Below are 72,089 nucleotides of genomic sequence, written 5' to 3' on the forward strand. Positions count from 1 at the left end.
GAAAAGATGGTACAGTGGGTATGGAACTTGCCTTGCATGTGGCTGATCCAGGTTCGATACCTGGAATCCCATATGGTCCATTGTGCACTTCTAGGAGTGATTTCCGAATGCAGAGTCAGGAGTAACCCCTGAGCATTGTAAGATGTGGCCCAAAAATTAAAAAATAAAATTAAAAACCCAAAACAATTATGTAGTGTTAGGTATCAATTATATCTCAATAGAATTAAGGGGGAAAATAAGCACATGCTTTGCATGCTAAAATCTTGGGTTTGATCCTCATGGTGTCCTGAGTATTGCCTGGAGCAAGCTCCTGAGCACTGCCAAGTGTATCTCCAAACCCAAAAATATTCATTAAAATTTAAAACGTTCCTAGTGATAGCATTTATTTGGGTATAAGTTTTTTTTTATGTCATTACAGATCAGTGACATTTTATGTTTATAACTCAATCTTTTTAGAGTTATCTGTAAGAAGTCTTTGTTATTGATAATTTATATTTCGGAAAAGCAAAGAGAACTTGTACAAATACTGGTAATAAGGGATGCCAGACAGATGGTACTGCAGGTTGACCAGAATTCAATCCCCAGAACCATAACTGGTCCCTGAGACATGCCAAAAGTGGCTCCTAAGCAAGAAGCCAAGAGTAAGTCCTGAGCATCATCAGGTATTGCCCCAAAAGCAAACGAAAAAAATTATTGGAAATAAGAAAAGAAAATTAAGTGTCTGACACATTGGATGGCCACTGGCTCAAATGATGACCAAGAGCAGGCAGGACTGCGCTGGATGAGGGCTTTTAATAACCATCTCATCCAGTACTCTGAGGAAACGATTTCTCAGACAGGCATAAAGTGAGTGCTGGTCTGTTGTGCTTGAGACACCTCTTGAACCAGAGCATAACCTCTTACGCACAAGTGTAGAAAGTCTAAAAAACCTAGCTAATGATTTCTGAGACCTTTCTTTCAGCATTTTTTGGTAATTTTTAAAGCTTATTTCTGTAATTTCAAAGCTTTGCAACTTGAATGGTGGTGAGATTGGTGTTTGAATATTCACTTGATCACTTGACATCCCGTTACTCATCGATTTGCTCGAGTGGGTGCCAGTAACATCTCCATTCGTCCCTGTTGTGTGCTAGTGTAGCCCAATGACCTCTGCTTGTTCTAGGAATACGAACAGCCTCAAATCGATCATTCAGGGTCTTGACCAAGAAGTCTGACCATCTCATAGGTGGGCAGCCACGCGGTCTTTTGACGTCCCATGGAATCCAGTTGGTAATGGCTATAGTCCAGTGGTTGTCTCCAAATCTCATTATGTGTCCAGCCCATCTGATTTTATTAGTTTGAATATTAATGTAGCAAATTATTGTGAACAACTTTATAAAAATAAAATTTAGGGGGAAAAAAAGCTTTGCAACTTGAATATTGACCTATCACTATAATTGTCCAGGTTCCAATAAAAGCAAACATTGTTTTTTCACTTAAAAAATTCATGCCTCCATCCTATCTCCATCTCTTACCCAACTTCCCAAACAGGGACAATTACTTCCTCCCCTGTTTGGTCCCCTAAACATCTACTAGCTCATTGCTGAGGGTTAACTTTCTTTGCTTACACAGTCAATGCAATTCAGTCCATCAGGGGTTAAAGCTGCTTCTTGTCCAGCTGGGGATCTCTGCAGGATGGGGCTCCTTCTAGAAGGGCTGCACAAGTCACCACGCTTTGCTGATTACAATCTCCCACACCAAGGAAGCTTTGACAAGGTTTGACATAATCAGCTCACAGCCTCTGCCTGCACTCTTTCACAAACAGGCTGTTTTCACATCTATTTCATGGAATCCGACAAGCGGAAAAATAATTAATGTTACCTCAGCCCAACAAAGACCCTGGCTCTGATTTAAAAAAGAAGCTTGCTGCATAAACTGCCCTTTAATTGAGGTTGGGGGGCAGACCTCACATATTCCTGGATGAGTTCTGTCTCCCTGGCCAGGACCAATAAAGACTTTCCTGAGACTGAGGGCTCATGGTCACTGAGTGCTACTCAGCATCAGGTTCAAAGAGCTTCTGTGAAAGAATTCAGTTCACAGCACTTAGCACGCAGAGACCTGTTGTTCCTGTTGGAGAATTCCAGTACTCTCGGGTGTTCCCATTTTATTGATGAAGACAAAGTGACTTCCTCTTTCTAGAAGACATAGAGTTAGAACCCATACTGAAATGTTTTTCAATGTTTCTTTTTCTCTCTCTTGAAAACAAAAATATATTATAGATGTCTACAAAGAATACACAGTCCTGGGGAATGGGAAAATGGTACAACCACTTTGAAAAATAATCTGATAATTTCTCAGATGGTTAGGTATGTCTTTTGACCACGTAAATTCACTCATAGGAACTCTCCCTAAGAGAAATGAATTCATATGTTCAGAACATATGTTCTTCACAGAAGCTTTATTCACAAAAGCCAGAAAGTGAAAATGACCCAAATGTCCCCCTACTGGTGAATGGATAAAAAAAAAAAAATGTGGCACGGCAAAGCCTGGCAAGCTACCCGTGATGTATTCAATATGCTAAACACAGTAACAACAAGTCTTACGATGGAGCCATTACTGGACCTGCTGGAGCAAATCAATGAACAACGGGAGGGCAGTGACAATGACAGGTATCCATAATGAAATGAATAAAGTACATGTCTTAACACAGAAATATATTCCCCAACCCTATCAGGGACTGAACCCAAAGCCGCAGTCTTGCAAACCAATTGCTCTACCAATGAGACACAGTCCCAGCCTTCAACAGGTGACTCTTAAAAACATTATGCTAGGTGGACCAGAGAGATAGTATAGGAGTTAAGACACTACTACCTTTAGGTCGCTGGATCCCAGCACCACATGGAATCCTCTAAGGCATCACTAGTAGTGATCCCTGAGCACAGAGACAGAAATAAGCTCGAGGCACAATCAAGTGTGTCCCCTGAACAAAAGAAAAAAGAAAACAACCAAAAATAAAAATATGTTATTCTGAGAAGAGGCACACACACACACACACACACACACACACACACACTCATATGATTTTATTTCTATGAAATATCCAGAAAGGACAACAATGGAGGGAAAAGTAATGCAGCGATTACTAAGGGTTGGAAGGATGGTAAGAGTCTAGATGGATAGCTAAAGGGTGTATATTTTCTTTTCGATACATACTTTTTTCTCTCTCTCTCTCTCTTTCTTTTGTGGGAAGGAGACGGCTGAGCTACACTATGTGATGCTCAAGGCTTACTCCTTGTTCTATGCTCAGGCAGGGATCACTCCTGACAGGAGGGCTCAGGAAACTACATGCAGTACAGAAAATCTAATCAGCATCTGCCATGTTCAAGACAAGTGTTTTCCCTATATTATTTCTCTGGTCTCTTCTTTTTCATTTGATAAAAGGTATCTAAAAATGTGTGTGATTTTAGTTGTACATTCGATAAATATATAGATTTTTAAAGTATTGCCTTGTATGCTTTAGGGGGATGTGTGTAGTGGATTAATCACAACTTAAAATGATTAAAATTAAAATTGTGAGCTCAGAAAACTTCTCAAGATTCAAAGTCAGCACGCAAAAAACAAAAAACAAACAAACAAAAAAACATGTTAATAACCAATACTGCTGATGAATAATTGGAAACAGAAGTTTAAAAAAACATTATTAGGGGCTGGAGAGCTAGTACAGCAGTAAGGCACTTGCCTTCCATGCAGCTGACCTGGTTTGATCTCCAGCATCCCATGTGATCCCCTGAGCACTAGCAGGAGTGATTTCTAAGTTCAGGGCAAGGATAATCCCAGAGCATGGCCACATCTGGCCCCCCAAATCAAAAATAAATAAGTAATGAAAATAAATTAAAAACACAGTGCTATTCATAATTACTTAAAGATACAAAAGAAAATAGTGGGTGCAAATATTTTAAAATACACACAAGGGACCAGGGAGTTAGTACAGAGGGTAAGGTATTTGCCTTGCATGTGGCCAACTTGTGTTCAATCTCCAGCAAAATACCTGGTCGCCCAACCCCAGCTGGAGTGATCCCTGAGCACAGAGAATAATCTTTGAACACCTGCAGGTGTTACCCCAACAAAAAAGAAACAAAAACAAATAAAGCTTTGGTAATCCACATGCCATGGATTACCTTGCATGAGGCTGACCCTGGTTCTATCCTCAGCACATGTCTCCTCAAAACCCACAAGAAGTGATCCCTGAGCATGAGGCTGACCAGAGGCCTTGCGTGAGTGCTGAGCTTTACTGTAATCAACTGACCTGGGTTCAATCCCTGGCACCCCGCATGGTCCTCCGAATCCCATCAGAAGTGATCCCTGAGTGCACAGCCAGGAGTAGGCCCTTAGTACCACCTGATGTGGTCCCCAAAAAGACAACCAAAAAAAGAATATTTTAATCATTAACAATCAACAACAGGATGGTCATGATCGTGATCGTGAATGAGAGTCCAAGAGATGGATGGTATAGGAGGTAAGGCAGTCACATGTAGCCACAGTGACCTCAACCCTGGTTCAAATCCCTGGCACCACATATGTTCCCCTGAGCATTGCTAGAGGTGACTCCTGAGCACAGAGCCAGAAATAGCCCCGGAGCACCACTAGATGTGTGATCCAAAAACCAAAAGATAAAAAGAATTGGTGTAAGGAATTTTGCCCCATGGCTTGGGGGCCAGCCACACGTGCTAGGGGAAAATGAAGCTCAGATAGAGAAGAGAGCACCCAAATAAAGGGTGTTGAGAGGATCCTCCCAGGGTGGGAGAAGCATGCTGAAAGTAGACTATAGACCAAACATGATTGCCACTCAATGCCTCTCTTGAAAAACACAGGACCCAAAAGGAGAGAGAGAGAGAGAGAGAGAGAGAGAGAGAGAGAGAGAGAACAAAAGGGAATGCCCTGCCACAGAGGCAGGGTGGCAGGGTGGGATGGGGGGGATGGGGGGTGGGAGGGATGCTGGGACCCGTGGTGGTGGAGGATGGGCGCTGGTGGAGGGATGGGTACTTGATTATTGTATAACTGAAACCCAAGCACAAAAATTTGTAAGTCTATAACTGTACCTCATGGTGTTTCACTAATAAAATAAAATTTTAAAAAAATTGGTGTATAAAGTCTAAAATGTGCCTGTCAAAATGGCAGGCTGGGGTGGGGTTGGGGTGTTGTGTTAAGGGACTCAGAAACACTGGTGGAGGGAAGCTGACACTGGTGGTGGGATAGGTCCTAGAACATTCTATGTCTAAAACTCAGCTATCAATGACTTTGTGGTGTTTTATTTGTTTGGTTTTTGGACACACCCGGCTGTGCTCAGGGCTTATTCCTGGTTCTGAACTCGGGGATCACTCCTGGCAGTGCTCAGGAACCACATAGAGTTCTGGGGATCAAACCCAAATATGCTAAATGCAAAGCATGAGCCCTTCCCTCTGTATTATCTCAACTATCTCAACTATCAATGATGCTGTGAATTACGGCTTTTTAAAATAATTTTTGAAAAAGTAAAAAGAGGGGCTAAGTGATAGTACCTTAGGTTGGGGGCTTGCCTTGCATGGAACTAGCCCAGGTTGGAACTCCAACTTCCCAATTGTATCACAAGCACCCCCAGGAGTAATTCCTTTGTTCAGAGCCAGGAGCAACTCTTGAGCATTCCCAGGTGTGGGATCCCAGGCAAAAAAAAAAAAAGAAAGAAAAGAAGTTTTTAATAGAACAATCTAAAGCAGTTCTAAAGCCTAATAAGAGTCCAAGAAAGGAATAAGGTACACATATACACAGTTCTGCATATACAGGAAAAATCAGAGCATACAGACCAAAGATGACATCAAAATCTTTAATGAGAGAACTGGGATTGTACACAGACTGACAAAGGAAGGGGAAAGGTAGAGAGGAGAATGTATTGGGATTTTTTCACTAAGTTCTATATTGCATCTAAATTTTTCCTAAAATGGTGTGTCCCCAAAACACCAAATAAATTAAGAAAAAAAATTTAAATAAATAAAATTTTCCTGGAGCTGGCGTGTTAGTTCAGCCTTTAGAGTACTAACCTTGCTTGAGGCTGACCCAGCCAGACTCAACCCCAGCTCGCCTAAGCCTCACCAAGAGGGATCCCTTGAGTGCAGAGCCAGGAGTAAGCCCTCTGCCCACCAGGTGTAGCCCTCCCAAAACAAAAGAAAACAAAAATCCTGCCATTGATGGTCCTCCAAGGAATACTCAGAAGTACTGGGGAAGCGGGGGAGGGGAGAGGAAGGGGGAAGAGGAGAGCCCAGGGTGCAGGTTTTCCACCCTGAGGCTTGATTTGACTGGAGTTCCACAAAAGACTCTAAAGATCTTTTCTTTGAATAAGAATTGTTGAGTCAGTCAAAAATTCACAAACTACTTTAGTTTCTCAACTTTATGAGTGTGGACAATTTAACCTAAGTTAAGTGTTTTGTATATAATTTTTAAGCTTTGATTTTAGAGTAACTTACTCTCACAGAAATTTGCAAAAATATAGCCTGGAGAAATCATACAGCAGGTAAGGCATTTTCCTTGCATTCCATATAATCCCTGAGCACTATCAGGAGTGAGACCTAAGGGCAGAGCCAGGAGTAAACCCTGAGCATTGTCAGGTGTGCTCCCCTCCCCCAAAAAGAAAGTTGCAAAAATAAAATAGGGGGCCAGAGAGACAGTGCAGGAGGTAAGGCACTTGCCTTGTATGTGGCCAGTTCCAGTTCGATCCCTAGTACTGTATATGGTCCCTGGAGCACCAACAGGAAGGTCCCTATGCAGAGCCAGGAGTAAGCCCTGTGTACCACCTGTGTGGTCCAAAAGCCAATAATAATAGTAATAATTATGTGTAGATGTCAGCAGACCCTTGACCCGGCTTCTCCCATTTTAATATCCTACATGTCTACATTTACATAACTTTTGAAGAATGAAACTATCCAGATGAAGAAACTGAAGCTGATGGGACAAGCAACTAAAGGCATGCGAAGTAAGGGGGATGGAACCAGAGAGACAATTCAGCAGGTAGAGTGCTTGCCTTGTATGCTGCCAACTTGGATTTGATCGCCAGCATCCCATAAGGTCCCCCAAGTACCACAAGGAATGAGTTGTGAGTGCAGAGCCAAGAGTAACCTCTGGGCATCACCCCCACCCCTCCACAAAACCCAAATAAAGGGGGTAAATGCCTTTTATTTGGTGAAGAGGGAGGGTGGAGCTGGGAAGAACCTTTTATCACAGAGAATGCACACTGGACTTGCAAAATGCTTCTCCATCTCAGAGATGGCTATTTTAGTCCATTTACTTTCTGAAAATAACCCTATGAGCTAGTAGGACAGATTATTATTCCAATTTCATGAATAAAGAAAGTGATTTTTTAAAAATTTCTCTAAAGTCACAGGAAGGGTCAATGGCTCAGAGAACTGGAGCATATGTTTTATATGCACGTGGCCCCAATTCAATCCCTGGCATAACAGGATACCCTGAGCACTGCAGGGGGTGGCTTTCAAAAGGAACGCAGAAAAAATAAATAAATAAATAAATAAATAAATAAATAGACTATGGGAAAAACCTGACAAAATTGCTTTAAAAAATAAAGTCTCAAAGAGGGCCAGAGAGATAATACAGGGATTAAGATGTTTGCTTTGCATCTCAAAGACCAAGTTCAAATCCCCAGAGGCCCTAAGATCTCCAAGCACTGCCAGTGGTCACTCCTAAATTCAAGCCAAGAATAGTCTCTGAGCACCACCAGGTGTAGTCCAAATAAAGCTAGCAAACAAGGCACCAGAGAGAAAAGAGCGGGTAGACAGGCCAGCCGGGGTTCAATCCTGGGACCCTATATGGTCCCCTGAGTACTGTCCAGGAGTGATTCTTGAGTGCAGAGCCAGCAGTAACTCCTGAGCATTGCCAGATGTAGCCCAAACAATCAAGCAATCAAATAAACATCCTTTACCCCACCCCCACCCCAGCCCCAAATGTCCCAAGACAACCAGGCAGGAATATAGCTCAGTAATAAAACACTTTCAATTCTAGGTAACCCTCCAAAGAGTGCTCCCCACCCCCCCCACCAACTCCAATGCTTATTTATTTATTTATTTATTTATTGCTCTTTTTAGGTCACACCTGGCAATGCACAGGGGTTGCTCCTGGCTCTGCACTCAGGAATTACCCCTGGCGGTGCTCAGGGGACCATATGGGAAGCTGGGAATCGAACCCAGGTTGGCTGAGTGCAAGGCAAACACCCTACCCACTGTGCTATTGCTCCAGCCCCCTCCAATGCTTATTTAAACCAGTACCAGTCTTACATTTTATTCTGTAACTTCCTTCAATGCCTTCAGAAAATAAACTGTTTTTTCACGTGTAAACTGGCAGTTGATTTGGGGAGAGCAAAATCATTGATGCCTGACTATGCGGAAACTCTTAAGCCATTTCTTTCTCTTCTGAAATGATAGCAAGCTTGTGATGAACACAGGTACACCAGCTTTTAGCCTGGACAACACAGCATGGGGACCACAGGAAAGAGACTTTGCTCCGGCCTTTTGGTTGCCCGAACATCATCCAAGTGGGCTTTATGTTGGAAAGGGTAAAAGCGAATTTGGCTCGCTCTTTACAACTGTCGGACCAAATTGGATTTATTGTTTGAGTGCAGGAAACTTTACCAAGATTATGGAAACAGAAAAGAATTCGAGATTAACACATATTGTACATTTCAGTACAGGTGGCAGGACAATTAGAAATCTAGTTAAGCTATAGAAAATCTCCATAAATCTGGGAAGGATTTAGGTCTTGGTGTGCTTTGGTGTAACCCATCATCAGATGCGTGTTGTACTTGGTCTCAGTGTATCCAGACTCCCCAGGTGCGGGGGAGATGATGTAAAGGGAAAGAATAAAGAAGCGATTTTTCTCTGATCCACCTTTTGTGTGAAGCAAACAATTAGGTGGCACCGGTGCCTCCACAGGGAGCTGAGTGGGCTGTACGCTGCCTCGCCGCAGTGCTCCACAAGCTTCACGTTTCCTTTCTTTCTTTTTTTTTAAATTTTTTTCCCAGATTTTATTTTATCTTATTATTTTTATTTTTTAGATCACACCTGGCATTGCACAGGGGATACTCCTGGCTCTGCACTCAGGAATTACTCCTGGTGGTGCTCGGGGGACCATATGAGATGCTGGGAATCGAACCAGGGTCAGCCACGTGCAAGGCAAATGCCCTACCCGCTGTGCTATCGCTCCAGTCCCAGCTTCACATTTCCTTTAGAAGTAACTCAGACCAACCCCACAGAACATTATCGCTGCCTTTGTTACTGATATATCATTTGTTTACAAAGTTAGGAAATTTTAGGGGTGTTTCCCAAAATTTTCCTAGACCCCCCCCCCCCATTTTTTTTTTTGGAAAGGGACATCCCCGGAAGTGCTCAGGGATTACTCCTGGTTCTGCATCCAGGGATCACTACTGGTGGTGCTATGGGGACTACATGAGGTGCCAGATATAAAACCTGGGGCCACACTCATCAGTGCTCAGGGTTTACTCCGGGCTCTTCACTAGAATCACCCTGGTGGTGCTCAGGGGGCATACAGGATGCCAGGGATAGAACCGTGATCAGCTGCAGGAAGGCAAGTGCCCTAGCCACTGTGCTATCTCTCTGGCCCCCCAGTAATAATAATGTTTAAATTGCCCAAGAATTGAACAAAGGTCATCTGCTTGTAAAATCTTTCTAAGGTTTGCTTTGGGATGCTAGATAAAAGTCTTTGTTTTCTAATCTAATCCCAATCATTCACATAGTTTTCCTATAAAGTGACAGAGAAGAAACATTTTGAACTTGGAGGCTCACATAGCCTCTGTCTACTACTCAGCTCTGCCATAAAGCCCAAAGCAGTCTTGGACAATATGCAAATGAATAAGGAGTTTGTATTCTATAGAACTATATTTGTACTGAAATCATGTCCTGAAAGAATATTATTCTAATTCCCCCACCACCAATAGTTAAAAAGTATAAAAAACCCTTCTTATATCTCAGGCCTACACAAAAACAGACCTCTGTTAAGATTTGGTCAGTCAGCTGTAGTTTGCTGAGAACAAACCGAAACCTACTGTGTCTTATATCTGGTATGCAGATTCCTTTCAGGTTGAGAAATTTGGTGATATCAAATATGTGTGAGGTCTGCATGGGGTTCAGATTCTCATGCAGCTGCTCTTCCTAGCATCTTTTGATAGAATCCTCCTCGCTCTCAGTGATCAGTGTTTCAAAGATACATATTACCTGAGAACACACACTGCAGGGTGTCTTATGGGAAGCGAGGAGTGGGGCTGGGGTAGAATCACTTCCCACATGGCTCATCTCTCACCTGCTCAGATGCAGCTTCGAACTGGGCATTACCAACCACACTTAATGCATGTCACGGCAAAACCTGGCAAGCTACCCGTGACGTATTCAATATGCCAAAACCCAGTAACAACAAACCTCACGATGGAGACGTTACTGGGCCCACTCAAGCAAATCGATGAACAACGGGAGGACAGTGACAGTGATTTAATGCATGTAATTCTGTTTGTCCAGAACATGGGCTCAGATTGGGTGGGCCAGATTAAAAGAAGTCTTTTCTCTGGACTGAGAGAATTAAGGAAAGAAAGCCCCTGCTTTCTTTATTGGGGATTTTGTGGGGGTGGATTGAAAGAGGGCTTTGGGAATAGATTTTTATCCATATTGGTAATACTCCAAAGGAGAAACCAGAGAACACACCTTAAAAAACATTAGAGCCTGAGTTTCCTGCAGCTTTGCAAATTTTTTGAAATTCCAACCAAGCCCTAGAGATTCAGCCCAGTGCCTTAGAGCAGAAATATTTTCAACCCTAAGGATTTAAATGCCTTGCTTCCAAGGCCAAACTTAGCAAAGGCAAAGAGGGTTTTGCCCTATCAGAGGATAGGATGACCCAGGAGAGGGGGGCCCTGGGTTGGACTAGGGAAAGCAGCTTCCAAGTAACCTGTGCCTAATCAGGGCCTGAGATACAGCAAATGAAATAGCACCTCCCGAGCACCAACAATCCATTCTGCCCACCAGTGAGGTCAGAATCTTCCTGGGAGTTACTTCCAGAATAACACGCGACACTTCCTATGCACAACCATGTTGCCTCTCTGGCTGCAACTAGAGCATTTGTGCCACTGGTGTAGACAGACAGAGTGGGAGCAGGGATGGGAGGTCAAGGTGGGACCCATACAATCAGTGAACTGAAGTGTAGGCCCTACAGTGAGCCTGACAGCCAGGCAGCTCAGTCCACCTGGTCTTACTTGCTCTTTACCTGAAACCTTCTTGCTCCTTTTTTGTCAATAGTTCAAAATATTTCATTGGATGTTTACTTGTTCCAAGAGTAGAAAATATTTAACAAGCCAAGCTGTGCAGTCGTTTTTTGCTTGCAAAGGCCTGGCAGGCAATCAGGGCTAAGAGTTCATTGTTCTGACAGCAACCAATTACCCACAGTTAATAGTACACAGGAAGAGGCCCAGCAGGCAAAGGGTCCTCTCAGCCTTGAAGATTGCAGCAACAGGAGCTTAGGAAGGAATCAACTTCATAAATGTTCCTGAAGAGTGGTTGGTAAGCAAAGACCAGGCCCTATGAGTTGATCAATAAATACGATGTTTTTCATTTTGCGGAAGATAAAACTGAGGCTTGGAGCTCAAGTAGCAAAATAAAGTTAGGATCTTTACCACATGGTCCTCGGAGCACTGTCAGGTATGATCCCTGTCAATGCAGCCAGTAAAACCCCTAAACAGCACAGGATATGCTCCCCACCACCCCTGCCATAAAACAAACAAACAAACAAACAAACAAAAAACAAAAACTATCATAACAATTTTCTAGAAGTAAAATTTCTGAATTTTACTTTAATAATTGCATTTTAAAGTTTTATATACAAACTGCCATTAGAGGGGGCTGAAGAGATAGGACAGCGGGGAGGGTACTTGCTTTGCATGCCGTTTACCAACAGGGTTTGATCCCGATATAGTCCCCTGAGACTACCAGGATTGATCTCTAAGAGTAGAGCCAGGAGTAAGCTCTGAGAACAGCTGGGTATGGCCCAAAAAGAAAAATGAAAAGCCTCCCCCCTGCCTTTGTGTTTGTTTTTGACCGGCCACACCTGTCAGTGACCAGAGTTTACTCCTAGCTCTGTGCTCAGGGATCATTCTAGGCAGTGCTTGGGTGACCATACACAGTGCAGAGGATCAAACTGGGGTCAGTTACATGCAAGGCAAAAGTCTTTTTTTTTTATTAGTGAAACACCATGAGGTACAGTAGTAGACTTACAAATTTTTGTGCTTGGGTTTCAATTATACAATTATCAAGTACCCATCCCTCCACCAGTGCACATTTTCCACCACCACGGATCCCAATATCCTTCCCACCCGCCATTCTCCCGTCTCACCCTGCCTCTGTGGCAGGGCATTCCCTTTTGTTCTCTCTCTCCTTTTGGGTGCTATGGTTTGCAAAAGAGGCATTGAGTGGCAATCATGTTCAGTCTATAGTCTACTTTCAGCATGCATCTCCCATCCTGGGAGGATCCTCCCAACACGCTTTATTTGGTGCTCCCTTCTCTATCTGAGCTGCCTTTTCCCCTAGCATGTGTGGCTGGCCTCCAAGCCATGGAGTGAACCTCCTGGTACTTATCTCAGCTATTCTTGGGTATTAGTCTCCTATTTTGTTCTTTATGTTCCCTAGATGAATGCAATCTTTCTATGTCTGTCCCTCTCTTTCTGACTCATTTCACTTAGCATGATGCTTTCCATGTAATACCACTTGTATGTAAATTTCATGACTTCATCTTTTCTAACAGCTACATAGTACTCCATTGTGTAAATGTACCAAAGTTTCTTTAACCAGTCGTCTATTCTCGGGCACTCAGGTTTTTTCCAGATTTTGGCTATTGTGAACAGTGCAGCACCAAACATAGAAGTGCAGATGTCATTTCTACTGTACTTTTTTGCCTCTCTGAGATATATTCTCAAGAGTGGTATTGCTGGGTCAAATGGGAGCTCAATTTCTAATTTTTTGAGAATCGTCCATACTGTTTTCCAAAAGGGCTGAACCAGCAGTGAAGGAGGGTCCCTTTCTCGCCACATCTGTGCCAGCACTGGTTGCCTTTGTTCTTTTGGATGTGGGCCAATCTCTGTGGTGTGAGATGATATCTCATTGTTGTTTTGATCTGCATCTCCCTGATGATTAATGATGTAGAGCATTTTCTCATGTGCCTTTTTGCCATTCGGATTTTTTCTTTGAGAAACTTTTTGTTCATTTCGTCACCCCAGTTTTTGATGGGGTTGGATGTTTTCTTCTTGTGGTGTTCAACCAGTACTTTGTATATCTTTGATATCAACCCCTTGTTGGATGTGTCTTGGGCGAATATCCTTTCCCACTCTGTAGACTGTCTTTGTATTTTGGTCACTGTTTCTTTGGAGGTGCAGAAACGTCTTAGTTTAAGATAGTCCCATTTATCTATCTCTGTTTTCACTTGCTTGGCGTGACATCTTTGAAGATACCATTAGCTTCAATGTCATGGAGGATTTAAGGCAAAAGTCTTAACCCTTCCACTATCCATTCCACAACCCTTTTTATTTTGTGATGCTTATGCATACTTGGCTCTGATGCAGCCAAAAACTGGTTTTATGCCAGGGATCGAAGACAGGAGAGCTACCAGACAAGCAATAGAGCTGCCAGAATGGCACTGGGCACATGTGACACACTACAAATTTGAGCTCAATCATCTTTGCATATCGGACACTCTAAGCCATTGAACTCTAACTCCAATTGGACTGATTTGTAGTTTTCTTTTGTAAAGTTTTCCTGTTGGAAAGGATTCAGGATTTTGCAACCTTCATGGAACAAATTGATAAAGTTTTATACTTGTTCATGTTCAAAAGTCCTATTGGAATAATATAGTGTTCTTTGCACTGCTGGTTGAATTTACTCATAGTATTTACTTAATTGTCTATTCTAGGTTTAGGATAGTTTTTGGTTTTGCTTTGGAGTACACTCAGCAGTGCTCAGGGTTTTCTCCTGCCTCTGTGCTCAAGGATCACTCCTGACAACACACAGAGGACCCTATGTGGTGCTGGGGATTGAACTAGGGTGGTTGCATGCAAGACAGGTGCTTTAGCCCCTGTGCTATCTCTCCAGTCCCTGAGTTGACATTCTTACTGAGTTATATGGATCCTCCAAATATTGAAACTCACAATGCATTGTGAATATTTCCTCCTACTTCTGTGGTTTGCCTTTTTATTCATCTGCAAATAATAGAAGCATTAATAAAGTAAAATTTACTTCTTTCTACTTGAATGGATAATTTTTTGTGTGATCTATCCAATATTTTTTGTTTTGTTTTGTTTTTGCCCCCTCAGCAGCGCTCAGGCTCTGTGCTCTGGGATCACACAAAGCAGTGCTCAGGGAACCATATGTGGTACCAGGGATTCAACTCAGGTTGGCCACATGCAAGGTAAGTGCCCTACCTGCTGTACTATTGTACAGCCCCTCCCTCCAATAAATCTTTTCTAATCATGTACTGAAACCCTAATTACTAGTTATTATACTTTTTAGGAAATGGTGGGTTGGGCTTGATCACACCCAGCTGTGCTCAGAGCTTATTCCTGGCTCTATTCTCAGGGATCACTTTTGACAGGGTTTGGGGGACCATATGCAGTGTGAGGGATCAAACTGGGATCAGCCTTGTACAAGGCTAATAATGCCTTAACCTCTGAAATATCTCTTTGGCCCCAGGTTTTCTTACTACTATTCAAATCTCTCCTCTGGTTATTGATTAGCTCAAAACTTGTACCTTTTATACCTCACTTTTTATTAATTGATGCATTCTAGAAATTTTCACATTTAATCTCAAGTTAATGTTTACTGTTATATAACTTTTAATATGCATAAACTCATTAATTTTGTTATTTTTAATGGAGAACATTGTAAGGATTCTTTTTGCTGAGCAGAACATAATTTTATTTATTTATCTTTTTTTAATGTTAGGGGTACTGCTATTTATTGAGCAATGATTAAGTTGATTAAAGTGGGAACGAACTCCACATTACTTTCTATTTTTTAAAGTTTTTAAATTCAATATCCATGATAGACCATTACAAAGCTGTTCATAATTGAGTTTAAGTCACACAATGATCCAGGGCCCATCCCTCCACCAGTGTACATTTCCCACAACCAATGTACACCGTTTCCCTTCTACCATCCCCCAATACCCCAACACCTCCCACTCCCTGCATCCTTCTACAGGAATCACTTTCCTTCTTGCTCTGTCTCTCTCCTTTTCCTTTTGTGTATTATGGTTTGCAATACAGGTGCTAAAAGGTCATCGTGTTTGTTCAGGGCATTCAGTATTTTTATTGGGATGGTAAGGACAGAGTAGTTTTTAGCTGGGTGGAGGTTTTGGGGTGTGGATGTGACTGTCAAGACTTCCAGAAGTACAGGGAGGTGGAGGAAGGTAGCCTATCCAGACCCAGAGAAAGCCTGGAGATTTTAGTTACAAAACCCACATCCCAGAATTTTCAGCAGATTGCGTCTTGGTAAGATCTGTCCTGAGAAAGTGGAGTCAGACCAGGATATGGCAGCGATTTTGGATTGTGGGAGCAAGCAGCTGCCAGGGTCTCTGTTTTGGCAGGCACCAAACTACACTGCCCTCCTTCAATTTACCCTGGTCTGTTTAGCCATGTGCGGGTCTGAATTTAACTGTGGCTTTGATCTCTTTTAAGATTTATTTATGGGTCTCTGAAGCAAGGCCAGTAGTAGAGCTTACATGGTGGCACTGGAGTTGGTTTGTGGGGGTGACTGCCAGTGCTTTCAGGAATATAGGGAAGTGGGGGGAGGTAGCCCATCCCAACTCCAAGAAAGTCTGGAAATTACGGTCACAAAAACCACATCCTAGAATTTTTAGCTGATTATATCTCAGTGAGTCCATCCTGAGATGGTGAAGTCAGGCCAGGGATATGACAGTGATTTTCCTTTGTGGAAGCAAGCAGCTGCCAAGGGCTCTATTCGGGTGGGTACCAAGCTGACCCTATCCTCTCCAATTTACCCTGGTATTTTCAGCCATATGCGGGTCCAAGATTAACTGCACTCTTTATTTCTTTCGAGATTTATTTGTGGGTCTCTGAGATAAGGTCGATCACTGAGCTTGTAGAACTGAGCTGGAGGTGATTTGTGGGCATGGTTCCCACATACCTAACTTTTGGCCATTTAATTTTGTAGTAAACTTGGTCACAAGTTGTTGGGGTTCAGCCAAAGGCATAGCAATTTTGGGGTATCAGGAAGCCTGAAGTCACCATCAGGCTGCTGATGCACTCGCTCCTCAGGTATAGGTTGACCTGCTGGCAACACCATACCCCCAAGAGCATAATTTTAGATCTGATTTCATTTAATCAGAAAAGATTATCAGAGAATTTACAGTGCTTGTTTGAGCAGCTGATTGAGGTTGTAATAATTTACTAAACCGATTCAGGCCCTCCTTCCTAGTTAGGATTCTATCTTAGCTCATTTTAAATATTATCGAAATATAAGAAACCTTCGGCCCAGGAAAGATGAGAGCTTAATCATTCCTTAAATAGTGACATTTCACTTTCTAGTTAGACAAGTTTAAAAAGTGAAGGGCTTGAATTTTATTGTTATAAGGTTAATCTGGCAATAGTTCTAATAGCAACTATCATTTTGAATGCATTTTCTCTATTGGACAAAAGCAACATAGTCTTTAGTTACATTTGGAACTATTTGTTTGATGAGCTGCTAAGTATACACCACAGGTTTTATCTATTGATAACTACCATTTTGCCATTCCATAGGGCATCGGGCTAGTATTCCATAACAATGACATAGAAATAATGGAAAGTGGGGCTGGAGCAATAGCACAGCTGGTAGGGAGTTTGCCTTGCATGCAGCCGACCCCGGGTGGGGCTTGATTCCCAGTATCCCATATGGTTCCCCGAGCACCGCCAAGAGTAATTCCTGAGTGCAGAGCCAGGAGTAACCCCTGAGCATTGCTGGGTGTGACCCAAAAAGCAATAATAATAATAATAATAATAATGGAAAGCAGCCAACATGGCCGACCCTAGTTCGATTCCTCCGCCCCTCTCGGAGAGCCCGGCAAGCTACCGAGAGTATTCGATATGCCAGACACAGTAACAACAAAGTCTCCAATGGAGACGTTACTGGGCCCGCTCGAGCAAATCGACGATCAACGGGAGGGCCTTTACTTTACTTAAGAAGTGTTATTCCTACATGTCTTTATAAGACACATGTAAGAAGGGCTGGCGAGGGAGTTCAGTGGATAAGGTATTTGCAAGGCACATGTAAGAGAAAGCAGAAAACAAATCTTCAGATACATATAGGACCCTTATCTAATGAAGTTTCTGTTCTATAGATCACACAATTTGGATCATGTCAATCCCCAATGCCCAAAATGGCAGATTCCAGTCATCCGCATTCCCTGTAACTGGGAAGCATAGTGCGGACAGGCCAACAGATAATGCATGTGTTTGCTCCCCTCCCAGGGAAAACCTATATTCTGTCATCTCAGAGTAGAGTCCAGAGGGGAAAAAGTTCTCTAGTTTATCCAAAGAGCATCCTGAGCAGTTCTACTATCCCATCTTATGAATAAATGGTACTTGATATGTCCAAAGAAGAAAAAAATGCTTTATGGAGTTTATGGCAAGTTCTTTCAGGAAAAACAGTTGTTGGGAGTTACTAAAATATGTCTCATATTCTAACTTTTCTCTTTTTTAAGATGCAGTTCCTGGGCCGGAGAAACAATATAGCAGGTAGGGTATTTGCTTTGCACATGCCTGAACAAGGTTTAATCCCCAGCACCACATTATCCTTGCCAGGAGTGATCCCTGAGCGCAACAGGTGTGATCCCACAACTAAACAAACAACAACAAAGTGGGCAGGAGGAATAGTACAAGGAGTTAGGCATTTTCTTTGCAGGTGGTCAACCTCATTGTGATCCCCATCACCACATGGTCCACTAAGCACTGCTGGGCATGAGCCCAGAAGTCCTCAAGCACCACTAGGAATAGCAAAAAATAATACTAATAGTATTTAAAATGTTAAAAACGTAGTTCCTATCTTAAGAATAAAAGAGTAGTAGTAGGGTATTTACCTTGTATGTGGTTGACTCAGGTCAATCCCCAGCACCTCATATGGCCTCCTGAGCACTGATTGGAGTAGTTCCTAAATGCAGAGCCAGGAGTAACTCCTGATTATTTCAGAGATGCACCCCCGCCCCACCCACACACACACCACCACCACCAAAGAAAAGAATGAAATTTGGTAGATGCTAAATTTGGTAGAAACTCTTGTTGACCATGGGTCTGAGCTACCCCTAATGAATGGAGTGCTCTTAGATCTACTAAGTATTAGCATTTTCTGAAGCAACTCCATCAAGTTATGGATAGACAGACAATAAAACAGACCTTGTGAAGTAGTCTTCTAGGGAAGACACAAACTACATGGTAGAAGTACATGTCACAAGAGGCTGAAAAAACTTAGCCCCAAGGGTATTGAATGAGGTTAAAAGATACTTAGACCTGTGACTGGAGTTATAGCACAGCAGGTAGGGCATTTGCCTTGCATGCGACCAACCCGGGTTCGATTTCCAGCATCCCATATGGTCTCCTGAGTACCACCAGGAGTAATTCCTGAGTGCAGAGCCAGGAGTTAACCTCTGGGCATTACCAGGTATGACTCAAAAAAGCAAAAATAAATAAATAAAGTTCTGTCAGCTTTCTTTTTTAAAAAAAAAAAAAAGATACTTAGGCCTGATTTCTAGATGCCCAGTGTTCCAGCATCAGCCAGCAGAGTCTGACTATAGCCTTCTGTCTCCACACAGATGTGTGCCTGAAAAATCGTAGAAAAAGGGAAATTCCCAGAACACAAAACTCCAAGCAGGGCCGGAGCAGGTGTGGGGTGTTTGCCTTGCATGCGGGTGGGGTGTTTGCCTTGCACGCGGCCGACCTGGGTTCGATTCTCAGCATCCCATATGGTCCCCTGAGCACTTCCAGGAGTGGTTCCTGAGAGCATGAGCCAGGAGTAATCCCTGTGCATCACTGGGTATGACCCCCCCCCAAAAAAAAGAAAAGCAAAAACAAAGAAAAAACTCCAAGCAATTCATCTTATAGGGTGCTGTACCTGGAGCAGACATCAAAAGTGAGACTTTTATCGATTCCTGAGCAGCAGCTAGTCAGCCATCAAGATATTCTGTAAATGTTTATTAAACACTCAGTATGCCCCAGACACAGATCTATTGCTAGGCACACTGGACAAACAAGCTAGACAGCATCTTTATTCATGACATCTGAATTCCCATAAGAAGATAAACAAACAGCCACATGATCTAACTACACCTACCAAATGCTAAATTTGTTCTAGCACTGAGGAGCATAATTCTCCAATGAGTGTTTTGTCTTTCTTTCTGAAAAGAGTATAATAAGCCAAAGGACTCTGTAATTTTAGTGTGTTTGTTTGTTTCTGTGGGGTTTTTGTTGTTGTTGTTGCTTTTGGGGTCACACCTGGCAATGCTCAGGGATTTCTCATGGCTCTGCACTCAGAAATTACTCATGACGGTGCTCAGGAGATCGTATGGGCTGCTGGGAATCGAACTTGAGTCAGCAGTGTACAAGACAAATGCCCTCCCTGTTGTACTAACACTCTGGCACCCTGGATTCTATAGTTTTATTTATTTATTTACTTTATTTTGGTTTTGTTTTGGAGTCACATCTGGCAGTGCTCAGGGTTTACTCCTGGCTCTGTGCTGAGGGCATCATATGTGGTGCCAAGGAACAAACTGGGAGCAGCAGCATGTGAGACAGTCACCTGAACCGCGTACTGTCTCTCTGATTCCTGCTTTTCCTTCTGTTTCTTTTCTTTCAGTTTGATTTTCCAGTTTTGCTTTTTCTGGGCCACACCCAATGGTGCTCAGAACTTACTCCTGGCTCTGTATTCAGGGATTGTTCCTGGTGCAGATCAAGGGACCATATGCAGGTCCAGAGATCGAACCCAGGTCAGCCGTGTGGAAGATAAGCATCCTACCTGCTCTCCTATCATTCTGGCCCTCGTCTGCTTTCTCTGTTTTCTACCTCTGGCTGCTCTTATGAGAGTTTGTATTACCTTTCCTTTTCTAACTTCTTAATACAGTATGCACTGTAGCATTGTCATCCCATTGTTCATCGATTTGCTTGATTGGGTACCAGTAATATCTCCATTGTGAGACTTGTTGTTACTGATTTTGGCATATCTGCCACAAGTAGCTTGTCAGGCTCTACCGTGCAGGCGGGATACTCTCGGTAGCTTGCCTGACTCTCTGAGAGGGACAAAGGAATCGAACCTGGGTCGGCTGCATACAAGGCAAATGCCCTACCCGCTGTTCTATCATTCCAGCTCGAATACAGTATAACAGAAGAAAATGTCTTTCTCTTGGTTTCAATGTCACTGGCTTTCCTGAAGTCTTACCAAGTCTTCACACGGCACCTGCATATGGATCTTGTCCTCGTGGAAATCATATCAGACCTTTTTGGGGCTGCCCAGCCTTCATGAGCATTGTTCAAATGCCTTCCCTCCCTTCCCGCCCTGCGCCTGACAGTGCAGGTGATCTTCCCCGCCCTGCACACTCCTCCCTGTTTCCCCACTCTCCACCTCAGCAAGGAACTTTCATTCCACTGCTGTGCTCCCTGCCTGTGCTCTCTCTTCTGTCCTGATGGCCTTTCTATTTATTTGCTCAGCTCAACCTCCAGATAAAGACAGAACATCTTCTGTGGCTTCCCAAACCTTGGGTTACTTATTCATGTGTCATACCTTTCACAATACCCTAAGTGTTTCCCTCACAGAATTATAGATATTTATCTGTCACTGTCACTGTCCTCCCATTGTTCATCGATTTGCTCGAGCGGGCCCAGTAACGTCTCCATTGGAGACTTTGTTGTTACTGTGTTTGGCATGTAGAATACGTCACGGGTAGCATGCCAGGCTCTGCCATGCGGGCGAGATACTCTCGGTAGCTTGCCAGGCTCTCCGAGAGGGGCAGAGGAAACAAATAATTTTTTAATAATTATCTCCCTAATGGACACTGGTGAAGGGATTCATGTTGAAATACTATATCCCTGAAACACAGTCATCAGTGTCTTTGTAATTTCACACTGACAAAAAAGAAAGTAATTAACTAATCTTAAAAAATAGGGGCTGGAGAAATAGCATAGAGGATAGTATTTGACTTGCATGCAGCCGATCCAGGTTTGATTTCTAGCATCCCATATAGTCCCCCGAGCACCACCAGGAGTAATTCCTGAGTGCACAACCTGGAGTAACCCCTGTGCATCGCCGGGTGTGACGTGAAAAGCAAAATAAATAAGTAAATAAATAAAGACCTTCAGAATGGCCTCCTGAGTCCTGCTCTGTCCCCTGTACTCACCACCCCATTCCTTCTACACAATAAATCCTGGTTCTGAAGAAAAACAGTAAAATTCTTTGGAAACATTTGTGATCTTTCAAGGGAATACAGATAAATCTTCATTTCATTGATCATACTTAACTGGAATCTGAATGAGATTTTCCCCTTCATTTCTTTCTACAACACTTGAGACATAGTGTAACATTAAGTTATACATATGCATCATCTATAACCACTTACGATTAGCAAACAGACATAACTCTATCACCCAGTATTGGTGAGGGAATATAGGCTTTTACAATGACAGCTGGCAAATTTTTAGGAAATCATTTCGTGTGCACTTGTGAAGTGAAAATAAAAAGTATGGTGCTTCGGGGGCTGGAGCAATAATAGCACAGTGGGTAGGGCGTTTGCCTTGCATGCGGCCGACCTGGGTTTGATTCCCAGCATCCCATATGGTCCCCTGAGCACCGCCAGGAGTAATTCCTGAGTGCATGAGCCAGGAGTAACCCCTGTGCATCACCAGGTGTGACCCAAAAAGCAGAAAAAAAAAAAACAGTATGGTTTTTATTTGAAGCTCTGGCCATAACTGACCCTACTTGCTTGTTTAGAGCTTTGCTGTATCCTGAACTCTGGAACATATCACTCGCCTTATCTTCCTTTCTGTTGTTCTTGTCTCTTTAGTGGGGTCACGATCTTCTGCCAGTGTCATGGGAATTCTCAAGTCACTTCTGATGCCTTCTTGTCCACTCATTCACTCTCTACCTGCTTCACTCACTACCTCAAGTATAAGTCCATTTAGAAGATTAGGTTTTGTTGGTTTTTTTTTTAAACTTCTCAGTCATTAATATTGCAATTAGTTTTTCTATCTTTTCTTCCTTTTCTTTTTTTCTCTTTCTGGTATTTCTATCACTCACACATTATATTCCAAAGTTACAGCTTTCATGATTACTACACAGTTCTTGTATCATCTATTCTGTCCTTTATCCTTTTCTTCTTTTTGCATTTTAGTTTTAGAAGCTGATATTGACTTTGGGAGAGGCACAACTAGCAGTGCTCAGGGCTTACCCCTGGCTGTGCACTCAGGGGTCACTGCTGGTGGTGCTAGGGTACCATTAGAAGGACTGGGGATCAAACTGAGATTGGCCGTGTGCAAGGCAAATGCCCTACCCACTGTACTATCTCTGTAGCCCCTCTATTTCCCTATCTTTAAGCTCATTAACTCTTTCCATGACCTGTCTAGTTTATTGAGGAGCCCATCAAAAACAGCCTACATTTTTGTTACCTTGTTTTTGATTTCCAGCATTTCCTTTAGATTCTTTCTTAGAGTTCCCATCTGTCTGCTTCTATTACCCAACTGTTCTTGCATGGTGTCCACTCTTTCCATTAGAGCCCTTATCATAAAGGTAAAGGTAAAGGCCCTCCCATTGATCGTCGATTTGCTCGAGCGGGCCCAGTAACGTCTCCATTGGAGACTTTGTTGTTATTGTGTTTGGCATATCGAATACTCTCGGTAGCTTGCCGGGCTCTCTGAGAGGGGCAGAGGAATCGAACTCGGGTCAGCCATGTTGGCCGCTTGTAAGGCGAATGCCCTACCCGCTGTGCTATCGCTCCAGCCCATTAGCGCCCTTATCATATTAATGATAATTTTTTTAAATTTATGTTGTGATGCCAAGAATCAAGCCCAGGGCCTCACACATGTAACACAAGTACATTACTGCTGGGCAACAGTATCCCTTGCCTTATTCTTAGTAATTTTAAATCCCTATTTTGATCACTTTAATATCCCTGTCATATTAGCCTGCTTCTGATGCTTGTTCTATTTTTTCAAACTAGGTTTTTGCCTGTTAGTGTACCTTTTTTTATTTTTATTGTTATTGTTGCTAATGTTTAAAGCCAAATAAAGGGGCTGGAGCAATTGTACAGCAGGTAGGGCATTTGTCTTACACGCAGCTGACCCAGGTTCGATTCCTAGCATCCCATATGGCCCCCAAGCACCACCAGGAGTAATTCCTGAGTGCGAAGCCAGGAGTAACCCCTGTGCACCGCCAGGTGTGAATGAAAAAGTAAGAAAAAAAAGCCAAATAAAGTATAGCTGGTTAAAAGGGCAGAAAGAGACATTTAGAGTGAAGGCTTATATGCCTAGGAATTAGGTTGTATAGTTTTCTATGTGAAACATTTCCTCTAGGGACCAGAGCAATAGTACAGTGGGTAATGCACTTGCCCTGCACGTGAGCAACCCAAGTTCTGTCCCATCACCCCATATGGTTCCCCCAAGTCCACCAGGAGTGATTCCTGAGTACAGAACCAGGAATAACCTCTGAGCACAACTGGCTGGGCCCCCTCATCCCCCCAAAAAACCCATTCCTCTATTGTCATTTTTGTATCCCCTCCAACTTTGGGGTTCCCTAGAGACTCTTTGAAAATAGACTGAGCCACCCCCAGGAACCAACTCCAGTATCATCATGTAAGCCCTACTACTGGCTTGCTTCAGAGACCCATAAATAAATATCAAAATAGATCAAAAAATGCAGTTAATCTCAGACCCGCACATGGCTGAACAAACTGAGGTAAATCAGAGGGGTGGGTTGGCCAGGTGCCCACCCAAGCAGAGACCCTGGCAAGTCACTTGTTCCCACGATCAAAACTCGCTGCCATATCCCCGGCCTGACTTCACCATCTCAAGACAGACCTCACCGAGACATAATTTGCTGAAAATTCTGGGATGCGGGTTTTGTGATTGAAATATCCAGGCTTTCTCATGGTCTGAGTGGGCTACCTCCCCCGACCTCCCTGTACTTCTGGAAGCCTTGACAGTCACATCCACACCCCAACGTTAACACCCAATTGAAAAGCTACTCCAACTTTACAGTCCCAATAAAAATACTCAATGCCCTGAACAAGCATGATGACCTCTTACCACCTGTATTGCAAACCATAATGCACAAAAGGAAAAGGAGAGGGAGAGAGAGAGAGAGACAGAGAGAGAGAGAGAGAGAGAGAGAGAGAGAGAGAGAGAGAGAGAGAAACAGAGACAGAGACAGAGACAGAGAGAGAAGGAAAGTGCCTCCCATAGAGGGAGGCTGGAGGTGGGGGTAGTTGAGGGATGGACGGGGGAGAAACAGGGGACATTGGTGGTAGGAAATGTACCTGGTGGAGGGATGGGTGCTGGATCATTGTGTGACTGAAACCCAATTATGAACAGCTCTGTAATGGTCTATCTCACAGATATTCTTTTTTTTTTTCTTTTTGGGTCACACCTGGCAATGCACAGGGATTACTCCTGGCTCATGCACTCAGGAATTACTCCTGACGTTGCACAGGGGAACCATATGGGATGCTCGGAATTGAACCTGGGTCACCCACGTACAAGGAAAACAGCCTACCTGTTGTGCTATTGCTCCAACCCCAGATATTCAATTATTTTTAAAAAATTAGAAAATAGACTGAGTGTTGCAGTTCTTTCAGCTATTATCTGTTAGTATAAAGAAACCTGATTGATGGAGAAAGGAATCAAAAGAGCTATGCTTGGAGTATCACATTTCACCCAAATGAGAGAAAGAATCCGGAGTTCGGACCTCTGTCGACGGTTAAGAATCAGGGACGCTGTCTTGTTTGCCAAGGTGTCAAAAATCAGATGGGCTGGACACGTAGTGAGATTTGGATACGACTGCTGGACTAGAGCCGTTACTGACTGGATTCCATGGGACATCAAAAGACCGTGTGGCCGCCCACCTACCAGATGGTCAGACTTCTTCATCAAGACCCTGAACAATCGGTTTGAAGCTCTTCGTGTTCCTAGAACGAACAGACGTCATTGGGCTACATTAGCTTGTGACAGGGACAGATGGAGACGTTACTGGCGCCCGCTCGAGCAAATTGATGATTAACAGGAAGTCAAGTGAAAGTGATTGATGGGGAGAGGAGAAGTATTCCTTAACACATAATTTGATCTTTCTTCTCAAAAGCTTGAGCTCCTGGCCTGTGACCTTCACATGAATATCTCAGCTTTTTTGTCTATGTTTATGTGAAGGGAAAACTAGAGGGGGCTAGAGGTGGATATTTCCTTCCATCCATGTCAAATGGGCTCTGGTGTATCAAGCAGACAGCCTACTGTGACACAGAATGAAAAGCTGTGGCAGAATCCTAAACAGTCAGTTCCCTCCTCTCTCTGTTTCCCAGCTTTCACTTTGAAAAACATAAAAGTGTTTGGAGAAGTAAACCTCAGAAAAGTGTGGACACCCCTTTAAGACTGGACCATCAGAGGTTTTTATTTATTTATTCATTTTTATTTATTTTGCTTTTTGAGTCACATCCAAATGCTCAGGGGTTACTCCTGGCTTTGCACTCAGGAATTACTCCTGGCGGTGCTTGGGGGATCATATGGGATGCCAGGGATCGAACCCAGGTCAGCCGCATGCAAGGCAAAGGCCCTACCCGCTGTGCTATTGCTCTGGCCTCCTATCAGAGTTTTTAATATCCAAGCTAATCCCCCAGTACTTTGAGTTTAGGTTTTCCTACAGTTTTCACTCCAGAAACAGGTTTCCGCTCCCAATCGATTACAATGTCCGGTATCCTTCTCTCTCTTCCTAGATCTGGAGACAACGGGTTTAACCTCAATTCTCTGATGAATCTAAGGAAATTGTTGACATTCAATTTGTTCAGTTTTGCTTTTTCTTTGGGGGGGGGGGGAGCTATCAGCTTGTTCCTGAGACTACAGACCTAAAACATATCTTTTTATACCTCTAGAATCATGTAACTATCTTGCTAGTTCTTATTGATTTTGCTTCCTTGGTATCTATATATTTGGTGAGGGTATTCATAGCAGTGCTCAGGAGCTACTCCTGACTTTGTACTCAGGAGTGACCCCTGGTGGTGCTCGGGAACATATGCAGTGCCAGGAATCAAACCAGGCTTAGCCGGGGCAGATAGTACAGCAGTCAGGCATTTGCCTTGCATGTGCCCATTCCGAGTTCAATTCCCAGCATCCCATATGGTATACCCTGAGCACTGTCAGGAGTAATTCCTGAGTGAAAAGCCAGGAGTAATCCCTGAGCATTGCCGGGTGTGACCCAAAAAGCCAAAAACAAACAAACAAACAAACAAAAAATAGCTTACCCACATGCAAGGCAAATGCCTTATCGCCTGTACTATCTCCACAACCTTCTTACTTCTTGCATTTTCTTTTTAATATTTTCTGTTTTGGGACCCATTATAGGCAGTGTGTGGATTATTCCTGGCTCTGTACTTGTAGGCATCTCCTGCATGCAAATCTTTCACTTAGCCCTTTGAGCTATGCATCTAGATGTCTTTTAAAAGAACTCACATCGGGCTAGAGGGATAGTTCAGTAAGTACACATATACTTGACTTGCATGGGACCAACCTCAGTTCAAGCCCTGCCACCACATATGGTCTGTTGAACACTGCCAGGCATCCCTCCTAAATAAAGGGGCAGGAATTACCCCTCAGCAACAATGGCTATAGGCCCCAAACCCACTTCCCACTCCCCCAATAACTTCTCATTCCTCTAAAGTTGCCATCTTTGCACAAACAGGTCACTTGCTACAGCTCTGCCACCTACCCTTGATGGTTTTACTTTTGGGAATGTTGGGGTGAGAGGAGGGACAAGAGGAGGATGTGACCTCACCCAGACATTCTAAATGTGAATGAATTATGTCCCTGCCCAGGGGTTGTAGCAATAGGACAGTGGCTAGGGCATTTGCCTTGCACGTGGCCGACCCGGGTTGGATTCCCAGCATCCCATATTGTCCCCTGAGCACCGCCAGGAGTAATTCCTGAGTGTAAAGCCAGGAGTAACCCCTGTGCATTGTCGGGTGTAACCCAAAAAGAAAAAAAAAATTATGTCCCTGCCCACTGCCCCAGGTGCCCAACTCTCTGTGCCTATCAGAGGCCCTGGGAGCCCTCTTCTGCCACAGGGCCTTTGCAAGCACTGCTGCTGAGGAATGCAGCTCCTCCTCACTCTCTCCTTTCCAGATCTCCATTTAAGCCTCCTGCCCTCAGGGAGGACCTTTTATCCCCCCTGGTGGTTCCTGGGGCTACCTTAGTACCCGTTCATGTGCTCACAGATCCCGGCCCTGCCCTCTCTTAAACCTTTGTATTTGCATAGTCCGTCCTGAGATTATTTTATTCATGTCATGTCCTCTCCCTTTCTAGAAACTCCAAGAAAGGAGGGAACAGCTTTCTTGTCCTCAGCACTGCAATGGCATGGCACAGGGCTTCTCCCAAAGCTACTGTTAAAACAAAACATTTATTTATATGATTAAATTTAACCTCTCAGATTTACATAGCAGCCTGACCCTCTCCCTAATCTCAACTGACACATTCCAGTTCCTGCTGAAAAGTTCCTCCTGAGTGACCCCCAGAACGTCAGTACCCCCCACTGCTAGTGTCCTCAAGAGTAGCACTGACCTTTACCCTAGGACTCCACCACCATCCAAGACCCCCCTGCCCCACCTTCTCTCTCTCTCTCTCAACCACCACTTTCCAGAAAGTCCAAAATCTGCCCTTTCTTACCTCGGACTTCCATTTCTTCCCTCTGTACCATTCCAAGCCCTCCTGACTCATACTCCTCATCTTTTTGGTTTTGATTTTTGTTGTTGTTGTTGTTTTGTTTCTGCTTTTTGGGTTACACCTGGCAATTCTCAGGGGTTACTGCTGGCTGGCTCATTCACTCAGGAATTACTCCTGGCGGTGCTCAGGGGACCATATGGGATGCTGGGAATTGAACCCGGGTTGGCTGGGTGAAAGGCAAACGCCCTACCCACTATGCCATCACTCCAGCTCCTCATGCTCCTCATCTCGTGATTGTATTTCTAACAGCTTCCAGACAGCACAAGACCCTCTCTGAGGAATTATCCATAGATAACTGTATCTGAAACCAGTTGTAATTCTTACAAGGAAACTTCAATTGCCAGAGGACAGCACAGGTGACGGACCTGTCAAGTACACAATTGGCCCTAGTTCAAGTCAAGTAGTACAAGGTTCCCTGAGCATCACTAGATACAGACATGGAGGCCCTGAGCACCATCAGATGAGCCTGGGTCATCCATGTCACCTCAGGACCTGAACAGCATCACATCCCTTGCATTGAGCCATCACAGGGCAGCGAGACCCCAGGCCTCCTGAGACCACTCATACCCCCACTAAATAACAAATAGAATCATTAAAAAAAAATTAGTAGAGCGGGTAGGGCATTTGCCCTGCATGAGGCTGACCCAGGTTCGATCCCCAGCATCCCATATGGACCCCTGAGAACCGTCAGGAGTGATTCCTGAGTGCAGAGCCAGGAGTAACCCCGGAGCATCTCTGGGTGTAATCCAAGAGGAAAAACAAATTTTTTTTAATGAAACAAACCAGAAATGAAACTGGATTCACTTTTATTCAGTCAAATTCTGTTCTGAGATGGGTTTAGGCGGATGACAAATTCCCCATCCCTCCCTACCTTGACATTCAGCGCCTCCCCCCCCACACACACACACCCCAACGAGGTTTCTCTCAGTTTCCCGAAGGAGCCACATCTTCTCCTTTCCTTTCTTTACACCCAACACCTGCCCCACCTTCCCTTCACTCTGTCTGGGTGCTCCTGTAGCATGTAACACCTCTCTGGTCAAAGTACATGTCACACCCTGCTGTGTTTTAGCCCGAGCGGGTTCATCTAAATGCTGAAGAAGGCGATAGCCACTGCACCACTGCATTTGGGAGCACCTGAATATACCATGCCACACTCAGCCCCTTTGGAGAATTCCTAGCACCTGAGATACCGGGCAGGAAGAGGCCAGCCCCACAACGCCCCAACAATGGGGGTGACACCACCCTAGTACTTGGTGCTCTCACACACAGGCACCGAAGGAAGAAGTGGGCTTCACACTGCGGTGGCCTCTTGCCAAGGTCTTTGCTGCAAAGGCATGCAACTCAAGTGAGGCTTTTCCACCCTGGCTGAAGTGACAGTTTTCTGGTTCTTCCCCGCAGCAGCCCAGAAGGCTCACAGAGCACCAGCTGCTACGGGTGTTTCCTTCCTTTCCCAAATGCAGTCCAGAGAGAGGACATGAAAGTCGCCTCATGAAAATGAGTGCTGGGGGCAGCTGGTGGGCCCATGATCAAAGACTCCAGGTGTCTGGCTGAGACGCTTGTCTCCAGGAGAACACAGGGGAGGTAAGCAGGGAGGGAAGGGGGAAGCGGGGCATGAGGAAATGAGGATGGCTGAGTTCTAAATCCAGGCTAAACACAGCAAAAATTCTTGGGGGGGTGCCCATTTCAAACCAAAGGAGAGGGCCAGGGATGTGACACAGGTGGTGAGCCCATGCTGTGTGGGTGCAAGGCCCTGGGTTGAATCCCTGGCACCACACGCCACCCCACCTCCACATCAGCACCATCAAGTGTGGCTCTGATCACCCTGGACCATTACTGGGTGTAACCCCACAAAACCACTGCCAACAGACTGTAGGAGAAGAGCTTCTTCTAGTCTATGCATCAGGGAAGCCACAATTAGGCAAGTGAGGTATTTCGTAGATCAAAGTCTTAGGTGAGGGCCAGAGAGATTATAGGGGGGGGGGAAGCTTGGAGTTTGTCTTGCACGTGGCTAACCTGGGGCACCACATATGATCTCCAAAGCCCTGTCAGGAGTGATCCCTGAGCACAGTCAGGCATACAACAAAAATAACTTGGGCAAAATAGATGCTCTGTGCCTCAGTTTCTCTAAAGTAGGAGGAGTTACCATGTACTTTCTTAGGATCAACAAAACAATTGCTTAGATTTCTTAGATTTCTTTTTAGAACTGGAGGAGACAGACGTGAGAGGCCCACCTGAGGTGTTGCCCGTCAGGCACACCATGCTCACTCCACATCCCAAGATAGTATCCTGCTAACATCTTACTTTCATGAGGCCTTGGGTTCTACTTCTGGCAAGCAAAATAAAAGTTTAGTTTTGTTTCACTTTGAAATAAAAAATCTTGTTAAAATGGGGAGAGCAGGGACCAGAGAGATGGCACTGGAGTTATTTGGGTGCATGGACCCCAGTTTGAAACCTCGTCATCACCCGGTGTAACCCTGGAGGCCCCAAACACCACGAGGATGTCCTCCAGGATGCAAGGACCAAGCAACACTACTTCATCAGCCCCTGGCACTGAACTGTCTGGCACAGCTGGTTCAGAATTGCTAGAGTGGCAGCCAGGTCCCTGAGCACTGCTTGGGAGCCCCCTTGCCATAAAGAACATAAAATGGAAAGAACAATTTTTTTGGTTTGTTTTTTGAGTCACACTTGGCAATGCTCAGGGGTTACTCCTGGCTCTGCACTCAGGAGTTACTCCTGGCATTGCTTGGAGGATCACAGGGGATGCCAGGGATTGAACCCAGGTCAGCTGCATGCATAGGAAATGTCCTCCCAGCTGTACTATCACTCTGGCCCTGAAAGAATAATTTTTAAAAGTTGTTCTGAGAGGGGCTGGTGAAAGTGGGGGATGAATTAGGATCTTGAGGGACAGTTGCTGAAGATGGGAAATCTGGGAATGATCCGGACATTGCACTCCTGCGGAAGAAAGAGCCTGGATGGAACCCAAGAGTTTGGAAAGCTGGAGACCTGCAAACCTGTGAGAGGCTGGACCCAAGTGACTGTGTGGGTGGGAGAAAGGGGCAGGAACCAATTCATACAGGGTCTCAATTTACTAAACAATGTTATGAGTCCACACAGGGAAGAAATACAATCCACACTAGAAATACAATCCAAACTTAAAACGTTGGTTTGAAGGCTGGACAGGTAAATATGGTGGAGGTAGGGCACTAGCCTTGCACACAGCTGCTAACCAAGGTTAAATCCCCAGCACCACCAGATGGCCTTTGGAACAACTCCAGGAATGATCCCTGAGCACAAAACTAAGAGTAAACCTTGAGTACCTCTGATGTATCACTCTCCACCGCCAAAAAAATAAAGTAAAAAAAAAAAATCTGGTTACGAAGTATTAAATAACCCCTTAAAAGTTATTGAGGCTGGGGGACCCAGTGAAGAGGCTGCCAGGTTCCCTCGAATCAGGGGAAGGTGATGCCAGTGAACTGAGGAGAAGTCAGGGGCTGGTCACTAGAACCAATAGTTCTTAAAGGGTGTGAGAGAAACAAGAAGTAATATAGTAGCTACATCAGGTACCTTTCTCAGCTGCCTCTCCAGAGACTAGGCATGGTGGCCAGCTGTTTGAACAAGGTTCTTACACTGTTTTGCCTTTTATAAATAGTCATCGTCCAAGCTGCAGACTTCTGAGAAGGTGCAGAAGTCTGCTTTTACAGATAAGGAGGCCCTTCTCCGTGTGAACAAATACAGCTTCAATAGAAAATAGCTCTATCAAGCTGGTGAGATAGTACAGTGGATAAGGTGTTTGCCTTGCACACAACCAACCTGGGTTCAATCCCCAGCACCACATATAAATCCCTGGACCTCACCAGGAGTGATCCCTGAGCACAGAGCTGGGAGTAAGCACTACTGGGTGTGGCTAGCCACACCCCTCCACACATACCTCAATCCTCCGAAGTAGATTATTGATACCATCCCCTTCACTAGGGAGAAGAATGAGACACAGCAACTGAGGGTCAGCTAAGCTGTGGCACGTTGGGGGTTAGCCCTGACAGAAAGAATGGAGTCAGTGGCACTGCCCTTGAAATAAGAGGGTTAAGAAGTGTTCATGTTTGCATATGCCTGACTTTCTAATCCTCACGTGGAGCAGAGAGATCTCTCTGTGATGCATTTCAAGAGAGTGAAGGGGGGAGGGAGGAATCCTAGCAAGCCTGGAGCCTTGAGCTCCTTTGAAGTGCAGTACTGCGAAGATGTCAGCTGTCCTGCCTGCCTGGGGGGCTGAGAGCTACGCCCCAGGCCTGAAAGAGAAGAGAGCAGGGCAGGGCAGGGCAGGGCAAAGGCTAGAGCAGCATTCTCAAGGCCAGGGCAGCTTAACTCTACCAAGAACCTAAACCTGGTGTCCCTCATCAGTGGCTATCAGCACACTGTCTCCCTACCTTGCTGGCATCTGTCCTTGGCCTCGGCCACACTCATCTGCCTCAATCTTAGCCATCTTACTAACCTCAGTGCTCGATGCACAGAGGAGATGTTGAGTCCTATGGGTACAGATCCTCCAAGTCCAAGTCCAGGATGGTCCCTATTTGGCTTTCCCCTGCAGCTTCGGGACTTGAGACCTGGGACTATCACCTTGCTGCTGGCTGGCCCTGCACAGAGGGACAGGTCCAGGAAAAGAGATATCTCTGCTGATGCTTCTCTTCCTGTGTCGGTGGAAGGACAGTAAGACTGAATGTCAATTAGTGGAGATGGGGCAGGAGTCTGGGGCCTTGACCTAAATTGGCTCCTTCTCTCCTCCTCTTCTTCTTTCCTCCTCCTCCTCCTCCTTCCTTCTTTGTTGTTGTTATTGTTGTTATTGTTTGGGGGGCTACATCTGGCAGTGCTCAGAGTTTACCCCTGGTTCTATGCTCAGGGATCACTCCTAGTAGTGCTCAGGGAAGTATGTGTAGTGCTAGGAATCAAACTTAGGCTGGCCACATAAGGAAGCCAAGTACTTTATCTCGCCCCTGTACTCAGCTCCCCACCTGCCCTTTTTTGGGGGGTGGGGAGGTGAAGGATGGGTCTCCTGTGCAAAACAAAGCATACACTCAGCTTGCAGCACTCTCTCCTTCCTCATCTCCAAGACAGAGACAGCATTAGCAAGAGTAGATGAAGAGCAGGTGGGATCACTGAGGCACCACTTAACTGCGGCACCTCCTTTGATTTTTGTTTGTTTGTTTGTTTTGTTGTTCGAGCCACACCAAGAGATCCTCAAGGGTTACTTCTGGTTCTGCACGCAAGGAATTTCTCCTGACAGTGCTTGGGAACCATATAGGATACCGGGGACTGAACCCAGGCCAGTCGCATGCAAGGTAAATGTCCTACTGCTGTACTATGACTCCAGCAGGCACCCCTTAGATTTTTAAAATTTTATTTATTATTTTTTGCTTTTTGGGTCACACCCGGCGATGCACAAGGGTTATTCCTGGCTCTGCACTCAGGAATTACTCCTGGCGGTGCTCAGGGGACCATATGAGATGCTGGGAATTGAACCCAGGTCAGCTGCGTGCAAGGCAAATGCTCTACCCGCTGTGCTATCACTCCAGCCTGGCACCCCTTAGATTTTTAACCAGAATTCCATTACACAAACTCCTCGACCTCGGTATTCTCACAGACGAAATGAAGAACAGTTGATACAGCTCTTTCATACTTTATGCATTTGTTTCAGAACTGTGCCTGGCACCCAGTAAGTGATATTATTATTGTAATATTTACTTTTTTTGTTTTTGGTATTGGCGCCACCCCCAGTGGTGCTCAGGGCTTACTCCTGGCTTCGTGCTCAGGAATCACTGTTGGAGGTGACCATATGGGGTATTAGAGATTAATCCTATATCAGCCCAGTGCAAGGTAAGAGCCTTACTCTGCCCTATCTCTCCAGCCCCAGTAAGGTTATGTTTTAAAAATTTAAAAGAGAGAGAGAGAGAGAGAGAGAGAGAGAGAGAGAGAAAGAAAGAAAACAAGCTTTCAGGTGTGAGGGTTTTGGTCAGGATTCCCACATCATGAATAAAAAAAAAAAAAGCCTGGAGGAATTAAGTAAGAATCCCATCTTTTTTAAAACCTTTTCCCCCCCACCTAACTGGAAATTCCTTCTTTCTACAACACCATCAACCCAAAGGATCCAGCTGATCGTTTTCCATGACAAAGCACAGGGGCCCATTGGCTGCCACATCTCTACCCCCAAAACCCAGTAAATCCCACTCAAGAGACCCACCCCCCCCCCCACCCCCGGGGGTTCTTTTTCATTTATAGTCTCAAGGTTTTCCCTACCAGAGTAGCTAAACATAAACCAATTAGACCCTAAAGATTTAGGCTCTCTCCAACTTCTGAGGGTTGTAGGAAGAAAGAGAATCAGCTGGGAGTTTCCTCTGAAGTCCCCTGACATTCCAGGGGGTCAAAGCTCCAACCAATTTGTCCTGGAAGGGCCGGGGGATCACCCTCAGAAGCTGGGGGACAAGGTGAAGGCCAAAGACACCTATTTTCAGGTGGGAGAGATAGCACAAGGGTTAAGTTGTTCACCTTGCACGTGGCTGACCCTGGTCTGATTCCTGGCACCATAAAACGTTCCTCAAGTGCCACCAGCAGTGACCCCTAAGCACAGTCAGCAGTAAGGCAGATGTAACCCCAAAACCAAACAACAAAAACAAAGGCACCAGCTTTCAAGATGTCTGGCCTCCCAGCTGCCGTTTTTTTTTTTTTTTTAGTAAGCTCAAAAATGAAAGATCTAGAATTATCCAGAAGAAAATCAGAAACATGCTATTTTTTTTTTTCAAATTCTCTTTAGCCCCAGTCTTAATCTGAAAAGTGCACTGAGACCTCAAAAGGTAGAAAGTGTGTGTACACTTGGTTTCACCCTGGATGTTTAACATGTTTCTCATCCCCGGGAAATCCCAGAGAAAGAAGGCCCATTTGTGCTCTAGGTCCACATCACTTTTTTAAAAAAATCACGTAAGGGGTCAGAGAGAGAGAGAGAGAGAGAGAGAGAGAGAGAGAGAGAGAGAGAGAGAGAGGGAGAGTCCAGCAAGTAGAACACTTGCCTCACACACAGAGCATCCAGGTTTGATTTCTGGCTTTCGTATGGTCTCCCGAGCCCACCAGGAGTGATTCCTGAGTGTAGAGCCAGGAGTGTGAGCCCTGAGCCCAATCAAGTGTAACCCCCAAAAAAGAAAGAAAAGAAGGCACTTAAGTGCTAAATTCTTTCCCTCTGCACCATCCCTAAGAGCAAAAACTAAAATCTAGGTCAGATCCAGAATTTCTGACCTGATTCCCTACAAAAAATGTCCCAGATGCAGAAAATTGGACTGTCTATGTACTTAGCCTGGAAAAACCTGGCAGGTGTAGGAATCAGCTTCCTTCGGAGCCTGGCCCAAACACAGCAAACTCCCAACTGGCCTTTTGAGTGCAGACTGAACCACACTGTTCTTGGCTGTTTAAAGTCAATGCCTTTTTTTTTTTTGCCATTGTTCTGGCTTCTAATATCTATCAATCACCAAAACTTGATGGGAGGTAATCATGTTTTTCAGTGTCTTTCTTCCCAAGAAACCCTGCCTATCAGTACCCTAGCCCCAAATAACCCAGTTTAGTTCAAATTATTCTCAGCTTCCATCTCTATCAACAGATTAGTGTCAAAATAAGCTGTCCTCTCTTGCCAGTAACACTGACAGGGCAAACCAGACTTCAGTTCTGGAAAATGCCTGTTACTGGACTGCTCATAATGAGTTTTTTTTCCTCTTTGGGCTACACACCAGTGATACTCAAGGCTTACTCCTGGTGGTGCTCTGGGGAACCTGTGCCAAGGTCCACTGTGTGCAAAGCAAGCACCCGAAAAGGCACCTCCTAGGACAGAAATTGCTCTGCAAGAAGCCCAGAGACTAATTTCATTCCAGGCTCCACGAAAACTCCTTTAGGTACTTGTGAAAGTGAAGTGTGGGGCTGTTTCTCCATTAACAAACTTCTTTGGTTTAAATTGATGGTTCACAACTAAGGCTAACTTTGTCCTCAGGTGCACCATTGGCAGTGTCTGGAGTTGCCCGGATCTGCACACATGGATAGCAGAACCAATAGGTAGTGGGAGGGCATGTTATTTGCATCTACCAGATTGATCCCAAGGATGCTGCTTATCATCTTAAGATGCTGCAAGGGCAATCATTTGCTTTCCTTGTTTTGGGTCCTGGGCATCAAATCTTAAGCCCGATACAATCTTTCCAGCCCAGGACAACCTCTTCAAAATCAGATTTATCAGCAGCAAATATCAACAGTGCTGACATGGAGAAACCCTAGTCTAAACTGAGACCCAGTTCAGTCTCCCAGCAATTTCCTTTGAAATAAAGGGCTGCTTGGGGTGCCTTTGAGAACAATACTCAAGGGTGTGGAGCTTCAAGGAATGTTAATGTTGTCAGCAGTTTGAGTCAGAAACTGGTAGGAAATTCAGTCTGATCTAAATGTCCCCCTAATTGTTACTCTCTTCAAAATAAACAAATGCTCACAAGCCCATTGACACTCCTGAAGAGTAACTGTTGCATTCCAATCCTTTCTGATGTGGCTGGTGGAACAAAAACCCTCAGGAGCCCCTGGTCTGACTAGCAACAGGGCTGACACAGTTGCATCCGCATTGCTTTAAGGAAAGAGATTGAAGACAGAAGCAGTAACATCTCCGGGCATCCAGCTACCCCTCTTGGATTTATTTCAGGTGATTCTCAGCATGCAGTTTATTTTCTTGGGGGAAAAAAACCCATTTTGTCCCCCTTCACATTATAAATTAGTTTACAAATATAGAACTGTATTAGAAACAATACTTATAAAAGTTCATATGATCTGCACATAGAAAAATATTCATAGAAATGGGGAAATTTGTACATACAATATGGGGAAAGGTAGTCTCTTTGGTTGCTTGCTGCATAATACTTAAGAAGCAATGGTTATTTCAACACTTTAAAAAAAATTGACCGCACATTTCAAGATAAATTTGAGATATATTCTGCTTCAAAAGATAAAACAAGTTAAAATTTACATGTACTTTGTGTTTTTTTTTTCTAAAACAATTAAAACCCCTGTAAGGCACATGTCAAACAACAGGGTACAAGAGCAATCCATCGGACTTTATCTCATCTTCACGAACACTGTTCCCTCAAAATCAACAGCTCTCCTAGTACTGTCAAGAGTCCTTCTGACAGATGGGGCCCTTATCAGAAACATACATCTTTGGACTATATCAGTCTTGTGAAGTAGCACCAGCAGAAGATTTGTGAATGCTTTGGCACCATGGTGGACAAAACCGCAAGGCTAACTCAAGCTCAAGGGGAAATAATGCTATTGAGAGCTGTCATCAGCGGGACAAGTGTGAAGCTACCACATCACTAGGCAATAGAAATTTGGGGGGTCACCTTCATATATGCAGTCAGTTGTGGGCCCAAATGTAGTTATGTGACTCCTAACCAGACACTATTCAAAACCTTCAGAAGCAAAGAATCTAGATGGACGTCGTGTCCTATGAAACCCTTATCGACAGCACTGTAAAACTAACGTTATCTCAACCTATAAAAATAATTAAAATCCAGACATCTGACTTTTCTAGAAAACACAGAATGTCAGGTAGGAGATAGCTAGCTGCCCACACCAGCCTTCAGAATGATATTCCTCCCCCATTTTTTGTTGCCAAATGGCTTTTTCTCTTCTCCAAAAACTCACATTTTTTTTTCTGGCCAGCCCATTTGAGCGTATAACCCTGACAGCACCGAGTAAAACAACTGATGAGTTAGTTGGACCCTCAAAAGAGAGAGGAAGAGGAGAGAAGAAGAAAGCTCTCTCCAGGGAGGTCCAAAGAGACCTGTACAAGTAGCTGGATTGTTGAGTCATCTGCTATACCCAGGCAGCTCCAGTGTGGACCAGGACCACAACACCACTCAGGAGCCCAGGGAAGAGACTCAGAACCTCAGTTTCTCCTCCTAGGACCAACTGCCTTGGAATCCACATCATTGCAAACTCTCTGGGGTGTGTTTTCCAGTCTGCCATGCGAACCCTATACCTCAGAGCCCTCCCGGGGGTAGATGAGACTGTTGACCATGCTGAAGTTGTAGAAAGGGTTGCTGAAGGGGCTGCTCTGGCCGCCACTGGTGCTTCCTGGGAAAGGGCTGTAATAGGAGGATCTCTGGCTGCTGCTGGTGCCCGAGCTGTTGTTCAGCTGCATGGTGTCGGGGGAGGCCTCGGAGATCGAGCTTGTGGGGAACGTGCTGCTGGTGGGGAGCTGGGCCCCCTGGATCCCGAGGTGGCGGCTGCCAGGGAGTGCGCGCTGGCTGTTGGCACTGCTGCTGCCACTCAGGGTGCTGAAGAAGGTGCTCAGGCAGGGGGTGGAGCTAAGCACGGAGCCCCCAGGCGAGGAGGCCGTACTCTTGCTGCCCTCTGGGGGCTCTGGGGACTGAGAGGGCCTCAGCAGGGAGGAGGCGCTGTCACCTCCGTCTGGCTTCCCACCCACTCCGGCCCCCAGGGCTGAGGGGAGCCCGTCCTCAGATTTTGATGTCCCAGTGTTGACTGCCACCGTGGAGCTGCTGCTGGCCTCAGAGCGGCGCTTTCGTTTCCTTCGGAAGTTCCCATTGTCAAACATTTTCTCACAGTTGGGATCCAGGGTCCAGTAATTCCCCTTCCCTGTGGAGAGAAGGCAGGAGGAGGCATTAGAGAAGGGCTTAGCTGGTCCTCCCCTCCAGCACCATAAAATACAGCAAAATTTCATGACCCAGCACCCATCACCCCTAAGCTTCTATCTGAAACATGAAAACAAAAAATCAAAGGGATACTTGCACTATCCATTCACTGAAGCTTCATTCACAGCACCCAAAATACTGGACCAACCAGGAGTGACCCGTGAGCAGACCTAAGAGTAAGCCCTGAGCATCCCCGGGTGTGGTCCAAAAACCCAAAGAAAAAAGTTTAAGTTGCAAAATCTTTCTGTTACTAGTTGAAGAAAGCTATATTCTACAGAGGTGTTAAGCTCAACCTCGAGAAATGCCATAAATTTACATAATAATGGAAACCAATGATAAGTTAATTAAAAGTATTTCAAAAGGAATAGAACCCATTTCGCTGACTGTTAAATAACATGACAGAACTGTCACACAATAAGCAATAAAAAAAAACATTTTTCACAAAAAGGAAATAACTATGTGTCCCCTTGCAGTGTGTTCCTGCAACTGCCCGCTCCCTCCCAAGGTAACCCACTGGAAAAGGCAGGTTTAAATATTAGAACCTCTTGTCCACAGAACAAAAATGACAAATTGTTATAGAGTAATTGTGGCTTTAACAATGACTTGAGAGCATGTACTCAGAATGCAAGTTAGCTCCTGGAGTTTATATCCCATCCTCATCCCTACCTGTAAAGTGAGGTAGAAAGAAGCTATCACTTTAGAAATTTCATCTCCCAACGACTTTCCCCCCCCCCCCCCCCCACTTTTGCTAAAAAAAAAAAACTTTCATGTTTAAAGATGTGGGCAGAAGCAAGCAGGTGTACTTAACCTGAATCAGCTCAGACCCTGGAGACTCCATTTCTCAGAACCGAGAAACTGAGTTAGGAGCTGGTTAGCAACCTACCATATTCTCAGCAACAGAGGAGCCAGTATTTAAGCAGGCTGACTCTAGACTCAGCGTTATTTGGGGTAGCAGAGAAAAGGGGGGTGGGTCACACCTCACTGGGCTCCGGATTTATTCCTGGCTCTGTGCTCAGGTGCTGGGGATTAAACACAGGTCCACTGCGTGCAAGGTAAGTGCTTTACCTACTGTACCATCTCTCCAGTCCCAGACTCAGTTTTCTTAACTATAAGATTCTGTTTCCTCCATAAACTAACGCATCCCCTTCTCATACCCATTTTCCCCACTAACACATATTCTGCAAATAGCTCATAGAGGAAAAAAAATTTTATTCACATAACTACCATTTTAATAACAATACCTACAGCGATATTATGCTACCTTGGTACCAACCACACCGCTGACTATAGAACCCTAAACTTTCTAGAAAGTCAGGAATATACAGGGCAATTTACATGATAATCCAAGGTGGCTCAGAAGCCAAATTAAGATTCATCTACAACTACATGCTGCACCCAACAGGGTAAAAGCTAGAGGCAGCTGGACAATTAATACGGCCAGTCAGAACTGAGTGCCAGAAAGCGCAAGGTAAACCCTGAGCTCCAACGGGTGTGGTCCATTCCTCCACCTCCACCATCAGCAAAAGAAAAATTTGAAGTCTCCAGTTTGCACGTTCTTGGAAAAGCCCTGCTCTAGAATGATTTCCGAATACAGCTCCTTCGGCAGTCTGGAGTATTTACATGCTTTTCTTTTTGTCCCAGAACTTAGTTCCCACCGCTTTTCAGGTTAAAAGGGAAACCGTGTTCAACGTTCGCCTTCTAGCCCAGACCTCGTTCGATCCGAGAATAAGCGACTTGGGGAAAGCCACCAAACAAAACTCACACCGCTGGACCCAGCTAGCGTTCTCCGCTCCCTCTGACCCCATCCCGAGACGCCCGTGCCACGATCCCCAAATCACCTCTCCCATCTGCACCGTCCTCGCTCCAAACAAGACGCAGGACCAATTCAACGGATTGTGATGGGATTCTCGCTCATCTTTGCCACTCCCCAGCCTCCCCATGCCCGAGACCTGTGCTCCTAATCCATCTCCCTGGAGCGCGATCCTCCCAACCGTGCGGGCTCCACACCGCGTCCTCCCCCCGCGTCCCCCACCCCGGCCCCCGTCGCCTGGTCTCTGGGGGTCGGCTGGCTCCGAACAGACGAGGTCCCCGCCACCAGCTCCCATGCCCAGTTCGAGCCGGTTCCCGACTCCTCGTGGGTGGCTTCGGAGATCCCCTTACCCCCACTCCGCACACTCAGCCCTCCAAGGCGTCGGGGCTTCCCCCGCCCGCGCCCGCGCCCGGCGGCTCGGGGCACCTCTCTGCCCGCGGTGTCCCGCTTGTCGCACCTGGGTCGTCCTCGTCGCGGGGCACTTTCTTGAAGCAGTCGTTGAGCGACAGGTTGTGGCGGATGGAGTTCTGCCAGCCGGCCTTGCTGCGCTGGTAGAAGGGGAAGCTGTCGGCCACGAACTGGTAGATGTGGCTGAGCGTGAGCTTGCGCTCGGGCGCGCTCTGGATGGCCATGGCGATGAGCGCCGAGTACGAGTAGGGCGGCCGCACCATCTTCATCAGGTCCTCGCGGCTGGCCATGGACAGCCAGCCCAGCTCGCTGGGCGCCGCGGGCCCGGCGGGCGAGGCGGGCGTGGCGGGCGCGGGCTGCGCGAAGGCCCGCTGCGCGCACGCGAAGGTGCCCGCGGCCGTGGGCGGCTGCAGGAAGGGCGCGGGGGCGCCCCCGGGGGGCGGCGGCGGCGGCGGCGGGGCGCTCAGGTAGGCGGCGGCGGCGGCGGCGGCCGCCGAGCCCCCCACGGCCGGGCCGTTGAGCCACAGGTAGGGGTTGGCGGCGGCGGCGGGCGGCGCGGCGTAGTCCGTGAGCCCGTACGGGGCGCGGGCGGCCGGGGGCGCGCCCGGGGCGGCGGCGCTGGGCGAGGACAGGCCGCTCTGCGAGTACACGCCGAAGTTGTCGCCGCAGTAGAGCGCCATGTCGGGGGCCGTCGTCGGGGGCTGCGGCGCGGCGGCGGCGAGGGGCGAGCGCGGCTGGTCTCGCGGCGCGGGCGAGAGCATCCCTCGGCGGGGCCAACCGGGGCGGCCCCACCGCAGCCTCAAGCTCCGGGAGCGCCGGGGCGGGAGTCGGGGCGGATTGGGAGGGGTGGCGGGTGGCTCGGCGCGGCCCGGCCCGAGCGCCGGCGCTGCGGCTTCTTATAAGCCGCGGGTGGCGCGGCTCCTCCCGGGCCCGGCCCGAGGCTCTCCACGCCCCCGCCACGCCCCGCCGGCCCGCGCGGCCCCGGCACAGCGCGCCCAAAGCCGCGCGTCTCCCGCCGGGCGCGCGGAGCCCCGCCCCTGCGGCCGGGCCCCAGCTCCCCGGAGCCCGGCGCCTGCAGGGTTAATGCGCGCTGCGCCCGGCTTGCGAGTCTGGCCGCTTCTCAACTCCAGCAAGAAGTAAAGAACCCCAGTGAAGGAAGAACCGAGACAAAGGAACCCGAAACTATATAGGTGATGCCGAGGGAGAAGAAAAAAAAAAAAAAGCCCCGTGCGTTGATTGCGGGCTGCCGCCCAGCCCACCTGCCTCGAGCGCCCTTGGGGTTTTCTGCGGGTCTTGAGTCTTTTCGTGAACGTCGTTGCAAGCAAGGACTCGCGCGGGACTCACCAGTTGAGCATTCGCAGTTGAGAATCCGATGACTCCCAGTTGAAATTTCATCGATATGGTTCATAACTCTCGGGAACGAAGGTCGAGGGTTTTACTGCAATGCACATCTTGGGTGGGTTCCCTTCACCAAAGTTCCGTCCTGGGAGGGACTCAGATCCGCTTTTAATTTTCCTAACCGTGTCTTTTAACAACGTCTTGTTGAACTCCGTTCGTTCGCTTTCGGGAATTTGTTCATTTGACGTCCGATTCGCACAGTCTTTTGGCATGATCTGTTATTTTTCCCAAACAAATCGGAAGATAGGTGGAACTTGGAATTAGCATTTTGAAGTCAACCGTCATTTAAGTTGTGCAGGAAGGCTCGTTTACAAATAATGGTCTCAACGAATTATAGTGTAAGACTCGCTCTCTAGACTTTCCTAAGTTTTTCAAATGCGGCTTCAGTCTGAAAAGCGAACAAAACTCAGTGTCGACCCCAGGTGTCACGTTATTTACTGCTCCAATCATTCATTTATTGACTGCGAACAACGAATGTTTCTTTCACTGTTAAAAGTATCACCATCAGGTGCTTGTGAAATAACAGATTTGAGAATCTCACTTAAGGAAGAGAGGGAGAAAGGGATTCTTCCCCTTCTTGCGAATTGCACACTGATAGTTAAGATTTAATAATTCGAAAAAAATCTATCCTTACCCCTTTTTCATAATAAAGTCAGTAAGTTGGCGAATTTTGGTTTTCTGTTATCTCATATCTTAAAGATTGAAATCCAGAGATACTTAAGTAGCAAACTTCGATAACTGCAATGCAAAAACTTCCAATGTAACTATGTATTTTCTGGAACCTAAAAGAAATCATTGTCAGTTGCCACAAAATTTCTTTTTACCTCCTGGCAAATGCTACAGAACGGAAATGTTACCTTTTTTGTATTTTGATCTTAGGGTCTAAACATTTTCTTAATTTAGATAAACACAGTGCCTCCTTGTTCATAGAACCTAAAAGACAGTTGTTTTGATTTGTTATCTCTCTTTGGATGATAATAAGGAAGACAACTGAATCTGAGGCATTGGACAGCAACTTATAAGTTTTAGTGTCTCAACTTAACGTTTTGCTTAAGGGTAAAAAGTGAAAACCAAAAGTAAAAGTAGAAACTTGGGTAACTTTAAATTAGTAAAAATGTGAAATCGTCTTCCTTTAGTTAATTGATGCAAATCTTTAGCCCATAAGTTTATTGTTTTATAGGGTTTTTTCTTTTAGTCTAATTTTTAGATCAGTAGCTCCAAATTATTTTAAGACATTGTGATTTTTTATTTCTTGATTTGATTAAAGATTGTTGGTTCCTTAACTACATTCCTGTTCTCTTTTGAGGACTTCATTTTAAATGATAGGGCCACCTAGTGGCTTCTTGCCTGTTACAGCAATCCAGGCAGGGCGGGATCTGTGTAAGGGACACCCTCCCTAGTTTGGGAAATTTTACTTTTCTATTCATCATATCTTCATTAAATGAACTTAATTTAAAATAGTGAGGATGGAGAGATAGTATAGTGGGTAGGGCACTTGATTTGCATGTGACAGACCCGGGTTCAATCCTGTACACCCTATATGGTCCCAGAGCTCTACCAGGAGTGATCCCTGAGCAGGGTTAAGTAAGCCCTGAGCACAGCTGGGTGTGATCCAAAGAAAACCAAAAAAGTAAAACTAATAATTGGTATGGCCTAGATTATTTCATGTCAATTTTTTCTCTATTTTAAAATTAAATTGAACAAGCATCTGATACTTGTAACAAAATGAAAGGTGTTTAAGATGCAAGTTCCCTGTAATAACATTTTGTTAAAGTGCCTTTTTTTTTTTTTTTCACAAAAAAGATAGAATCAAAATGATTGGTTTACTGTACGTAGCCATTGTAAAATAAGAATCTTTTCATCACTGAAAAATAAAGCACACTGGGGCTGGAGCGATAGCACAGCGGGTAGGGTGTTTGTCTTGCACGCACTGACTCAGGTTCGATTCCTCTGTCCCTTTCAGAGAGCCGGGCAAGCTACCGAGAGTATCTCTCCCACACGGCAAAATCTGACAAGCTCCCCGTGAAAACAGTAACAATAAGTCTCACAATAGAGATGTTACTGGTGTCCACTGGAGTAAATCGATGAGCAACGGGAGGACAGTGCTTGCTAACTTTTCTCATTGCTTCTCTACAATGCATGAGTGACAATCGTCATTTATAAATTGAATGAATGTTGTCATTTTAGTAAGTAACAAAATATAAATTTTTCTGTACTTATTTACTTTTAACATCATATAAAGACCAGTACACTGGCATTTGATAGGGTTTTTTATTGCTAACATTTTTTATATATTTACAGAGGAAAAAAGGATAATATCAATCAGAAATAGCCTCAGTGTTAGCTTCAAAGAAATGCCAACTTGGACCAGCATCAGCTGTGCCTTGCATTGGTCCTTCCTGTCTCAGCGTGGTTCGTTCCCTTTCTTATCTATGAAAAAGCCCTCAGATGGAAATTATGAAATCTACCTGTGTCTTCTTCCTCCCTGATGTTTCATCTCACGTTATATTCACTCTGTTTATCTTGGACCTCTTCTAGCAAATGAGAGGCTCTTTGAAGATAGATCCACGTAATTCAGTTTTTAAAACACTTTATCCACTTAGAGTAAACAATGATCAATTTCAAATAATATCTGCTGAGTTAAGATCTATTTTAAAGTGACACATTGAGGGTAAAGAAGATAATATAGGGGTGAGGGGACATTACCAGTTGTGGCTCTGGAGGCCCCCAGGGTACTGCTGGGGTGGCCCTGGTGGTCTCCAAACCTTAGATCACCGGCAGCATGGCACCCTTAGGTGCTCACTTTCTTGGCCCAGAGAGCTGAGGATAGCCAGGAGTGGCCTCCAAGCCCCCTGAGCACCATGTAGGAGCCTGCCCCCAAATGCCACATTGGAATATAGATAAACCCCTTCAAGAGTGTGTAAACATATATATATATATATATATATACATATATATGGGCTGGAGCGATAGCACTGCGGGTAGGGTGTTCGCCTTACACGCGGCCAACATGGTCGACCTGAGTTCGATTCCCCCGCCCCTCTCGGAGAGCCCGGCAAGCTACCGAGAGTATTCGATATGCCAGACACAGTAACAACAAGGTCTCCAATGGAGACGTTACTGGGCCCGCTCGAGCAAATCGACGATCAACGGGAGGGCCTTTACCTTTACCTTACCTTTATATGTATATATTTGTGTGTGTATATATGTATACACACACAGTAAAACAGATATCTAAAATAGTACCTAGGGAACTCATTCCTAGCAAAAAAAAAAAATTAAAAACCATTATTCAGATGTGAAAGAAAAAGCACAATTCCAAAAATAAATTTACAGGAGCTGGAGAGGATAGTATAGAGGGTAGGGCATTTGCCCTGCATATGGTTGACCAGGGTTCAAAACCTCACACCTCATGTGGTCCCCCAAGCTTCTTGTGGTTCCTGAGTACAAAACAGGTGTGGCCCAAAAACCAAAAAAGGGAAAGAGAAAAAAATATACTAGACCACAGTGGTTAGGGCATTTGTCTTGCACGCAGCCAACCTGGCCGACCCAGGTTCGATTCCTCCGACCCTCTCGGAGAGCCCGGAGAGCTACCGAGAGTATCTCGCCCGCATGGCAAAGCCTGGCAAGCTACCCGTGACGTATTCGATATGCCAAACACAGTAACAACAAGTCTCATGATGGAGACGTTACTGGACCCACTCGAGCAAATTAATGAACAATGGGAGGACAGTGCTACAGTGCTACAGATCAATGGAAAGAACTTTTATGAGGATACCGCTTTTATTTTCAATAGATGTAAGAAAGTTTGACTTACATGAAAATAAAACAAAATGTCAGCATAATATAAAAATCAGACAAACTGGGATAGACCAGAGAGATAGTATAGGCATTAAGGACCTTTCCTTGCATGAAGCTAACCCATTTAGATCCCTGGCACCCCATATGATCTCGTTAAGCCCAGCCAGGAGTGACCCCTAAGTGAAGAGCCAGGAGTAAGCCCTGAGTATTGCAGTGTGGACCCCCAAATAAAACAAAACAAAAGCAGACAAACTGAGCACAGAGACAGTAGAAAAACAGTAGAGCACTTAACTTTGCATGAGGCCACACCCAATTCCAGTCCATGGCCCTGTATATGGACCTTGCTTATGAGTCACTGGATGCTCGATGAGGGACAAATCAAACTGCCAGGAGTGATCCCTGAGCAACACTGGGTATGCAGGAACATTCAAATGACTTGAGATACAGTGGGGCGGAGGATGTAGCCCTATAACAAATGGACCACCCTGTGTCTGCTTCATGAGTGCATTGACTGGGTGTTTTATTGAAGAAAGAAGTTAAAACTTTAGTTAGTCTTTACTTGTTTTCATCTCCCTTCCCTATCACTGACCATCTAATTAGAAGCAAATGAAATCTCCCTCCATATGCAAATTGAAACAGAACTTTGGGGGATCCACCATTTTCACAGAGAGCTACAGCCTAAATGAGTCTAGGTGTTTGTGTGAAATTGAGGCAGCCCTGACCCCTGTGTGAGCAAGTCTCCACCAATTGGGCATCGGTCTTAGGTTTGCCAGAGTCCCTTTCCCTTTGCTTTATGTTGACTTTGGCCAAACTGTGCCTGCCAGTCAGCCCACACAGCCTGCTTATGAGTCACTGGATGCTTAATGGGGGACAAATCAAACCTAGGGAGATGGAGAAGCCTCAGTGACTCAGGGATCACCCATCACTCACTAGCCGACCCTCAAGACTTCCAGACAGCTTCTCACATAAACAATAGGCACCAGAAGTGAAGAACAAGAATGGTGAAGATTCTAGAAGCCTAGAAAATCTGAGAATACTGCCGAAATTTCATATACTTAATTTAGAAGAAGAAAAAAAACACCATTTTCCCAGAATGAGAGTGGTCCAATAATTCCTGGGGCTGAGCAAAGTCATTACCTTGCTTGAACCTATACCTCTCCCCACTCATTCTCTCCTGTCAGTTCTCTAGGATGCCCCTACCTGGCACTAACTGGCATCACTCTGGGGTTTCCTCAGACTTTTCCTTGTACTCAGAGTCTTTTAGCTCTTGGAAGACTCTCCATTCCTTGTCCAGATTCCATCTAGGCTTCCTCTGAGGTTCTTTCTCAGGTGTGTTCTGCACATTTCCCTTCAGGGTAAGGCCCTCAGGTGGTACTATCATCCTGGGTGGAGCCAGCACCCAGTTGGATGACTCATCCAATTCCCAGGCTCCCCGCATTTCCAACTATCAGTTCTGCTCCAGTTCAGCCTCCCACTGAAATTGGGGTTTCTACATGGAGAGACACTGTGTTTCTTTCTGCTCGCTTTGTTTTATTGTTTTGTTTCATTTTGTATTTTATAGCTAATAAAGAACATGTATTAAACACTTGGCACTATGCTAAATGCCTTAACCTGCATCCTATCATTTGATACTCAATAATCCTCTGAGATAAGAATGATTAGTCCTCATTTCACTTATGTAGCTTAAGTAATTTAACTGCAGGCTAGGGAGATAGTTCAAAAGGCTAAAGTGCCTGGAGCCTGGGTCTCACCCACTACATTACCCTCCAAGCATCTAGAATAGCCTTCCCTCCCCCTACCCCAAATTTTTTGCTATGGTCACCCAACTTCTGAATGGGTGACTGTGGCTCAGCAGCAGGCAGTCTGATGCAGAACACATCTTGTGGCTCTCAGCATCTGTCGTGTCCTCCATAATTTGCCCTCCATAATTGTGCCTGGTCCAGGGTCTGACATGAATGCAGGCTCCATTATTGTCTATTTCTTGAAGCAGTATGAAGTAAATAAAACGTCTCATACTTAAACACCTGCGACCTTCTTATATGTACAAAGGCAGCCACATGTCTGTCAAATTCTTATGCTTTCCTCCAGAAAATGTTTTCAGGGATTTACCTATAACATAGAATCCAATTTATTCTCATGACTCTGTACCTTCCCTATTCATAATCCATTTTAGAGAACCTTCCAAAACATTTCCCATGTCCACTAGTGTTTTCTTTCATGAAACATTCAGTGACCACCCACCAGTGTGGTGGGGTGGTTTACAACCTCTATCTTTTAAGATTTGTTGGTGGTTCCTCCATACCTGTTTGGAAATATTTTAAATTTTAACCAATTTAAAAGACCTTTGGATTGTTTCTTTTTTCAAGAAATGTGGCCTAGGGGCCAGAAATGTGGCTCAGAGTAAAACAATTGCCTTATATGAATGAGACTTTGGGTTTGATCCCCAGCATCATATAGAGAATTTTTTGAATTACAGTAAATAAGTGTGACTTTATTTATAATAGTAAATTCCCAGCTGTAATTTGCTGGCTGTAGCCTCGCATGACAAGGGAATGGAAAGTATCAATGTGAGCAAACCCTTGTCCCTGAACTACAGAAGTGAGAATTTCGAGAAAGGAGGGGAGTTGAGGAGAAGAAAGAGGAGGCCAACGGTGGTAATATGGGGACATTGACCAGGGGCCTTGGACATTTTGGTGGTGTCGAGGTAACTATCAAAACTATAAGAGCAGGATTAGAGAGATAGTACCATGGGTAGGATGCTTGCGCATGACTACCTGTTTTCCATCCCTGACACCCCATGTGGTCCCCCACATTCTGCCAGGAGTGATTCCTGAGTATGGAGCCAGTAGTAAGGTCTGAGCACCGCCAGGTGTGACCCCCAAAGCAAAGCAAAACAAAACAAAGAACACACAAAAATGAGTTTGCTAAGGAGGCAGGGTAGCAAGGGTTGGAGGAAGTCTTGAATCATTGGTGGAAAGAAGCTGATACTTGTAGTAGGCTTAGAATTAAAACATTGGGCCAGAGTACTGGTACGTCAGATAAGGTATTTGCCCAGGTTAGATCTCTGGTGTTGCATATAGTCCCCGGAGTGTTTTCTGAGTGCAGTGCCAGTCGTAACCCCTGAACATCACCGGGTGTCACCTCCCCATCAAAAAAAGTGGAGTTGAAACATTATATGCCTGAAACTCTATTATTAATAGCACTGTAAATCATATTCCTAAATAAAAAATAAAGTATTACTTAATAGTCTGTAAAGTATGTACCTTAAGAGTATTCTTAAGACTTGGATGAGGCCAGATAAATTGTATAGGGGTTAGTTAATACGCTTGACTTGCTAGTGGTTGACCCAGTTCAATCCCCAGCTCAGGAGTTATCCCTAGGCAAAATGTCAGGAAAAGCCTCAGAACATCCAGGTGTGGCCCAAACACCTGCCCCACCCAGCAGTCCCGCACCCCCACACATATACAGAGTCAGATGCTGGGGCCAGAGTGATTTTACAGTATGTAGGGCTCTAGCCTTGCATGCAGCTGACCCAGGTTTGATCCTCAGCATCACAAAAAGTCCCCTGAGTCCCACCAGAAGTGATCCCTGAGCACAGAGCCAGGAGTAAGCCCTGAGCACTACTGGGTGTGGCCCAAACCCACCCATTTTGTTTCCTCCCTTCAAAATAAGAAATAATCTATGTCTTAACTCTGAAAGATAAGCCATAAACCCCAGCTTTCTTATCTGGTGAATGTAAACAGTAATGCAAATATTCATGGTAATTTTTGACTTATATTTGAGAATCTCTACACACTTTGCTAAACTGTGATTGTATTCTAGGGTCACAAGTCTTTAAGGTGCTTTTGTGCAAATTAGAAGATAGCCCTAAGACTAGCACCAATCTGTGCTGGGTGGAGCTCAAGGCTTGGAAAGCAGGACTCACCCTCAGCCCTACTTACTGCCTTAGTAATTTACTCTTACTTGGTACACAACCAGCCCATGTGTTCACAAGAGTGCTGTCAGACTTAATTTTCATAAACAATTCTAGGATACAGGTACGTTTCTCACCATTTTATTTTATCTATTTAATTTTTTTATTGAGTCACCATGAGATGCAGTTACAAAGCTTTCATGATTGAGTTTCAGTCATACAATGATCGAACACCCATCCCTCCACCCGTGTAGCTTTTCCAGCACCATTGAACCAGTATCCCTCCCGCCATCCCCACCTCACACTACCCCCTGCCTCTATGGCAGGCAGTTTCCTTCTTACTCTCTCTTTGGGGCAATATGGTTTACAATACAGATACTGAGAGGCCATCGTGTTTGGTTCTTTGTCTACTTTCAGCACACATCTCCCATCTTAAGCAATCCCTCCAACCATCATTGACTTAGTGGTCCCTTCTCTATCCCAACAGCTACTTGAGGCTGGTTTCCAACCATGGACCAATCCTCCTGACCCTTGTCTCTATTGTCCTGGGGTATTAGTCTCATAATATGTTATTTTTATATTCCACAAATGAGTGCATCTACACAATGGAATACTATGCAACTTTTAGAAAAAATGAAGTAATGAAATTTGCTAATAAGTGGATGGACATGGAAAGTATCATTCTAAGTGAAATGAGTCAGAAAGAGAGAGGTAGACATAGAATGACTGCACTCATTTGTTCTCCCCATTTTAGATCTCTTCCCCAAAGTCATCCTAATTTTATGTCTGAATATTGAGGCCATGAGTAATCAGATCACTGACCCCACAGGGACACAGTCAGTATTAACTAGGACAGTCCTCAGGAAGCCTTCAGCACAGTGTCTAACAGGTAGTAAGTGTCTCTATTAGCCTGGGAAAGTATTATTTTCCCATTTGGTATTTAACTGGCCTTGCAGGTTTACCAAACTACTACTTTTTTACTTTTTACTTTTTGGTTTTTGGGTCATACCTTCCAGTGTTTAGGGCCTATTTCCAGTTCTGTACCCACTAGTATTACAACTGGCAGTGTTTGAGGGACCCTGTGTTGCCAGGATTGAACCTCTCCTCTCACATACAAAGTGAGGACCGAATTCTGTCCACTGAGCTATCTCGTTGGTCCTAACCTACATTTTTATAAAATAAAATTTTCTCTCTCTCTCTCTCTCTCTCTCTCTGTGTGTGTGTGTGTGTGTGTGTGTGTGTGTGTGTGTGTGTATCAAATCTAGGACCTCACAAGTGTGAGGCACATGCTATACCACTGAGGCACATCCCCAGCCCCAATTTTTTTTTTATCTTTTCCGTTACAGATTTGGCTATGACTTTTGCTTGGATGTGCTGTGAAGTCCAAATAAGTCGTCTTGACTTGAGTAGACAGCCACTCCCATGCTGATTAGGGGATGTGCAAGCTCAAAGAGTCCCCCAAATACATGGTGCCTCCCGTGGTGCAGGCCGAGTTGGGGAGCGGGGGGATGTGGTTCTGTATCAGAAACTTTTTGGATTCCCAGACACTTTCTTTGTAGAACAGAACATGAGCAGGAAAAAGAGGAGTAGAAAATAAGCAATGTCAGCCTGGAGAGATAGCACTGAGGGTAAGGTGTTTGCCTTGTATGTGGCCAACCCGGGTTTGATCCCTGACATCCCCTATGGTTCCCTGAGCACTTCCAGGGGTAATTCCTGAGTACAGAACCACAAATAACTCCTGAGCATTGTGGAGTGTGACCCAAAAAAGCTGGGGGGGGGGGAGAAAGAAAGAAAGAAAGAACGAAAGAAAAAAAGAAAGAAAGAAAGAAAGAAAGAAAGAAAGAAAGAAAGAAGAAAGAGCGAGCAATGTCCCTTAGAAGAGACAACTTTTATTTCCACTTAACTCACCCTTCGTAACTTAGTCATAGGGACAACAAACTGGCTGCAAAGGATACTGGAAAACAGTCTCAAGCAGGAAGGCCTCCTCCATGATAAAACAGGGGTATGATAGCCATGGGCCTAGCTCCTGTTCTAAAAGAAATAAGAGAATCCCAGAGTGCAATTGGCAGTTGGCATCACACCCTCCCAAACTCTATGCCCTCATATGCAAAGTTCCTCCCTTCCTGGAATTATGGATAATGTGTTCAGCTGCAAGAAGTTCAGTTCTTGGAGAAGCTCTTTTGTTGGGGATAATTATAAGAGGTAACTCAGAGTAAGGAAAAGAAATGCAAAATAACAGTCCTGGATTCCTGAGGGTCTTAGCGAATTCTCTTTCCTGGACCTGGACCATCTTCCCAGGCTTCCAGTTAATTGCTACCTGTTCTCCAGATGCCAATTTAGAGCCCCATCCTCAGAAAAGCAGACTTTGCTTCTTCCCTTCTGTTCCCCCCCAGTGGAAAGAAGGAACCCCTGAGTTCTGTTTTTCAGGTCTGAACACAGAGGACCAAGATGGAAACCCCTTTAGAATCTGGTGCTTCTTTCCCTTTGGAGGAGTCATGAAAATCTAATAATCTCAGTCAATGAAATGTTCATGTCAGAATTTTCTAGCTTTCTCTGAAATAAAATTACTTCTCGTATGACTTCATTAATTCTTCCAAAATAGTGGGGCGGGCGGGGGGGGGAGTGGAAGGAGGGAAATTGGAGACATCAGTGTTGGAAAACTACACTGGTGAAGGGGAGTGTTGGAACATTGTGTGACTGAAACCCAATTATGGACAACTTTGTAACTGTTTACTCATGGCGATTTAGTAAAAAAATTTTAAAAATAAATAAATAAACAATTCTTCCAAAATAAAGCCTCTGAATTTTCTGACAGAAACTTACTTAGACAATTTGCACTTTAAATTAAATCTAAGGGTGGAACTGAAATTTAAGGGAAATCCCATTAGCAGAGCTGGTAAGACAAAGTTAATCAGAGTTCAATCCTTCTCCTTGCCCATAAGCATACCTTCTCTCCTCCTCCCCCGCCATCCACCCTTTCTCTTCCCTTATTGTCATTATGATGTCCAAGGATTATAGACCTGATTGTGAAGTACTCGAACTTTTGGCACCAGTCCCTGCCACAGGGCTGGGTATAGAACTCATGACCTTATGCCTGCAAAGCAGGCACTGGGTCCCTGAACCATACTCTCTGAACTTTGAGTGCACTTTTTTACATTATAGTTGACATTTGACAAGAGCCCTAGTTGATTCAGAAAAGAAAAGAAATTCAAGGGGAAAGGAGATAGACGCGAAGCAATCAGAAGAAGGGGCCAAGGGGATTCAGGTACCTAGGTGATGTAGCTAAACACTCAACCACAAAGTCAACAAGACTAGAAACAAGAGGTCCAAACTTCAACAAGCAAACTTAAAATGGTGCCTGTCAAGGCGGCAGGCTGGGAATGAGAGGTTGGGGCTGGGGATTGTGGGGAGGGAACTTGGGAACCCTGTGAAGAAAGAAGACAGTGATGGTAGAATTGGTGCTGGAGCGTAGTATATCTAAACCCCAACTATGAATGTCTTTGTAAATTAATATAATTTTAAAAAGAATTTTAAAGAGTCCCAGTCAATTCAGTAAGGTATATTACACATTGACTGTCAAATTAAACTTCTACGGTCAAGTTTTGGTTTGTGTAGATTTTTCTACCCATCTATTTTTCATACCTAGGTTGCTCAAAATTTACTCACCTTCTAAGGAAGGTGAGTTTACTATGAGAAAATGGTTTGTTTTGTTTTGTTTTGTTTTCCTTTTTGGGTCACACCCAGCGATGCACAGGGGTTACTCCTGGCTCATACACTCAGAAATTACTCCTGGCAGTGCTCGGGGGACCATATGGGATGCTGGTAATTGAACCCGGTTCGGCCACATGCAAGGCAAATGCCCCAATCACTGTGCTGTCATTCCAGCCCCTACTATGAGTAAATGTTTTGATTTGGTCTTTTGTCTATTTCAGGGACCATACCTGGCTATTATCAGGTCTTACTCTGGTTGTGTTTGGGGTCCCTCTCAGTTGTATTTTGGGAACCAAAATAAAAAAAATAAGTCCTTGAAGGACTGGAGCACAGCGGTACAGCAGGTAGGGTGTTTCCCTTGCATGCAGTTGACCTGGGGTCAATCCTGGGCATTCCATATGGTCCTGGACCACCAGGAGTAACCCCTAAGTGTAGAGCCAGGAGTAACCCCAGAATATTGCCAGGTGTGACCCAGAAAGCCAAAAAATAAAAATTCCTTGAATTGTGTTCAGAGTTGCCTGTATGGGGTGGGGTTTATGTGCCAAAAGCAAAACTATAATAACTCTTACTCCAAACTGCTATGCAGATTATGCAAATTGGGGTTACAAGTTCATCAAATCCTTGTGTGATCCTTTACACAAATAAGGTGAGACTAGAAATTACTTGAGATTTTAAAAAAATTAGTCCTGTAATTTATCTAAGTCAAATTTTTAAGGTAAAGGTAAAGGTCCTCCCGTTGATCGTCGATTTGCTCGAGCGGGCCCAGTAACGTCTCCATTGGAGATTTTGTTGTTACTGTGTCTGGCATATCGAATACTCTCGGTAGCTTGCCGGGCTCTCCGAAAGTCAAATTTTTAGCATAATATTATTTCAAAGGCAGTTAAGGTCATGAATATTCTTGAGGTGATTCACAGTCTATTTTTATGCTAACTTTAGAACTCTGTATATTTTGTACTTAATGGCCTATCTCAATTCACATGCCAAATTTTAATCAGATCAGTATTTGTACATCATAAAATTTACATTTGAGAAATGTATTTACATGCCTATTTTATTCAAATGCATTTAGAAGTTTTTCAGTAACTTCATTGAATATAAAGTATGTTTGATTTAAATTAAAATCGAAAGTATGACATTATTTCCAAATTTACCTGTGATCCTAATGCAGGGGCCATGCTAATCTTCTCGGTATCGTTCCCATTTTAGTATATGTGCTGCCATAGCAACACTCAATGGAATTCTGACTGGTAGCATAATATGCAAATCAGGTGAAAAGTTAGTTGAGAATTATTAGCTGCTTTTCATTCTTGGGTTTTGAGCCACACCCAGGGGGCCCAGGGCTCACTCCTGGTTCTGCACTCCGGGATCATTCCTGGTAGGCTCAAGGTTTCTGAGGATTGAACCTAGGTTATTCACATGCAAAGAAAGCACCCACCCCTTGTGCTATCTCTCTGGGCCCTGATTTTCAATCTTGAGAGGTTGGAAGTGGGCAGGCTTTGGTTGTGCCTTTTTTTTTTTTTTTTTTGTAGATGCCTGTGTCGAAGCATGTCAGGACATGCCTAGATGTGCCTGGAGCCTGATTCTCCACCATTTTCTGACTGTTTTAGTTACCCTGGTACAAAGACCCCTAAATATTTCTTTTTTTTAATTGCTTTTTGGGTCACACCCAGCGATGCCCGGGGTTATCCTGGCTCTGCGCTCAGGAATTACTCCTGGCGGTGCTTGGGGGACCACATGGAATGCTGGGGATTGAACCCCGGTCATCTGCGTGCTAGGTAAATGCCCTGCCCACTGTATTATCACTACAGCCCCCTAAATATTTCTTATTTCTTCTCAAGGTAAGATGAGAGTTTTTGTGGTCTCACTTCTGGTGTCACTTTCATCTCAGACTATCGCCTTAAGGTGAAAGTAGCTCATGGCAACCTGCCCTGTGAAAATGACATCCGGACCAGGGATGTCATTTAGCTCAGTGGTAAAGCTTGAGTGGTAGATCTTGTATGAGCGAGGTCCTGGATTTATCCCCAGGCACTACACACACACACACACACACACACACACACACACACACACACACACATCCAGCACTCATTGGCCACACCTATCTCTATATCACTGTGCAATGAAAATTTTGTGCACTTCTTCATTTTGGGACATTAAAGTACTGTTGCAACAGTCGTCTTGTTCAGATTTTCTCCTATTGAATGATGATGGCAGCTTAAAGGAGATGATAGCAACAAAAGGCAGATGGAGAATTAGCCTCTTTCATTGTACCCTGTGTGTGAGATCAAACAGGGACTAGAGGTAAAGTATGAAACCTTACTGCTTGTGAAAGATTAACTTTTCCAAATATACTGACTTTCCAGCATTCCCTCACATCCAGTTTTACTGGGAGAGTGGAGGGGTTGGTGACTTCTCTCAGAACCTCAGGAGCTATATATTCTCAGAGGAAGAAACAGTGAAGCAGAGAAAAGATGACCTCTCACATCCAATTCTTTTTTTTTTTCCTTTTTGGGTCACACCCCGCAATGCTCAGGGGTTACTCCTGGCTCTGTACTCAGGAATTACTCCTGACGGTGCTGGAGGGGCCATATGGGATGCTGGAAATCAAACCCTGGTCAGCCGAGTGCAAGGCAAATGCCCTACCCGCTTTACCATTGCTCCAGCCCCACCTACATCCAATTCTTGACCAATAACTTCCACAAAGCCTACCTCACACCCTGAGACTCCCAGAAGCCTCAAATAATGCCACTCAATATTTGTGATTGTGATCCAAGTGCTAGCCCTCCACCCGTGGGTCTGTGTGCTCAGCACTGGACACCAATTCACCTTAAGGAAGAAGCCACATCTAATTGGACCTGATTGGACAACATGAGTTTCCAAGAGAGAAAGAACATGGACACTTCCTCCCACAAGCCCCTTCCCCCTTAAAAATTTTGCTCTAGGGCAAGAGAAATAATCCCAAGGACACAGTGTTTACCTTGAATACCACTGATCCCAGTTCAATCCCCAGCACCACATATGGTCCTCTGAGCTTGCTAGGGGTGATACCTCTGAGCACCACTGGTATGACTCACTTAATCACTTAATCACTTAACTTCCCGTTAGTCGTCGATTTGCTCGAGCGGGCGCCAGTAATGTCTCCATTTGTCCCTGTCACGTGCTAGTGTAGCCCAATGGCATCTGTTCGCTCCGGGAACATGAAGGGTCTCAAACCGATCGTTCATGATCTTCACGAAGAAGTCTGACCATCTGGAAGGTGGGCAGCCACGCGGTCTTTTGACATCCCGTGGAATCCAGTCGGTAACAGCTCTAGTCCAGCGGTCGTCTTTAAATCTCATTACGTGACCAGCCCATCTGATTTTCGACACCTTGGCAAATGAGACAGCGTCCCTGATTCTTGATTGTCGACGGATGTCAGAACTCCGGATTCTTTCTCTCATTTGAGTGAAACGTGATATTCCAAGCATAGCTCTTTCTATTCTTCTTTGGGAGACCTGAATAGCGTTCTCATCTTGTTTGTGTAGGGCCCAGGTCTCTGAGGCATATGTTAATGCAGGAAGAACAGTGGAATCAAAGAGATGTGCCCGGAGCCGGAGGTTCTTCGTCCTCTTAGCTATTTCTTCGACGTTCTTGAAGGCGTTCCAAGCTGCTCTCTTCCTCCTGCGCAGCTCGGGTGCCAGGTCATTTGTCATGTTGACCTCTCGACCTAGGTACACATAGCTGTTGCATTCGGAGATGGTCGTTCCATTGAGAGCGAATGGGGCGTCAGAAACAAGGCTGTTTCTCATAAACATTGTCTTCGTAAGATTCAGCTGTAGTCCTACCTTTCCACACTCACGGTCAAAGTCGGCCAGCATTTGTGCCACTTGGCTGATGTTTGGTGTTATTAAAACAATGTCATCAGCAAAGCGGAGGTGGTGTAGTTGCCAACCATCTATCTTCACTCCCATTCCTTCCCATTCCAGTCGTCGCATGATGTTCTCGAGGGTGGCACTGAAGAGTTTCGGTGAAATGGTATCACCCTGCCGCACCCCTCTCTTGACATCAACGATCACTTCTTTGTAGAATGGTGAGATCCTGGTAGTGAATCCGCAATACAGCTCACGGAGGATCCTAATGTATTGGGCTTGAATGCCCTGATTGGCTAGGGCTTCAATGACCGCTTCCGTCTCAACAGAATCAAAGGCCTTCTTTAAATCAATGAAAGTTAAACAGAGCGGCATCTTGAACTCCTGAGAAACCTCAATGAGCTTGGTTATTGTGTGGATATGGTCGATGGTGCTGAATCCTTTGCGGAACCCTGCTTGCTCGCATGGTTGTCCTTCATCTAGTGTTCTGCCAATCCTATTTAGGATGACTCGAGTGAACAACTTGTAGATGACAGACAATAGGCAGATCGGGCGATAGTTGCCAATGTCATGGATGTCTCCCTTCTTGAACAGTAGTACGGTCCTGCTGGTTTTCCACTGGGACGGAACCTTGCATTCAGACAGGTAGCATGTGAAGAGCCGAGCCAGTGTATTGATGAGTACTGACGGCAGGTTCTTCAGGTGTTCAGGTCTGACCTTGTCTGGGCCGGGTGCTGTTTGTTTCTTTACTGACGAAATGGCGTGTCAGATTTCGGAAGGGAGAACATTGGGAACGACATATCCATCCTGTGGAATTTGGTATGTCGGCAAGTGGACATGGCTATTGAAGAGATTTGAGTAGAAGTCATGGATAATCTTCTCCATTGCCGTTCTGGAGGATGTGATGGATCCATCAGGACGTCGGAGGGCAGTCATCTTGGTCTTATAGTTGGCGAAGGACAGGCGGGCGTTACGAATACTTTTTCCGGCTTCTGCCGCATCTACCAGTACTTCTGCTCTTCTCTCTTTGAGGTCTTCCTTGATCGCATCTCTGCACTGCTTTGCGAGCTCAGACGTTAGCTTGCGGTTGCCTGAGGCATGCGCCAAACCACGCTGGCGAATTAGCTCAAGAGTTTTCGAAGATAGGCGATTTTTTTGTGGCTATCTCTCTCTTGGCGTTCCTCGCACATTCATGGAGGTGCTGAACCAGTCGATCGTATTCCTCGTCAATGTTGTCAACAATGGCATCTTCCCATGTTGCTGCAATAGTGCCAAAGAGTTCCCAGTTGGTGGTCATTCTGGGAGTTCTCTTTTTGAACTTTGCAGCCCTTTCTCCCCGCTCTGTGAAGTAGAATTTTGCACGAAGGAGACGGTGGTCCGATCCCGTTCGAAATTTTGGGACAACAGCGACATCAGTCAGGCAAAACCGTCGATTGAATATGATGTGGCCTATTTCGTTGTGGAATCGTCCACCAGGAGACTCCCATGTCCATCGTTTAGATTCTGCCTTCTGGAACTGTGAGTTACCATGAATGGTCTTGGTCGACATGATGAACTCAGACAGTCTCTCACCCTGTTCGTTCCATTCTAGGCCATGGGTCCCGATGTGAAGTTCTTCAGCTGATCTTCTCGGTCCTATCTTGGCATTAAAATCACCCACAATGATCTTGTAGAAGGTGTGGTCTTCTTTATAGAACTTCTCTAGCTCCATGTAGAACTTTTCGATTTCTCTTTCATCATAATGAGATGTTGGTGCGTAGACAACGAAGATAGAAACTGCAGGCAGTGAGCCACATCTATTCAAATGTAAACGTCCGATTCGGGTTGTTAGGCATTCGAATGAATCAATGCTCTTGTCCAAGTTTGTGTTGACAAGGACACCGACGCCTCCAACACCTCTTTTATCGCATGTTCCGAGGAACAATTCTTCTCCAGTGTCGAAAACGGCATGGTGAGATTCGTGCCTTCTTGTCTCGGTCAGACCAATGATGTCGTACTTGATCATTCGCGCTTGTACCATCAGGTCCTCGATGGATGCATCTGATGCTAGCGTACGTGCATTGAAAGTACAGACGATCATTTTTGTCTTCCTTCATTGTGGCAGCCTAGGTCGGCCTTGAGATTTTGTCGGCCTCTCCTTTCTCATCCTTCTCAGTGCTGCCATGTCGGTGAAGCCTTCAGGGTCAGGTGAATGAGACCAGTTGTAGTTACTGGTTTTGGCATATCGAATACACAGCGGATAGCTTGCCAGGCTCTTCCGTGCGGGCGGAATACTCTCGGTAGCTTGCCAGTCTTTCCGAGAGGGATAGAGGCTTTTGGGGCAACCTCTAATCACCCTTGTAGGTGTTACCATATTTGAACCCTATCAAATATGGTACAACAATTCCGGAAGATGGGTATTTAGTGTCTTATGATGTGTCGCGCGGCCGCAAGCAGCCGCGCGGGTCCGGAAAGCATCCTGGAGTGTGGCGACGGCTGGGTAGTGGAAGTAGTGTCGAGAGTGGAAGTCTGCCAGTGGGGTATTTATCTGGGTAGGGTGGGTCTCCTGTGCACAATTCGATCCCTGGGTGGTTGATGGAAGCAGACAGGGCAGGGTAGGGTGGGGCTCCTGATTAAAATCCCTTTGTCACCTGTGGTGGTGGGAACAAGCAGAGAAGCTCTGTCCCTGGGTCCGCCGAGCCTGGAGTCCATGGTCTCAGAGAGTTCCGCTTATCTTGTTCTGTGGGTCTTCAGTCGTGCGTGGGTCTCGGCTGGAGCTGCTACGCGGGTCCGGAAAGGGTCCTGGAGTGTGGCAACGGCTGGGTAGTGGAAGTAGTGTCGAGACCCGCGTAGCAGCTCCGGCCGAGACCCACGCACGACTGAAGACCCACAGAACAAGATTAGCGGAACTCTCTGAGACCTTGGACTCCAGGCTCGGCGGACCCAGGGACAGAGCTTCTCTGCTTGTTCCCACCACCACAGGTGACAAAGGGATTCTAATCAGGAGCCCCACCCTACCCTGCCCTGTCTGCTTCCATCAACCACCCAGGGATCGAATTGTGCACAGGAGACCCACCCTACCCAGATAAATACCCCACTGGCAGACTTCGGTATGACTCAAATAATTAAAAAAAAAAAATCCTGGGAATCAGCTTGGTGGAATTCTCTCCCCACACTGCCTCCCTTATGTTTGAGTATAAACCCTTTTCCCCACATAAGCCTCTTTCTTCAACAAACTTTATTGGGAAAAAGAGATTTTGGGGGGAAGGCAAAACACCTGAGGTCTACAACAAATATATCATTGGCATTTGCAAAATATATTAGTAGAAATGTGATTTTTTTTTTTTTTTTTGCTTTTTGGGTCACACCTGGTGATTCACAGGGGTTACTCCTGGCTCTGCACTCAGGAATTATCCCTGGCGGTGCTCAGGAGACCATATGGGATGCTGGGGATCGAATCCAGGTCGGCAGCATGCAAGGCAAACGCCCTACCCGCTGTGCTATCGCTCCAGCCCCAGAAATGTGATTTTTAACTTTCCCATATAAACATATCTGCTAAGTTTTATTGCCTGAAATTAGTTCGTTGTTGACATCATTTTCAGAGAGTACATGGAAGAAAGCCATTTACAAATAATATCATTTGTATCATTCATTATGTCTGATGACTTTTCTGTACTGTCAGCTGAATGCACTGTAGCACTATCCTCCCGTTGTTCATCGATTTGCTCAAGCAGGCCAGTAACATCTCCATTGTGAGACTTTGTTGTTACTGTGTTTGGCATATCAAATTCATCATGGGTAGCTTGCCAAGCTTTGCCGTGCAGGCGAGATACTCTTGGTAGCTTGCCAGGTTCTCCGAGAGGGGTGGAGGAATCAAACTCGGGTCGGCCGGGTTGGCCACATGCAAGGCAAACACCCTACCTGCTGTGCTATTGCTCCAGCCCAAGAATAAAATAACTACTTTTTATAAACATAATACAAATATTTAGAGCAGATTTTAAGAGCTACAGGTTTAGAGTTGGTTTCTAGCTTAATTTTGCTTCACGAATAACTATATATACATATATATGTAGTGAAAGATGGGGTGTATATACACATGAAGCCAAGTAATTTTATTTAAAAATATTAAAGTAGCTACTTGTATCCCGCCTGTCCTTCGCCAACTACAAGACCAAGATGACTGCCCTCTGACGTCCTGATGGAGCTAACACATCTTCCAGAAGGGCAATGGAGAAGATTATCCATGACTTCTACTCAAATCTCTTCGATAGCCATGTCCACCTGCCAACATACCAAATTCCACAGGATGGATATGTCGTTCCCAACATTCTCCCTTCTGAAATCCGACACACCATTTCGTCGGTAAAGAAACAAACAGTACCCGGCCCAGACAAGGTCAGACCTGAACACCTGAAGAACCTGCCGTCAGTACTCATCAATATACTGGCTCGGCTCTTCACATGCTACCTGTCTGAATGCAAGGTTCCGTCCCAGTGGAAAACCAGCAGGACTGTACTACTGTACAAGAAGGGAGATATCCATGACATTCGCAACTATCGCCTGATCTGCCTATTGTCTGTCATCTACAAGTTGTTCACTCGAATCATCCTGAATAGGATTGGCAGAACACTAGATGAAGGACAACCATGCAAGTAAGCCAGGTTCCACAAAGGATTCAGCAACATTGACCATATCTACACGATAACCAAGCTCATTGAGGTTTCTCAGGAGTTCAAAATGCCGCTCTGTCTAACATTCATTGATTTAAAGAAGGCCTTTGTTTCTGTTGAGACAGAAGCGATCATTGAAGCCCTAACCAATCAGGGCATTCAAACTCAATACATCAGGATCCTCCGTGAGCTGTATTGCGGATTCACTACCAGGATCTCACCATTCTACAAAGAAGTAATCATTGATGTCAAGAGAGGGGTTCGGCAGAGTGATACCATTTCACCAAAACTCTTCAGTGCCACCCTCGAGAACATCATGCGATGACTGTAATGGGAAAGAATGGGAGTGAAGATAGGTGGTCGGCAACTACACCACCTCCGCTTTGCTGATGACATTGTTTTGATAACACCAAACATTAGCCAAGCGGCACAAATGGTGGCCGACTTTGACCTGAGTGTAGAAAGGTCGGATTACAGCTGAATCTTACGAAGACAATGTTTATGAGAAACAGCCTCAGTCCTGATGCCCCATTCACTCTCAACAGAACGGCCATCTCCGAATGCAACAGTTATGTGTACCTAGGTCAAGAAGTCAACATGACAAATGACCTGGCACCCGAGCTGTGCAGGAGGAAAAGAGTGGCTTGGAACGCCTTCAAGAGTGTCGAAGAAATAGCTAAGAGGATGAAGAACCTCCGGCTCCGGGCACATCTCTTTGATTCCACTGTTCTTCCTGCATTAACATACGCCTCAGAGACCTGGGCCCTACGCAAACAGGATGAGAACGCTATTCAGGTCTCCCAAAGAGGAATCAAAAGAGTTATGCTTGAAATATCACATTTTACTCAAATGAGAGAAAGAATCCGGAGTTCCGACCTCTGTCGACAATCAAGAATCAGGGACACTGTATCGTTTGCCAAGGCGTCAAAAATCAGATGGGCTGGTCACATAATGAGATTTAGAGACGACTGCTGGGCTAGAGCCGTTACCGACTGGATTCCACAGGATGTCAAAAGACCGCGTTGCCGCCCACCTACCAGATGGTCAGACTTCTTCATCAAGTCCATGAACAATTGGTTTGAGGCTCTTCGTGTTCCTAGAACGAACAGACGCCACTGGGCTACACTAGCACGCGACAGGGACAAATGGAGACATTACTGGCGCCCGCTCGAGCAAATTGACGATTGATGGGAAGTCAAGTGATGAAGTGAAAGTAGCTACTAATTTTTTTCTTCACTTTAATTAAAGGTGCTAAAAAAGTATTGATGGGCCCTTTTGGAGAACTGTTATTCCTAAACTGTGAATAGATGCCCCATATTTCTTAGTTGAGGAAGGTGGGCAGGCTGGGGAACATGGGAAGGCTGGAAGGACATACATTTGGAAAATGTAAACAGACACAGTTTCTTGGTATACGTGGTAATACAAGCAATTAAGGCACATGCTTTATAGGCTGCCGACCCTGACCCCATTCTTAGTACCACATGATTTTTGAGCACTCCTGGATTTATCCCCAAATTCTTCCCTCTGTCCCTCAGGTAATTCCTGATACCATAGGCCTAAATAGCACTACATCCTTGGACCCTTGAATTGAACCTGTAAGTCAATTTGGCCAAGATTCACTGGGAGGGACACCTGAGCATCCTGAGCACCACTTAGGAAGCCTTACAAAATGGTAATAGAATACTGAAAAATAAACAAATGCACTTGCTTAAGAAGTAGACTCTGATTTATGGTCCTGTCCCCTTCTGATAAGCATTTGACCTTGTTCAACTAAATCATGGGACACTGAGTTTCATGAAACTGTCTTGGCTCTCAGATTATCGGTTGAATAATCTCTGACAAAACATTTGAATTTCAGCCACTTTGGAATATGGTATCCCCTATCATTCCTTAAGCCCACCAGGAGTGATTCCTGAATACAGAGCCAGGAGTCACCCCTGAGTACCACCAGGTGTGGCCCAAAAACTAAAACAAAACAAAAACTGAACACAATAAACCATGTGCAGGTGTATCTCATAGTCACTGTATGGTCATTCATGAGAAATATGAAAGGAGAAGTAATTTCAAGTTTAAAGAAAATATTGAGGAGCAGAGTGATAGTATAGCAGGTAGAGAGCTTGCTTTGCATGTAACTGACTGAGGTTTGATTCTTGGCACCCCATATGGTCCCTCAAGTCCTACTAGGAGTGATCCCTGAATAAAGAGCCAGGAGTAAGCTTTAAGCGTAGATATGGAGGCCCAAAAATAAAATGAAAGAAGACAAGAGGGGGGGAGGAGGAGAGAGAGAGAAAAGGAGAGAGGAAGGGAGGGAGGGAAGGAGGAGGGAGGGAGGGAGGGAGGAGGGAGGGAGGGAGGGGGAAAAAGAGAAAGAAAGGAAGGAAGGAAGGAAGGAAGGAAGGAAGGAAGGAAGGAAGGAAGGAAGGAGGGGGGAAGAGGAGGAGGAAGATGAAGGGGATGAGGAGGAGAGGGAGGGATGGAGGGAGGGAAGAAAGAATGGAGGGTAAAGGCCAGAAAGACCAGGGCTCAAAGAACAGGTTTCAGATACACAGGAAGAGTGTCTTTGCATTGACAGTTTTATGCATTTTCAAAAGGAACTAAAATCAAGGGCTTGGCTTGATCTGCCCTCCAGAATGAAGTTTCCCACTCTGCTCTTCACTAAGTGGAAAGGAGGGATGGCATTAGCCCAACACCTTTGTCAGGTGTGCTTTCTCTATTGTTCCCCAAATGGCAAGGGATTAAGATGAGGGGGTCAGAGTGGCAATTTTTTAATGATTCTTCCTAAACCAGAAGAGACACTTAGAGAGCCCTGGAAAGGAATGCAGACAGCTGAGTGCTTTGGGAAACTTGTTTCAAAACACCTGGAGTGTGTGGCTAATCCATCCTTTAGAACAGCTGACTACTGCTTCCTCAGCCAGTTCCTGGCCCGGCCCCAACCCTTTCCCTTGCAAATGGCCATTCCTCCCAAGCCAAGGTGAGGATGAGGGACTCAAAGGAGCCCCACAGCCCATAGGAAAAGCTGTCCCCTTTATCACCATGAAACTCTCCAGCTTCCACTCACCTCCCCCACTTTGCCAACTCCCAGGCTTCAGTGAAGGACAGTTTGGCTCCAAGCAAGTTGCCTCTCAGAGCCTCAAGGTCAGCAGCCGTGACCGGTGAAGCAAATGTCCTCAGACTTCTTGGAACAGAGATTTGTTGTCTTAATGTTCTGATTATTCTCCAGTATCTTGAGGCCCTCAGAGAAATATCCTTACACTGGGATTGGAGAGATAGTACAACAGATAGTACAGCAGGTAAAGTGCTTGGCTTGCACATGGCCAACCAAAATTCGTTCCCATATGGTCCGTTGAATACCACCAGGAGTGATTTCTGAGTACAGAGCCAGGAGTAACCCCTAAGTGTTGCCAAGTGTGGCCTCCCCACCAAAACAAACAAAAATATTCCTAGAGAAACGGATGGGATGGATGGGTTGGGGAAATAGTACAGGAGGTAGGGCATTTGCCTTGTATGTGGCCAATCCTGGTACAAATCCTTCTCACCATGTAAAGTCCCTCAAATGCTTCCAGGCATCCATCCTGAGCATAGAGTCAGAAATAGCTCCCGAGTGTCCATCCTGAGCATAGAGTCAGAAATAGCTCCCGAGCACTGCCGGGTGTGTCCTATTACACTCCAGAAAAGAGGGAGGCGGGGGATGGAAACTTGCCTAAGAATCACACTTGTTTTTTTATCCATCAACTTACTCTCTCAGAAGTCCTGCGAGCCAGAACAGAGCTAACTATTACCCAAAGCATCACTTTAAGTTTTAAAAATGGAAGGATTTAGGGAATCTCCATTTGGATTAGTGGGCTAGGAACTCAAATAAATTTCATGTACTGCTGACTTCTCTATAAACCCTAAGAAATAATAGCTGCCAACAGAAATGCTCCAAGATTGAAGCTTCAGAGAGGAATAAAGGAAACAGATTGCATCCAACTGGACACTGATGTGCAAAGAGCCTGTTTCTAAGGGCCTGTTTTCAGTGCCTTGCTAAACTTTCAAGCTGTGAGAGTAGTGCCCAGACAGTGGTCATGGCGGCCATGGCTGTCATAGCAGTGGCTTCTGCCCCAACACAGAGTCCAGCACATTACTGCCAAATACTCTTTGTGGAATGAATGCTTGCTGGTGTGTCTTGTTGCTAATCAGTTAGCTTCATAAAACTCTATTTATTTGCAAGGTAAATGGTGTTTACTTTTACTGTCTTTTAAATCTCCCTCCCATGCCCCCAGTTCCCCATCCACCTTTCCTTCAATATTATTGTTGAAGTTGTTACAAAAACTATTAGTCACACATGTGCCTGACTAGTACTCATAACGGTTGTGGCGCTCCCACACTTAGCAGTGTGTTCACTGAAACTCCTATAGTTGCGGTGCTCGCACATGTGTTTCACCAGAAGCTGTTCTCTCTCTCTCTCTCTCTCTCTCTCTCTCTCTCTCTCTCTCTCTCTCTCTCTCTCTCTCTCTCTCTTTGCTTCTTAAGGTCATACCCGGCTATGCACAGGGCTTCTCCTGGCTCTGTACTCAGGAACTACCCCTGGAAGTGCTCAGCAGACCATTTGGGATCCCGGGAATTGAACCCAAGTCGGCCATGTGCAAGGCAAATGCCCTCCCTGCTGTACTACCGCTCCAGCCCCAGAGGCTGTACTCTTCGTTGAGACTCACAAGTTATGGTTGTGGTGCTTATGAGGCGTGGGGAATGTATCTCTGCAGTGTTTACACACATGCTCACCAGGGGTCGAACTTCTGGGCTATCGTGTTTGCACATCTCTGGTTGTGCTCACCAGAGGTTGCACTCACATCTGGCTGAGCAGCAACCAGAAATAATTCATGGTGCCAAAGGTTACAGAGAGCAGAGCTACCAGGCTCAGGTGGCAAAGCAGCCAGGATTGCTCCAGCTCTGTGGCACACTGAGTGAGGGTTTGAGTTCATGACCACAGACTTGTCGCAGACTCTAAGTCACTAGGCTATTCCTTAGATCCAGGTGGAGTCTGTTTTAATCTCAGACTTGCTCTTTTAGATTTTTTTTCTGGGGGCATGAGGTGGGGGTTACACTGGTGGTTTCAGAGGCTACTCCTGTCTCTGTGCCCAGTGACCAACTCCTGGTGATGTTAAGGGGACCATATGTGATGCTGGGGATCAAACCAGGATTAGCTGCATGTAAGTTGCATGCATTATCTCCTATATTATTTCTTGGACCTTTCTTTATTCTTTTTCTTTGGGTGGCAAGGAGAGGGTGAGAGGAAACAAATTGTGCTCAGGAGAACTGGAGTGGGGGATGCCAGGGGTTCTTTGTAGTGATTCACTGTGAAGGTCCAAAGATGCAGTGTTACTTCAAGAAATAAAAGAGGACACTAGGAAATGGAGACACATCCCCTGCTCATGGACAGGGAGGATTAACATTATCAAAATGGCAATACTGCCCAAAGCACTATACAAATTCAATGAGGTCCCTATTAGGATACCCATGACATTTTTCAAAGAAATAGACAAAACACTCCTGAAATTCATATGGAACAATAAACCCCCACGAATAGCTAAAACAATCTTTGGGAAAAAGAAGATGAGTGGCATCACCCTCCCCAACTTCAAATTGTACTACAAAGCAGTAGTAATGAAGACAGCATGGTACTGGGCTAGAAACAGACCTGCAGACCAATGGAACAGAATTGAATATTCTATCACACAAAGGAGCAAGAAATGTGAAGTGGAAGAAGGAAAGCCTCTTCAACAAGCAGTGCTGGGAAAACTGGATAGCTACCTGCAAGAAAATGAAATCTGACCTCTGTCTAATGCCAGGCACAAAAGTCAGATCAAAGTGGATTAAAGACCTCAATATCAGACATGAATCCATAAGTTACTTAGAGGAAACTGTAGGCAGAACTCTCCATGACATTGAAGCTAAAAATATCTTTAAGGATGAAATAGCACTGACCATGCAAGTGGAGGCAAACATAAACAAATGGAACTACATTGGGACCGGAGCAATAGTACAGCAGGCAGGACATTCGCCTTGCATGTCGCCGACCCAGGTTTGATCCCCGGCATCCCAAATAGTCCTCCAGCACTTCCAGGAGTAATTCCTGAGTGCAGAACCAGGAGTGACACCTGAGCATCGTTGGGTGTGACCTTCCCCCCAAAAAGAAAAAAAACAAACAAATGGAACTACATCAAACTAAGAAGCTTCTGCACTTCAAAAGAAACAGTGACCAAAATACAGAAAGAGCCCACAAAATGGGAAAGAATATTTACCCAATACCCATCTGATAAGGGATTAATATCTACTATCTTGTACAATAGTAGAATTGTACAAGAAAAAAACCTCCAACCCCATCAAAAAATGGGGAGAATAAATGAACAGAAGTTTCCTCAAAATATAAATAAAAATGACCAAAAGGCACATGAAAAAATGCTCCACATCGCTAGCCATCAGGGAGATGCAAATCAAAACAACAGTGAGATATCATCTCACACCACAGAAACTGGCACACATTCAAAAGAACAAAAGCAACCAGTGTTGGCGTGAATGTGGGGGAAAAGGGACACTCACTGTTGGTGGGAATGCCCACTAGTCCCGCCTTTCTGGAAAACAGTATTGACAGTCCTTCAAAAACTAGAAACTGAGCTTCCATATGACCCCGCAATACCACCTCCCAGAATATATCCTTCTCAGAATATATCAAAAAAGCACAGTAGAAATGACATTTGTACCTATATGTTCATTGCAGCACTGTTCACAATAGCCGAAATCTGGAAACAACCCAAATGCCCTAGAACAGATGACTGGTTAAAGAAACTTTGGTATATCTATGGAATGGAATACTATGGAATGGAATACTATGCAGCTCTCAGGAGAGATGAAGTCATGAACTTTGCTTATAAATGAATAGACATGGAGAGTAGCATGCTAAGTGAAATGAATTAGAAAGAGAGGGACAGGCATAGAAGGACTGCACTCATTTGTGGAGTATAAAGCAATATAACATGAGGCTGACACCTAAGGATAGTAGATACACAGGACAGATAGATTGCTCCATAGCTGGAAGCCTGCCTCATGAACAGAAGGGAGAAGGCAGCTGGAATAGAGAAGGGATCACTAAGAAAAAGATGGCTGGAGGAATTGGTCGGGATGGGAGATTTGTGCAGAAAGAAGATAAAGTACCAAACATGATAACCTCCCAGGGTCTGTATTTGCAAACCATAATGCTCCAAAGTAGAGAGAGATTATGGGGAATCATGTCTGCCATGGAGGCAGGGGAAGGGTGGGAAAGGGGGGGGGTATACTGGAGAGATTGGTGATGGGGAATGTGCACTGGTGGAGGGATGGGTGTTTGGTCATTGTGTGATTATAACCCAAACATGAAAGTTTGTAACTATCTCACAGTGATTCAATAAAATTTTAAAAAATAAATAAAAAATAAAGATGGTTTGACTCTATTTGAAAAAAAAAAAGATGCAGTGTTGCCCAGGTCTGGCAATGCCAACGATTAGCCCAAATGCAGTTGCCCCCATAGAAGACATACCATCACACCCTTTGCCATGGTACCTGGATTCTCAAACTTACTAATTAATGAAGTACTGAAGCTGAAATTTGCTTTTATTAACTGTTTTCACTTGCAGATATGCAAAGTGACTTCTTTGGTATTGACCACATCTAAGACAGATCACAGGCTATGTTGGCAAGGTAGAGGGCACACCAGGGCATGGGCATGGCTTTCTTCTCACTTGGAGCTCAAGGATCACTTCTAGCTGTACTCAGGGAACAATATGCAGTGCCAGGGATCAAACCCAGGTCGGCTGCATGTAAGGTAATTTCCTTATCTGCTATACTATTCATCCAGCCTGAGATCATAGGACCTCCCCTATAAATCTTATACCTTTCTGCTATCAGGATTTCATGTAAAATAGAGAACATTGAAAACATTGTCCTGCTACATCTCATTCAAGATTTAATCTTCTAAACACATGCTTCCAACAAAATGTTTATCTCAGTAGTTCATAACATATTCCAAGATTAATCCAGAAAATACATTTTTAATGCACAGGGAAAATATTTAAATCTATGTAATTCAGGGTTCTGTCAGGGTTTTGGTCTGAAACCACCAGTTTAATACTAGAAACCAGATGCAGTTCAGATGCAGAATTTCAAATAATAATAATTATTCCCCTCCCCACTTTGTTGTGATGACTAAAGGTTGCACACACACTTGATTGTGGTACTTGCACCTTGGTTGTGATGCTGAATGTGTATCACACACTTTATTTTCAGTGTTGGAACACACTTGGCTACAGCATGCTGAAGATCACACCATTTGCTGTGGCACAAGGAATCACAATGGCTGTGTGGGGATTGTTTTTGGGCAAAGGTGGCAATGCTGGGGATTGACGCCTCACATCTACCTAGCAGGTGCTCTACCACTGTGCCATTTCCAGGTCCCTAAAATCTAATTACTAATTGGAGTGGAAAAATTACTACTGAACTCCCCTCTGTAGAAAATAAGAAAATGGAGGCTGGAGAGATAGTATAGGGGTGAAGTGCTTGCCTTACATACAGCTGTCCATAGTCCGATCCATGGCATTCAAGATGGTCCCCTGAGCAATGCCAGTAGTGATCCCTGAGCACAGAACCAGAGGTAAACCCTGAGAACTGCTAGATATGATCCCAAAACCACAAAGGACACAGAGGGACAATATTCCCTTACCTGGTGAGAGAACTAAGGCAGGCAAAATAATGCTTCCCCAAAGATGTCTGCAGATCACTGGAATGCATGAAATAATAGCTTCCTTGGTAAAAAGAAACTTTGCAGGGCCAGGCATATGGTTTGACAGTAAAGTCCTTGCCTTGCATGTGTTTGATACCTAGGACTGCCAAAAATAAATAAATAAAGAGGACCTTTGCAAAGGTCTTTAAGATTTTGAGACTGGAGATTATCTGGATTATGGGAGTTGATCCAATGTAATAACATGGGACCCTTGTAAAGGAAAATGGGAGGCTGCGAGTTGGAGAAGAAGCTGTGAGTGAGGACAGGCTGGAGTGATGTGCTGTGAAGATGGAGGGAGGAATGAAGGAAAGAAGGAAAGAAGGAAGGAAGGGAGAGAGGGAGGAGAAAGGGAGGGAGGAGAAAGGGAGGGAGGGAGGGAGGGAGGAAGGGAAGGAGGGAGGGAGGGAAAGAAGGGAGGGAGGGAAGGAAGGAAGGAAGGAAGGAAGGAAGGAAGGAAGGAAGGAAGGAAGGAAGGAAGGAAGGAAGGAAGGAAGGACTCACCATGATTTGGGGGTTCTGAAAATAGTATGAGCATCTCCTCTCACCAGGTTCAGAGATGCTCACATCTCCTTACCTGTCTTTCAAAGGCAAAGAACATTTTTCAGGTGACCAAGGAGGCTGGAGGGAAAACACAACCCTCTCAGCACGGACACTGCAGAGATGAGGAACTGATGTTGTGCTTTCCAACATTAATGCACATTTATAAAACTGAGCTTTCACAGAGCACGAGGTCTTCCATCTGTCATCAGCAGGTGGGAACCTGGGATTGCACCTGAGCCATCCTTCTTCTTCAGGATGCTTTACCAGCTGTACTGCTGAGAACCATAAATAAAGACCACTGTGAACGGCTTTTCTGTCTGACCCTTTAACCTGAAATAAAAATAAAGCTTGGAGAATGTAATCCTGACTCAAGGCTCCTTCATGGGCTCCTCCTTCCCTTACCTGTTGACAGGTGCCCGCCAGACCTCACAGTTACCTTTGATTTAGCTGTAATGGCATCTCCACACTTAGCCCTGCTCTGCCCTGTAATCCTCTCCCAAGC

At 45.1% G+C, this 72,089-nt stretch overlaps 1 protein-coding gene and 1 non-coding gene across 2 annotated transcripts; both read right to left on the reverse strand.

Moving 5' to 3' along the window:
- Nucleotides 1-37,875: 37,875 nt before the first annotated feature.
- Nucleotides 37,876-41,616, reverse strand: FOXI3 (forkhead box I3). The gene is made up of 2 exons (XM_056119807.1): nt 40,986-41,616; nt 37,876-38,662 (listed from the first exon to the last, which is right to left on the reverse strand). Exons 1-2 carry the CDS (start codon nt 41,614-41,616, stop codon nt 38,040-38,042), a joined length of 1,254 nt encoding a protein of 417 aa, XP_055975782.1. The 3' UTR covers nt 37,876-38,039.
- A 13,266-nt stretch (nt 41,617-54,882) lies between these two features.
- On the reverse strand, nt 54,883-54,988 carry LOC130029143 (U6 spliceosomal RNA). The gene has a single exon (XR_008793281.1). It is a non-coding gene; the product is annotated as a U6 spliceosomal RNA (small nuclear RNA).
- Nucleotides 54,989-72,089: the final 17,101 nt, after the last annotated feature.

The sequence above is a fragment of the Sorex fumeus genome, unplaced genomic scaffold, assembly GCF_029834395.1.
Source record: "Sorex fumeus unplaced genomic scaffold, SorFum_2.1 ptg000003l, whole genome shotgun sequence".
NCBI classification, from domain to species: Eukaryota; Metazoa; Chordata; class Mammalia; order Eulipotyphla; family Soricidae; genus Sorex; species Sorex fumeus.

What these genes read in the sequence shown, in the direction of transcription:
- FOXI3 (XM_056119807.1), bottom strand. Translation starts at nt 41,616, where the DNA reads ATGGCGCTCTACTGCGGCGACAACTTCGGCGTGTACTCGCAGAGCGGC. An exon ending in CCGCGACGAGGACGACCCAG is followed by an intron (nt 38,663 to 40,985) that starts GTGCGACAAGCG and finishes TTCTCTCCACAG; the next exon opens with GGAAGGGGAATTACTGGACC.